Here is a 72,089-nt window from a genome sequence, read left to right on the forward strand (position 1 = left end):
ATCAACCATGGTCCAATGCTGCATTGTGACAAAGATTGTATTGATTTGAAACTCATTCATGATCAAGCATGGTCAACCATGGTCCAACGTCACATTGTGACAAGGATTATCTCAATATAAAAATCAACCATGGTCAACCATGGTCGACGGTCACATTGTGACAAGGATTGTCTCAATATGAAAATAAACCATTGTCAACCATGTTTAATGATGTTTATTTTAGTGTTCATAATATTTATTTTATGGTTTATATAGCTTAGGTTTATAATATTAGTCCATTAGGTTTAATATTATTCAACCATGGTTAGCTATGGTCAACCACGTTTTATAAAATCAATCATGGTCAATCATTGTAAATCATAGTCACCCATGGGCAACCATGGTCAATCATGGTCAACCATGGTCAACCATGTCTTATAAAATCAAACATGGTCACTCATTGTCAATCATGGTCAACCATGGTCCAATGTCACATTGTGACAGGGGTTGTCTCAATATGAAAATAAACCCTGGTCAACCATGTTTATTTTAGTGTTTATAGTATTCATCTTCAGGATTATATACCTTGGGTTTATAATATCAGTCCCTTGGGTTTAATTTTATACGCTTGGGTTCATAATCCCTTCATATTTTAGTATTATTTCGTTTGGTTGATTATTCCCTTGGGTTTATAATATCAATCCCTTAGGTTTATTATTTCCTTGGGTTTATAATATCAATCATGCTTAACCATGGTCAACCATGGTCAACTATTACATTGTCACAATGATTGTCTCAATATAAAATCAACCCTGGTCAACCATGGTCCAACGTCACATTAAGATAAAGATGATCTTGATATGAAAATCAAACATGGTAAATCATGGTCAACTATGGTCAAGCATCGCATTGTGACATGGATTGTCTTAGTATGGAAATCAACTATGGTCTACCATGTAATTTTTAGGGTTTATAATATTTAGCTTGGGGTTTATATACCTTGGGTTTATAAATTTTATCACTTGGATTTATTATTCATGTGGGTTTATAATATCAATCCCTCATGTTTATTAATGTAAGGGTTCATATATTCGTAGGGTTTAATATTCTTCCCTTAGGTTTATAATCCCTTAGGTTTTTACTATTAATCCATAGGCTTTATTATTCTTTTGGGTTTATAATATCAATCATGGTCAACCATGGTCCAACGTCACACTCTGATGAATATTGTCTCAATATAAGACTCAACCATGGTCCAATGTCACATCGTGACAAATATTCTCTTGATTTGAAAATTAATCATGGTCAAGCATGCTCAACCATGGTCCAACATCACATTGTGATAAGGATTGTCTCAATATGAAAATAAACCATGGTCAACCATGCTTATTTTAGTCTTTATAATATTTATCTTAGGGTTTATATATCTTCGATTTATAATATTAGTCACTTTGGTTTAATATTATTCAACCATGGTCAACCATGTATTATTAAAATAAATCGTGGTCAACCATGGTTAATGATGGTCAACCCTATTCCAATGTCGCATTGTGACAAGTATTGTCTCAATATGAAAATCAATCATTGTCTCAACCATGGTAAAATGTTGCATTATGACAAAGATTGTCTCAATATGATAATTATGGTCAACCATGGACAATCATGGTCAACCTTGGTCAATAATATTTTATAAAATCAAACATGGTCATCCGTGGTTAATCATGGTCAAGCATGGTCTAACGTCAGATTATGACAAAATTTGTCTTGATATGAAAATCAACCGTGGTTAAACATGTTCAACCATGGTCCAATTTCACATTGTGACAAGGATTGTCTCAATATGAAAATCAACCATGGTCAACCATGTTTATTTTAACGTTTATAATATTTATGTTAGGGTTTATGTACCTTGGGTTTAAAATATTAGTCCCTTGGGTTTAAGATTATTCCCTTGGGTTGATAATCCCTTTGGGTTTTAGTATCAATCCCTTGGGTTTATAATATCAATCCCTTGGGTTTATTATTCCCTTGGCTTTATTATATCAATCATGGTCCAACCATGGCCAATTATAGCCAGCCATGGTCAACCATGTTCAACCATGGTTGGTTGTCGCATTGTGACAATGATTGTCTCAATATGAAAATCAACGATGGCCCAACGTCACATTCTAACAAAGATTGTCTCGATATTACAATCAATCTTGGTCCAACGTTGTATTATGACAAGGATTGTCTAAATATGGAAATTAACCATGGTCAACCATGTTTATTTCAGGGTTTATAATTGGTATCGCTTGGGTTTATTATTCCCTTAAGTTTATAATATCAATCTCGTGGGTGTATTAACCTAAAGGTTCGCATTCCTAGTGTTTAATATTAATCCCTTCAGATTTTAGTATTAATCCCTAGGGTTTATGGTTCGCTTAGGTTATAATATCAAACATGGTCAACCATGGGCCAACGTTGCATTGTGACAAATATTGTCTCATGTGAATCAACCATGGTCCAATGTTGCTTTGTGACAAAGATTCTGTCAATTTGAAAATCAATCATGATCAAGCATGGTCAACCATGGTACAACGTCACATTATGATAAGGATTATCTCAATATGAAAATCAACCATGGTCAACCATGGTCCAATGTCACATTGTGACAAGGATTGTCTCAATATGAAAATTAACCATGGTCAACGATGTTTAACAATGTTTATTTTAGTGTTTATAATATTTATATTAGGGTTTATATAGCATGGGTTTAGAATATTAGCCTCTCAGGTTTAATATTATTCAACCATGGTCACCTATAGTCAACCATGTTTTATAAAATCAATCGTGGTCAATCAGGGTTAATCATGGTCACCCATTTTCAATCATGGTTAACCATGGTTGAACATCACATTGTCATAAAGGTTGTGTAGATATGAAAATCAACCATGGTTAACCATGGTCAACCATGGTCCAACATCACATTCTGACAAGGATTGTCTCAATATGAAAATCAACCATTGTCAACCATGTTTATTTAGTGTTTATAATATTCATCTTAGGGTTTATATGTCTTGGGTTTGTAATATCAGTCCCTTGGGTTTAATTTTATTTCCTTAGGTTTTTAGTATTAATCCCTTGGGTTTATTATTCCCTTAGGTTTGCAATATCAATTCCTTGGGTTTATTATTCCCTTAGGTTTATAATATCAATCCCTTGGCTTTATTATTCCCTTGGGATTATAATATCAGACATGATTAACCATGGTCAATCATAGCCAACAATGGTCAACCATGGTCCAACATCACATTATGACAAATATTATCTCGATATGAAAATCAATGATGGTAAAACATGGTTAACTATGGTAAAATGTTGCATTGTGACATGGATTGTCTTAATATGGAAATAAACTATGGTCTACCATGTAATTTTTAAGGTTTATAATATTTACCTTGGGGTTTATATACCTTGTGTTTATAAATTTTATCAATTGTGTTTATTATTCCTGTGGGTTTAGAATATCAATCCTTTCTGTTTATTAATGTAAGGTTTCATATTTGTAGGGTTTAATATTATTCCCTTAGGTTTATGATCCCTTAGGTTTTTAGAATTAATCCCTAGTGTTTGTTATTCCCTTGGGTTTATAATATCAATCATGGTCAACCATGGTCCAACGTCACACTCTGATGAATATTGTCTCAATATGAGACACAACCATGGTCAACCATAGTCCAATGTCACATTGTGACAAAGATTATCTCGATTTGAAAATCAATCATGGCCAAGCATGCTCAACAATGGTCCAACATCACATTGTGAGAAGGATCGTCTCAATATGAATATAAACATGGTCAACAATGTTTATTTTAGTCTTTATAATATTTACCTTAGGGTTTATATATCTTGGGTTTACAATATTAGTACCTTTGTTTTAATATTATTCAACCATGGTCAACCATGTTTTATAACATCAATCATGGTCAACCCTATTCCAACGTCGCATTGTGACAAATATTGTCTCAATATAAAAATCAATCATTGTCTCAACCATGGTACAATATCTCATTATGACAAAGATTGTCTCAATATGATAATTATGGTCAACCATCATCAACCATGGCCAATCATGGTCAACCTTGGTCAACCATGGTAAATAATGCTTTATAAAATCAACAATGGTCATCCATGGTTAAACATGGTCAACCATGGTCAAATGTGAGATTCTAACAAAGATAGTCTTAATATGAAAATCAACCATGGTTACGCATGGTCAACCATGGTCCAACGTCGCATTACGACAAGGATTGTCTCAATATGACAATCTACCATGGTCGACCATGGCCAACCATGTTTATTTTAATGTTTATAATATTTATGTTGGGGTTTATATACCTTGGGTTTAAAATGTTAGTCCCTTGGGTATAATATTATTCCCTTGGGTTGATAACCCCTTGGGTTTATTATTGCCTTGGCCTTGTTATATCAATCATGGTCAACCATGTTCAACCATGGTTGAATGTCACATTGTGATAATGATTGTCTCAATATGGAAATGAGCTATGGTCTAACATCACATTCTGACAAAGATTTTCTCGATATTATAACCAATCATGGTCAAGCATGGCCAACCATGGTCCAACATTACATTATGACTCTAAATATGGAGATTAACCATGGTAAACAATGGTCAACCATGTTTATTTTAGGATTTATAATATTTATCGTAGGGTTTATATATCTTGGACTTATAACTTTTATCCCTTAGGTTTATTATTCCCTTAGGGTTATAATATCAGCCCCTTGGGTTTATTAATCTAAAGGTTTATATTCCAATGGTTTAATATTATTCCCTTAGGTTTATAATCCCTTGGATTTTTAGTATTAATCCCTAGGGTTTATTATTCCCTTAGGTTTATAATATCAAACATGGTCAACCATGGACCAATGTCACATTGTGACAAATATTGTCCCAATATGAGAATCAACCATGGTCCAATGTCACATTGTGACAAAGATTTTGTCGATTTGAAAATAAATCATGATCAAGCATACTCAACCATGGTCCAATGTCACGTTGTGATCAATCTTGGGTTTATAATAATCATGTAGAGTGTGAACTAAATGCATGTAGAGTGTGAACTAAATGACAAAGACTACTAGATGGGAAGAACTAATAATCCCTAGGGTTTATAGTATCAAACATGGTCAACCATGGGCCAATGTCGCATTGTGACAAATATTGTCTCAATATGAGAATCAACCATGGTCTAATGTCACATTGTGACAAAGATTTTGTCGATTTGAAAATCAATCATGATCAAGCATACTCAACCATGGTTCAATGTCACATTGTGATCAAGCTTGGGTTTATAATAATCATGTAGAGTGTGAATTAAATGCATGTAGAGTGTGAACTAAATGACAAGGCTACTAGATGAGAAGAACTAATAATCCCTAAGGTTTATTATTCCCTTGGGTTTATAATATCAAACATGGTCAACCATGGGCCAATGTCGCATTGCGACAAATATTGTCCCAATATGAGAATCAACCATGGTCCAATGTCACATTGTGACAAAGATTTTGTTGGTTTTAAAATCAATCATGATCAAGCTTGGGTTTATAATATTAGTTTGGAAGGATATCTTCGTTGCTTTTTATCTGATAAAAAAACAATGTGTCAAGTGGTTACCTCTAGTTGAATGGTGTTATAAAGATTCATAAAAAATGACCCCATTTATGACACTTTATGGATATCATACACCATACATCACATCATCTTTAAGAGAAAATTATAAGGTTAAAGCAATGGAATATCAATCAAGCATAAAAAACACGTTCTCCAACTCTTAAAGGGTAACCTCATTTTAGCGCAGAATCAAATGAAATAACAGGCAGATCAACATTGCAACGAAAGAAGTTTTGATGTAGGCGACTAGGTATGTTTACGACTATAACCATGCAAACAAATGTCCCTCAAGCAAGATAGGAAGGGTAATAAATTATCACCAAACTACTATGTTCCTTAGAAGGTGTTGAAAAAGATTGGTACTATGGCATACAAATTGGAGCTTCCTACATCTTCCTGAGTGCACCTAGTTTTCCATGTTCCATGCTTAAAGAAGGTTATAGGTGAGAAGCTCCTAGTTCAAATAATTTTGGCGGAACTTGACGAAGAAGGAAAAATCATATTGGAACTCGATGTAGTCATGGAAATAAGAACCTGAAAGCTACGAAATTGATCAATTTTAGAGTATCTCATCAAGTGGAAGAACTTAACTGCTCAAGATTTTGCATGGGAGGATGAAAATTTTATACATAAGCATCTAGAACTAATCAAGCGTTGAGGACAACACTTTTTAAAGGAGAGGGGCATGTTAGGTCCATATACTACTAGTGTAGCCCCTTATTGTTATTACTGCAACCCACTTATTGTATTGTTGTGCCCATGTAGTCCTCATATTGTTATTATTATCCCCCATAGAAGCCCACTATTGTTATTGTTTTGCCCTTACATTATTATTGTTATGTCGGTTCTAATTATATTGTGACCCCTTATACTCCTATATATAGAAAGGAGGTCTTATCATTTGTATCATCGAAGAATTGTTCATTTTTGTAATTTAAAGGAGGTTTCCCCCTCGAAGAGTGGTGAGCACCAGTATTGCAGCAATAATTCTGCAACTCCTAGGCTGCCTTCTTTACTCTTATCAACCCGGTAGTTCGTAACAAACTTGGAAGCGACGGTGCTGTATGCATAAGTACTAGTTCTTACTGCAAGCTGTCACTTGGTCAGCCGACACAAAATCACTAGGAGCTCAAGCCAACTTCTATGGATTCCACAGGAAGCTCTATTTGTGATGAAAGGAGAGAAAGACTATTCGATAGATACTACTCTAACTGCAGAAGGGAGAAACACTGAAATGTAAAGCAGACCAAGTAAATCCTAATTAACCAATGAATCCTACTTTTGCAGAAAGCACTATGAAAACCATGAAAATAATGCCATTACCTACTCAAGGAATTAAACAAAATCTAATTAAGATATTTCTGGGAGTAAATGAGCAAAAAACATCTTTTTGGATTTTTATGTATTTTTATGTGAATTTGACATGCATGTGATTTATTATTTGTGAATGTGGTAGCGAATAGGTGGTGTTTAAGGACGGTTTTGGGACTTGTGAGGATGTAGGATGGTGTGGTTGGGTCCTAGGAGGTCTCAGGTGGCCTTCTGGAGGCTTTTCCCACACTTGGCCTTCCAAAAAAAGCCTATAGTAAAATCTACAGGAGGACATAGAAAATCTACAGGAGGAAAAACAGTGTTCTACAGGAGGCCTACAAGAGGAGGACGAGAGCAGTTTTGGTTGTTTTGAGGGTGTGAGAGTGGGTGGAAAGGGTGGATGAAGGTTGGAATGAAGTGTTAGGGCAACTATGGCCTACCAAGAATCATCAGGAGAGAGAAATATGATTGGATTTGCTCAAGGAGAGAGGAAGAAATTCTATGGAAAATGCAGGAAACTAAGGCAGAATTGAGGGGAGACTTCGGCGACCTATAGGGCATGGATCAGATGGAGGATGGGATGGTTGATAGGCTGGCCTGCTACTAGAAGATATCTGCTGCATAAACAACTGACAGTCAACCAATGAGATTAAGAAAGCAATGAAATAAGTGCATCTAGAAAAACAGAGTTTTGCATCAAACTAATCTAGACTGTGATCTATGAAAGGAAATGTTGATAACTGCTACAAGAAAGGAAAGCATGGAAGAAGAATACGGTAAATAAAGAAGTGAGCATGATGAAGAAGTTCTTAAGAAAAGCAAGCTAGACTATTAACCAACTAAAAAGCTGTAAACACTAGAAGTCCTATGAATGAGGAAAATCTGTGTTTTTGGGGCTGCAAGAGGGTCTTTGCCTCAAATCATGGTCCTAGAGGGAGGAAGAGAGGCCAAGGCACTATTGCTAGCCTTTTTGGATCTTTTCTTTATCACTGGTTAACCTGTTATAGAAAGCACAAATGGAAGCAAACTATTGAATCATCAAAAGCAACCTATTCTTTACCATAAAAGAAATTCATCTAATAGTAACCTAATCTACAAACTGAAATAAAACATACAAATACAAGTAAAGAGGAGATTAGCTGCTTGGATTGGGCCCTAACCCAAGAGCTTCAACCCTCTGAGGTAACCCAGTACTAACTCAGAAAGGATTCCATCTTTATATCAAAACAATAACAAGATTACATGAAACTGTCACAAAAATAATAAGCTTGAAGTTGAGCAGAGTTTACATAAGCAAAAGTACAACAAAGATCCAACAAAAAATTGACCCTAGTCAGGCCCTAGGCATCTCTACTTATACAAATGAAGCTACCAATAGCTTCCTTAAAATCATGGAGGCTTAGCTCCCAAAACTCGAGATAATCATCAGTCATCCTCCACTTGCTCGGTTGCCTTCTAGTGCATGAATTGGCTACTTGTACTCTGAGCTCAATGAAGGGGGATTCGAAATGAGGAGTAATAAATGAGGGGGATTCCCTCCTATAAGTCCTCTCCTTTGTCCACTTCGAGTTATTGCTGCCATTTGTCCACTGGATCCTTGACTTTGACCTCAAAAATCATCAATGATCTGCATTAAACACATGTTAGACCACATGGCATCATAACTAACTCAACTCACTCTATAAGCATAATTATAATCAGAAAATCATACAATAAGCTAAGAGAATGGTTGATTTGACTAGGTTAGGAGGTAAAATGAGCCCATATAATTACCCATTTATGAGGCTCATCAAGGAGGCTAATTTTGAAGTTGTTGATCTATCTCTTATTCTATTTTGTGAGTTGGTTGCATAACAATGTACATGTACATTTATATCAAAAATATATTGTCAAACTAATCACCAGATAGGAATAGTACATGCGATGAAATTATGCATAGTGAAAACTAGCAGGAAAAATACATTAGCGCGGGGCTACTCTTACTATTCTGCATAAATGAATCAAATACAGATGCATGCCTAGGAGAGTCATAGGAATAGTAAAACAGTTGCAAACTTTAAGGAAAATGATGTAGAAATCATTCCTTTTCAAAGAAAGGGTAGAGAAAATCGTATACAGAAAACAAGTTCTGGCCCAAGCACGCTGGTTGTAGATGTAGTTGGGTAACAGATTTAAAAGACTTTAGGCATAAAAGAAAAAAAGAAAAAAATATATATATATATATATATATATATATATATATATGCAGTCAATAAACTGTAACATATGTAGAATGCTGGAGAAATACTCGAGACCAAGTCCAAAGTAAATCAAACATTATAGTACATAGGGTAATCAACAATGACACATATCTATCTAGAGAATAGAGCAAACAATTAATTTCTCGGTATGAGAGGTAACAAAATTTCTAGCAAGCTGAAGAAACCACACAAGTAGGTTGTATATACGATACTAAGTTAGACATATCACAATAGTAACAAGAAATGAAGAACAACCATTTAAATACCACGCACAGAAGATGGAACAATGTTAGTAACAAGGGGAATGCCTGTAGTCTGATAAACCCAACATAAACTATGCTAAAATGGAAAATTTAATGAACCTAAATCCATATATTCACTGTAAATCTCTTCCAAATGATGGGTGTATACATTACACAAATCTCTTAACAAAATGAATTTCAAAAACAATAAATGTCACTCTAAAACCCCCAATGGGCTTGCCTTATGAACAATATAATAGAGACATTTAGTAACATTTGGTACAAAAGATACAATATGAACCACTGTGTGGCGAACCAACAAGAACCCACAAGACAATACATCATTCTAAAGCAATTTAAACTACAAAAGCAGTAGGAAGCCTAGAGCCATCATGACTTCCACGATTAAATGGAATGTAAACAATAGATAACTAGAAAGAATAGGGGAACCCACTGTGACCATCAACATCCATAAATCACTGGAGCAAGGAGCTAACCAACCTGGGAAAGGGGATTAGAGTAGTGATGCATTAAATAGAGGAATGGAGCTTAAGAAGGACAACTTCGAACCTAGATTTGTGAGGTCCTTGGTACCTAAACACAAATGGCACCAACAAAAACAGGAGAAAAGAAGTAAGAAAAAAAAACCTAGAAAAGGGGAACGAAATAACCAAACGTTGGGAGGAAAATATAACCAAGTGATACAAAAATAAATGATACATGTAATTTGTTGAGGAAATCCAAGGAGCAGTCTGAGACCAGCATCGGTGTACACAGGGTTAAAGAAAACAAAGTCAGTATGAGACTCCAGAACTAGCCTTACTATAAAAAAAAATGCTTGCAATAAACCAATAGAGGAACTAGGTGAGGTTACCTGTGAGTGCCGGGTGTTCACACGGGGTCTCATTAACGACCTCGGTAGAACCTTATGCTGGAGATGCCATAGCATTGAATACCACATATGAAGGATACTGAGAGCTTTCGTCTCTGCAACCAAGTAAACCCAGTTGTCAGCGAAAGGAACCTTGTATTTAAAATAAGAGTAATTAACTAGAAGAAAAAATAAATTACTGAAAAAAACCCAATACCTAAAAATGTGTGCCTTGTTAATGCTAGCACTGCCATGAGATAAATCCGTTCAAAGGAATGATGCAATACATCGAATAACGGTTCCTGAGAGATATTATGAAATTGTTGCATGGAAGTTCGAAGTGGAAACCCTTTCCTGAGAAGATAAGTGATAGAAAGAACCAATGGAGGGGTGAACGAAATGTTGGAGGGATTCTATAAGAAAAATGGAAGTCACTAGGACAAATTAAGAAGAGAAGAGAAGGTAGTTTGGCTTCATTTAGGTCTAGACTAGGGCCAGCAAAACCCTCCCCTTAGAACGCGGCAATAGCAGAAAAACAATGGGCAAAATGACAAAAAATGCATTAGAGTATGGTTTTAGGGTTAGGAGAGGTAGATCTCATCGTCGAATCTCACCTGAGTATTCGTGGTTGTTGATCATAACCCAGGTCGGGTTAAGCACACCACCAAGGTCACTTCATTGATCATGTGAATATCCCTACATGGCAGTAGGGTTGTGGTGTGTACAATGGTGCATTTGAATAGTAAATTACCCAATTCAAACATAAGAATATGAAAACAACAATACAAGGTGAAAAATCATTGTGCCCTCCTCCATTTTTTTCGCTTAGGTATGATGTTATGATGTCCTTTAATAAATAACTATAGTACTCCACATTGGGTAAAGCCTCCAAATCAAATATAATAGAAATACCATGCTTATAGACTTTAATGGTTAGGTAGAAGGGAGGGATGTGGAGGCATGAGAACCCCAAGATTAAGCTAATAATTATCAGAGTTCAATATAGATACCTTAAATGAAGGATTCTAATATTCTTCAAGTAAGTGTAAGATGCATAGATAGAGATGTAATACAAACAAACTGAATGGATGCATGCAAGTGACGAGAACCTAGAAAAATTACCCTCAGCAATATATACATACATAGAAGAATATTTTTTATTTTTATTTTATATAGTCGTTTGACATGGAGATATGAAAATGGACAATTAGGTGTTTCTCTATGTAAGACGGGTTGTTGATTTTGGAAGGGTGTTGAGCCTACTATTTTGGATGTTGTCAATTTGGTTGGGTTGGGTAAACTTTCTCTGCGTGTGTCCCGGCATCAAATTTTTTGGAATAACTCCAAAGAATATGCACTGATTGCAAGATGGTGGAGGCTTTTGGGCTTGGAATGCAAGTGTGGGTGTTAGTCTTATCTATGCCTAGGGAGCTCCAATCATGTCTAGGAGGCTTGTTGGGTTGTTCCTAGGTTCTCCCTCTCGGTTGTGTGGGCTCTTAGGAATTTTGTGCTCTTATCCAACCATTCTTGTCTTTGTAAAATTGATGTCTAGTTGGTTCTGTCACTAATTTGCAAGGCCTTGTTTGTGGGGTTGGGGAGTGCTCGGATTTCTTGTCTCTTTCATGCCTTGCGGTGTTTGGATAAAGCAGTGAAAAACATAATGTTGAAGGATAGTCTCGTTGGTGGCTTTGTGCAGGTTTCAAAGGGTAGTGTTCATGACTCCATGGATACTGATCTGGGTTTTAGTTCCTCCTTGGATGACAACTTGTGTTCTCATTGTAAGCACTCCCACGAGGCTCTGCAACATGCATATTACCACTTGTAGGTTCAATTTCTCCAGTTATCCCATTCTCAAATCAAACTCTATGATAAATTAATGGTCCTTTAAGCACTGTTTGTGAGGGTAATGGATGAGATATTTTCTCTCCAGAGCATGATTCTGGACATCAAATTTATCTTAGAGGCTCAACCAGGCACGCCAGATGCCTTGTCGGTGGAGGTAAAAATGGAAATTGATTTAAACCAACCGTTACAGGCTTATAATAGGTACTTTGTGTTCCTTTGATAGTTGTTGTATGGAGTATGTTTGTCAAGTGCGTTCTGAAAATGGTTTGTATAGAAGTTTATTGTATGTCTCAATGTCCTTTGTCCCTAACAACTATATAATATCTAGCAGTTCTTATCATGTAATGTTGAATTATTGAGTATCATATGCTCTAAAATATGAAGATGTATCCCCCATATACTTGGCTGCACCTGAGCACAGATTTTTCAATACAATATACTATTTTTGTTTAAAAATAAAATAAATATTTTTAATTTTTATTTATATAAATCAATTTATTATTAATAATATAATTATTATTAATTTAATATTTAATATTATTATTATTATTAATAATTGTTTATTAATATTAATTTTAATTATGATTAGATGTGAAAGGTGAGGAATAATTCACAGATTTTATATTGATGTTTCAAATCTAAAACTAGATTCATTGCTAGGATCAATTTGTCAAAAACACCTCAAATAAATAATAAATATACAAAAATTACAAGAGAGGAGCCAAAAGGTTTATATTTTAGATTGATATTTCAAATCTAAAACTAGATTTATTGCTGGGATCAATCTGTCAAAAAAACAAAACTTAAATAAATAATAAATATAAAAAAATTACGAGGAACCAAAAGATTAAGTCAGGTAGCGAAGGTAACGAATGAGAGGGCAATAAAACTAAAGGAAAACCCTAAAAGATGGGGACCGAGTCGTCGGCTGAAGAGCTTGGAAGGTAATAAAGCTAAAGAAAAACCCAAAGGATCAAAGAAAATATAATAATCTGTGAATTTATTCCAAATGAAAACCCCAATAGAATAAATATTATTATAGGATCCACATGTTTTTTGACTGTACAGTCTCCTCATCAATTTGGAATGAGCTCTCTCTCTCATGGTTTTACGCATCGCTCCTTTCCTTCTGTCCTGGACGCATTCCTCTGGTGGAGCACACAACGGCCCTCATGGCGCGCACTCTTCATTTTAACATGCTGGCACATCTGGACCTGGCGGAATCACCGTATTTTCCAGGAATCCAACACGCCTCTGCAATCAATCTTGGTCTCCATTACAGGATTTGTGCCCACCTCGGCGTAGCTCATACTTTTTATCAGGCTGTCTCTTATCGCCACTCTTACGGCTCATTTGCATTACTCCCAATATGTTTACAATCCGGCAAATACATCTCTCATTGGTATGATGTTGTAACAGCAGCAGGTATTCTGTTATGAGGGAACGGCCTTCAGTTTTATGTCTCCACGGAGATAACTGTATCTCGACAAATTATATCATCTTAATATAATTACATCATGCTTTTTTCTGTTGAAAAAAAAAAAAAATATTATTATAGAATAAGCCATTAATGTTTTATTAATGGTATAAAATCTACAATAATGTAGAAGTGCAAGGAATTTATAATATATAAAAAAAACGGGAGAACTAAACAAATGTGTAACGCCTGAGATACTAAATGAGAAATAAAAGAGAATGGTGTTAAATATATTAATAATGATAATATTCACTTAAAGATGTGTAAGAATTAATAAAGAATTATACTAATAAGATTGATAAAAGTTTAAGGGAAAGGCTATTATGTATTTTTAATATATAAATGAATTTTATATTTAAAAAATGATTAAGTATTTATATAATTTAAGTTTACAATTAAAAAAAATATATAAAATGCTGTCTAATTAGAGCGTGCTAAAAAGAATTATAATATATTTTCATACCTGAATTTTTTGGAAGAATATATATAACATGGCTTAGGATGGTAATGCATTTTGTTAAATCCAAATGGTAAATAAAGTTGTAGAAATACTATAAGAATAAATATGTACATAATATACAAAAGAATATTGGTGAGGTAAATATGATATTTATGTTCACAGACATTTCTATTTTGGAATAAAGTTTTCAAAATTGTAACTTAATTATTTATAATTATTAACTGAAGAGTAGAGATTTAACTTTCATAGAATATTCTATTATATTCTTAGCAGTGTACACAAATGAAAGCTTGAGATTTATTGGAAAGTAGTTATATCTACTTTTTTTTAATAAATTACATTAATTAAAAAATGTCATATTAACAAGTGTTATAGAAATGAATTATGATTTTTTGGGGGCATATGATATTGATAAGTGATGCTATTGGCATCACGATACTGTAACAAAACTTAGTTACAAATTAAGAATCTCAATGATAAAGTAAAAATAAATCTCCATGATCAAAAATTTTTTTATTTGGAAAAAATAAATAAATTATAAATTATATTTAAATATATATGTGTGAGATTTAATGTTGATAAAGTTATCTCTAAAAGTAACACTAGAATAAAATGGTGAATTAAACCAGTAATATCTAATATTGTAATATCCAATATTTAAATATGATCCAGGTTAATTATAAATTCCAATATCCAATAAATAGAAATATCTATTTCATTTTAAATTTACTTTATAAATTCCAATATCCAATAAATAGAAATATCTATTTCATTTTAAATTTACTTTATAAATTCCAATATCCAATAAATAGAAATATCTATTTCATTTTAAATCTACTTTATATGAAATCTACAATAAATGATATATTTTTAATTTTAGATTAATTATAAATTCCAATATCCAATAAATACAAATATTAATTTTATTTTAAATTTAGTTGTTATGAAATCCGTAATAAATGACAAATTTTTAGAGATTATAGAATATTTTAAAATTTTAATAACATATTTTTATAGATTTTAAAATATTTTTGAAATTTATAAAAAAATAAAAATTGATTTCACTTCTGCATTTCTAAAACATTCAGAAATTTAATGTCGCTAACAGATAGATAATAGATACTCAATATATGAGATGATAGGCACGGTTCGTTTTTATAGATTCTAGAATATTTTTAAAAAATTGATAACATATTTTTATACATTTTAAATATTTTTGAAATTTACTAAAAAATAATTGACTTCACTTGTGCATTTCTAAAATATTAACTAATTTAATGCCCCTAAGAAATAGATACTCAATATATGAGATGATAGGAAAGGTTGGATTTGGCATGTTCGTGAAAGTTCATTAAAAAAAACCGTATCAGATGTACAAACGAGAGATCGTATGTGCAAATTGCAGTAGAGATGCAATGGATTGGGCAATAATTTAGCAGTAAATATTACACACTATACGGTAAATTGACTCATTGTGTTTATATTTTTATTATATAAAAGTAAAATAATATTCCAGTAATAAAATGAAAATGGTAATCAATATTTTTTTCTCTAAATAATGAAAATGATTTCATTGAAAAGAATTCGGGAAACATGGACTGGTTTCGAAATTAAAATAAATTTTTTTAATTGGTTTTGGAATTTCAAAACAAATTTATTTATTAAATATTTCACAGTTTTCGCACATTACTGATCCATATTTAACTATTTAAAAAAAAAAATCAGGGTTTTGTAAACTTTTTAATTATAGTTGATTGATAACTCACCAGTAACCCGCAGTTAAATTTTGTCTTTGCTTCTGATCTCTTTACACGAATTCAACTAATTATGAGACCCCGCTGATGAAATGTAACTATTGTCAATGGCAGTAGAACAAAAACAAACAAAACACTTCAAATGTCAATAGCAGTAGAACAAAAACAAATAAAACACTTCAAAGAACAAAAACAAATAAAACACTTCAAAGTCTTGTAAACTCAAAATTTATTTGAACATCTTAGAGCCTAAGTAATTAAGTGAAGCAATTAATGCAAGTTATATGATATAAGTGTTCATTCTTGATTCTTATTGCTGAACCCAAATCCTTTATAACTCTCTCCATTGTAATAGGATTCCTTCATTGACGTAAGGTATACACTGTAATCTGCAATTCACAATTTTGTCTATCAAATAATGTTTTTTCTAAATATAATAGGTGCTTTAATAATCAATAATTCAGCTGAGTAGTAATTTAATAAAGGAAAAAAATAATATAAATTTAAAATTTTACAATTGTAAATATTTTTTTTTTCAAATTTAATTTATTATTATAGTTATATAAATTAAATAGTTACTAAATATTTATAATTATTAATTTTATAAGAAACATCAAAACAGCTATTTTATTATGATATCATATTATTTAAAAAAAGCTTTTTTTTTTTTTTAAATCAAAATATATTAAGAAAACATATAACAAAATTTTTAATCATCGAAATTTATTCTTACTTGATTTTTTATTTCAATAGAGTTTGTAATATTACTACGAATTACCAATATCACATGCCTAAATAATCATATCCCATTTTATATAACATTCTTTTAAAATAATCAAATTAATTAAAAATAAAATAAAATAATTATTTCTGAAATAAATTTTCATTTTTAATATATAGCTATTACTAAAAATATTTTATTAAAACTAAATATCAATAATCAAATTAATATCTATAAATAATTAATTAAAATTATCATCGCACTTCATTAAATGCAGGTAGAGAGTGAGCTAAATGACAAAGGCTACTAGATGGGAAAAACTAATAATCATGTATTTTAATGTCATTCTTCGTACCTCAAAAAGAAATTTAATTTCATGGTTTCAAGCCCGTATGGTATAATAATAAACAACTCCAAACAATTTTTCCTCTTTGTCAAAGTTTATCATTTCGTTGTATAATGGAAGATCGGTAATAACGTAGTCTACCACGCTGCTACCAAGTCCATGGATGCAGGTCATCTTGCTGGCATTGGGCCACTTTTCTAGACCGTTGCAAATTATGAGATCCTGAGCACTACAGAGCTTGACAAGCTCTGACCCAAACAAATTTTCCCCGAGGTCTTCAGAGCTCCTTTTGTACCTACTAGCCAGGGTAGGGTCTTCCTCTAACCAAAGAGGATTAGGGTTGGAATGATTGCTTAAAATAATAGCTTGGTTGCTTGAAGTTCGGGCATTGAAGTCACCTATTAAAAGGATATTACCATCATTCCTTAGGCTAGAAATATCGTTCTCTGAACTATTGTAAGGGTTAGTTTTATCTAGATTCTTCTTCTTATAGAAGTTAGAATTAATGGGGGGATTCTTCTTCTTCTTCTTGTAAAATCTTGCAATTGTTTCGAATTGTAAAATCCTGCGATTAGCCTGGCTAAGATAAAATAGAAAGAGAAATCAAATTGAAGGCATATTTATTATAATCTAAAATCCTACTTGGTCCAACTTGACTCTACAATCCTACGATTCTGATATAGATCCAAGGTCTTGGTTTCGTTATTGCTTTTTTAACGAGACAAATGCATAATTTGTTTGCATTTGTCCATTAAGGGTGATCACATCTATATCTATAAGCCCACATATGTATGTTATTTAAAAAAAAAAATGTTGAATGGGAAGATTATTGTACTTCTCTTACTATGTATTTTATTTTTATTAAAGGAGTGTTATATGTGAAGACTTTTATTTTTTAATATTATCTATTACTATTCTTTCATTTATTTTTGTAGTGTAAAAGTATTGAAAATTGAAGCGTCTAGTTTTTGTGAGTGATTTGATTAGTAAACTTCTTCGATTATTGTTTTACATTTTTTTATTTATTTTTTTCCTTTTAGAAAAGTGATATTTAAAAGTAGTATATAACAATTATGATAATGGGGGATTGGTATTTTTTATGGAGGATGATTTTATCTATGATGATTGTGTTTGGAGATTTATTTCACATTTAAGTTTGGAAGGATTTTATTCTTCTTACAATCATTAATAAAGATAACTAAGCAATTTTTGGTTACCATTTTTCTGTGTAATAATTCTTATATTTTTTTCTGGTAGACTCTTGCTTTTAATATCATTTTTATAAAACTTTGAGTAGTATGATGAGATCTTTCTTCCATACTATTCACTTATTTTTCATCCTCTTCTCTCCATAAGGTATTAGTCTATTTCTATAGTCATTTAGTTATTCACTTAAATAAGAAAACACTTTCTTTTCTAAAACTTTGAACATAGAAATAAAATGAAACGTTACTTTTATCTACTTGGCATTTACCTTATTGAACATAATCTTACCAAATTATTTAGTAAAGGGGATTTTAAAACTATGAAAAATAAAATTAATTTATTGTAGGTTTTTGGTGGTTTGGATGTGGGGTAGTGGGGCTTATAGGTATTGAGAGATATAAAATGGGGTATTCAATAAAAGTAAGGGATATCTGTTAGAAATTTTGGTTTTTTTAGAAAAATGTATTGGGAGTGGGGTTCAACAACAAAATTTCAGGATGTTTTTTCAATATCTACTCAATTTAGAGGTATTCTTTCACATACTATGCACATAAATGCCATGACACAAGTTGACTAAATAGAAACCCTATGTATTTTTTTAAGTTTTCATAAATTAGAAATTCTAAAATATTAGAAATATAAAAAACTTAAAACTTCTTTAAAATAGTCATAAAATTTTTATGTAAGTTATATTAAGTAGATATCTTTAAAATAGTCATAAAAATTTGATGTGAGTTATATTAAGCACATTTTTATTAGCAGCTTTTTACTGTGTATTTTCATTGAGATTTGTGTCCTTATTTAACCCTGGTTTTCCACATTACTTTTTATGTATTTATTTAAAATAATATTTAGAAAGTTTTTAACTTACTAATTTCAATATTTGTTACATATTTTATACAAAGACAACAAGATTTTTATTCAAATTAAAAAAAATGTTGAGTTCAATTACAGTCGGTTGAGTTCAATTATTGTGGATTTTGACAACTGTGTTGATGGGACCGAAATGGAGGCTATCTGTAATGGTGGAAACAAGTAAGTAAAAGGACCCCATTGTTTTCACATTTTGATCATTTCTTTCCTTATTCTATAGCTGCGATGACACCATAATACATCTGTTTGTTTCTCAATGCGGAAATGGACTACAATTCACATCAAAATGTGAAATACATGCAGCGAATTTGTACCGTGGGACGACTTTCTCCTCCTTGAATAACGGTTGGATCTGCTTTGTTAGGAGACAAATTTCAACAATCTTTTTTTCAAAAGAAAAAAGCAGGATGTAATTATATTAAGATGATATAATTGTTCAGATACAGTTGTCTCCGTGGAGACATAATACTGAAGGCTGATCCCTTATAACAGAAAACCAGCTGCTGTTACAACATCAGTCTAATGAGAGATGTATTTGCCGAATTGAAAACATATTAGGAGTAACACATATGAGCCGTAAGTGAGGCAAAAAGAGACAGCCTGATAAAAAGGAGGAGCTACGCCGAGGAGGGCATAAATCCTAAAATGGAAACCAAGATTGTTTGCAGAGGCGTGATGGAGTTCTGGAAAATACGGTGATTCCGCCAAGTCCAGATGTGCCAGCATGTTAAAATGAAGAGTGCGCGCCAGGAGGGCCGTTGTGTGCTCCACCAAAGGAAGGCGTCCAGAACAGAAGGAAAGGAGCGATGCGTAAAACCATGAGAGAGAGAGAGCTCATACCAAATTGATGAGGAGACTGTACAGTCAAAAAACATGTGGAAGTTTGATTCAGGATGAGCTGAGCAAAGAGAACACCTGCTCGGACCATGCCAACCTTTTCTCTGGAGAACCTCCCAGGTGAGGTTCCTGTTGGAGAAAAGGAGCCAAGAGAAGAGGATCGCCTTGAGGGGGCAGGGGGCTTTCCATAGCTTGATAGGAAAGATGGGGAGAGGAGGCGGGAGGGTAGAAGAAATGAGGGAGTAGATATTTTTGACAGTGAGAGGAAGGGAAGGTTTCGGAAAGGACCAGACCAGCTCGTCAATGGTGCCCGAATGTGTGAAAGCTATGCGAGAGAAGCTGTTTATAGCAGATTGCCATAGGGGGTGGAGGGGAGGGGGAATGGCGAGTTGGTGATGATTTTTCCAGATGGGCTGGTTGGAGTGCCATGAATCTATAAGCCTGCTCCATGTAAAAAGGCCAATGGAATGAAAGAAGGCAAGGAGAGCAGGGGGAATAAAGGACTCAAGGCTGTGTTGAGTGGGGTCAAAACAGATGAGTACCTTCATACCAGTGGCAATGGACCATCTAAGATTCTGCAGAAAAAAAGATTGAATCTTCCTGAAATTCAACCAAATGGTGGAGCCATTTTTGATACCAATGGAGGAGCGCCTGTGCCAAAAAGAGATATTTCGCCCCTTTAGATATTTTTGTCTGATGAAGGAGCTCCAAGGACTATTCATTCTAGGTATGATCACTCTTCGAATCCAATAAGGAGATGGCCAAATTCAAAGTATTTGATTATGAGTAATAAATCATATTAATAGGAATTTCTCACTACTGTTAAAATCCTCTCTGTTTAATTTGGCAGAGGGATAAAATTTGGATGGCCGTTTAGTTAAGCACGACTCTGTTATGTTACCGTATTGTGCTGAAGAATTTAGTCTCTGTTTATGGTGGTTCATTTGGCTGTGATGTATCTCTTTCTACTGAGTACTTTGCAGGAATCCATTATCAATCAAAAAAAGAAAAGACACGATGCAAGGCAAAGAAAAGATGCAAAGGAAAGGTTCAGATTTTTGTATTTATTAAGTATTAAAAGGAATTAAATATTTTGAAGTGTATAATTTTTTAGAGCTAAAAGAGATTTGATCTCTTTGGTTGTTTGGTAGATTAGGAGTTAAGATGGATTTAGAGTGGTCTTATTTAATGACTCCAACAAATAGGAACTAACTAGACATTTATTGAGTTAGAGATTTGGGTAAGGAAATTATGATTCTCTATTTTTGTAATTCAAATTCTATTATTTGATTGGTTTTATCTTCAAAAGTTTTTTCCTATTAATTTTTTTTTTGTTAATAATTTTTCTAATTTCTAGCCCCTAAGGTGTAGGCTAGTTAGTGATAGGGTTTACTATTAAAACACTCCATGTACATGTCACTAGTTCAAACCCCAATTTACTAGTGTCAGTAGTAGGGATAGTTGTCGACACCTAATGATTATAGTTGTAGTGGTTGGAATCGACCCCGTATGACATGAGTACAAGTCTAACCTAGTTGTTAATTCTCATAGTTAAGAAAATAAACTTTTGTACTTTTCCATGCCATATGCAACTCTTGATTTGACTTCCATTTTGAGGAAACTACATGCTGCCCTTGAGAAATTTTAGAAGTTTAGTTGCATGCTTTGAGGGGGATGGGACCATTATAGTTCGAAAGCGCTTCTCAAACATTTCCATTTTTCTTAATAATAATGAGGTTGAGCATGAGGATGTTACATGAAATTGTTTGTTCAAAATTTGTGTGTGAATATGTGAGAATTATTTAAAAATTTTCTTACTTCATGCATGCCTACTTTCCCTAGCCTAGTGTAAAATTTTAGTGTCAAATGGAGTGATGAAGGGTGCTAATGTTGTGTTATAAATTACATTAACACTATTAAAAGGGAATCTAAGGTAGTGTATGAATTCAATGGTAGGTTTTCTCAAGCATATGTACAAATTAATCCCATATTCATGGAGGAATAAGACTATGCCTTAGATATGTATTTTCATGTTTTCAATTTTGATTTCAGTATCATTTTGAGAAAATTTTGAAAGACAATTATGGAAAATTTTAGGGGATCAATTTCTCCCGTGGGTTGTTTTTTTCCAAAAAAAGATTCACCAATTTCCATATGAAAGTGTATTTCCTATTCTTCATGGTTATTATGGAAGAAGAGTGAACTCTTGGAGAAGCGGTTTCTTCGTACACACACTATCTATTTTTAATTAAAATCGTTATATGTATGTATTGATTTTTAGCATGATAATACAAAGGGAGAGGAATTGACAAAGTCCCCAAAGTTCAAAATTGTGCACAATGTAAAAAATCTAACTTCAATATAAGTTGTTTCTTCCATTGATAAAGAGATTTTCATAATTTAGACTAGCATATATCTTATAGATATTCTCTAAGATCAAAATTGATCTACAAAAAATTTAAGTAAAAACTTGAAATTAAGAAAAATCATGGCCACTGTGAACTTCCTATGGTTCTTTTAGAGACAACCTACTGTCCCCAAGAGTTTCTTGTATTGGTTTCTCCTCATGAGCTACTTTAGGAATAGATCCAACTTACATTGTTTCATGTAAATTGTGGAATGAGAGCTCCTTGTCAATCCTATAACTATCTGATGGATGATGCTATAGTTTTCATTTAGCCTTTGTTTACAACTATTCCCACTATTTTTTCATGCTCATTGCTCTATGTTTCTTTATAGGATGCAATTTTTTGAGTGATATATTCCATTCCATATCAATTCTCTGCAATTAGGTTTCCCTGTCTCCTAAATTCGTAATGAATCTTGATGAATTAATATATTTAGGGGAAATTCCTAGATGATAGTGATCTTCCATGAATATATGGTGCCAAATACTATTGAAATAAGAGGTTGAATTCTATTTAAGGAAACTCAACACTCTTCGTCACAGCCAAATAAGATTTCAGAAAACCCAAGAAGTATAGAAGAGTAGAAGTCATGTTGAGGAACCATTACACCACATTTTCCCACCATATAGACCATTACATGAGGAAGAGGTCAATCCACCTTCACTATCTTGGTTTGTGGATGCATTTAGAGGCAATCAAACTTAATTTTTCTTCCTTCGCTATTAAACACAAGTTACCACTAGTCATTTGATTGTAATTGCATTATTAATTAAAGAGAGTTAGTTAAATATAACAAAGGCCATGAGATGGGAAGATCTACTAATCCATATTTTATTCTCATTCTTCTTACCTCAAAATTAGGTTCCATTTCCAAACCTATCAACTTGGTTTTTTAAGCCCTTAAGGTATAGTAATAGAGAACAACTTCAAACATTTTTTCCTCTTTGTGAATTCTTGTGATGAGCCTTGCTAGCGCACTATCTAAAGGAAAAGTCAAATTGAACACATGACTTATTATGATTTAAGAATTATATCCTCTAACTATAAGTGCCTTGATCCAAGTTGAGTCTACAATCCCAAAATCTTGATATATACCCAATGTCTTGGCACATTTATTAGGATTTTAACAAGAGCCTATGCATAGTTTCTTTCTATCTGTCCATTACAGTCAAGGGTGATCCCATCTACATCTATTGGATCACATATGTATGTTATTTATTTTTTTTGTTGGTTTTACCCAATGGGGACTTGAACATTGATCTCATAATTTACATAATACTTCATAACAAGATGATCTTGAATTGGGCTACCCCATGGTCCATATGCATTCTATTTTGACTCAAAAAGTTGTCTTGTATTAAGATACTACTATACTATTTTATTTTATATTTTACCTATTCTTATTCTCTCATACTTCTTTGTAGTGTAAAAGCATTGAAGGTTAAAAGGGTGTAGTTCTTGTGAGTGATTTGAATACTAGAATTTGTTGACTATTACCTTGAACACTTCTTTTCTTATTATTTTCGTGGAAGAGTGATATTTAGAGCTACCATCTAGTGCACATGATAGTTGGAAACAACTTTTTTGGATCATGATTGTACCTCTCGCATCCAATTACGGAGGATTGTACTTGGAGAGTAATGTCACATCCAAACTTCTCAAGGACTTTATTCTTCCTATAACCATTAATAATAAAGAAACCCATGCAATTTTTGGTGACTATTTATTATTTTAGATGTGTAAGAATTCTTATAATTTTTATAGACTCTCGCTTTTAATTTCATTCTTGATAGAACTTGAGTAGTATATCTTTCTTCAACCCTATTCACTTTCATCTTTTCATCTTCTTAACTGCATAATGTACTAGTATGGTGTTCTAATCATTTAAGTGAATTACAAACACCTTCTTTATCTTAAAGTATGTGCATCTTAAACATTCTTAGCATAAAATTTAGGTATCTTAGGTCACATTTATTTATTTCTTTTTGTTAAATTACAAGATTTAAAATTTTTTCTGTATGTTGAAATTTAATTTATAACATAGAAATAGAGAGAAAATTTACATTTTTCCATAGGTGCTTCACCTTCATGACCAATATCTTATCACGCTCATTCATAAAGGGGGTTTTAAAACTATGGAAAATAGATTCGATATATTGTAGGATTTCATGGGGATGGATGTGCAGCAAGGGGGAGGATTTTAGGTATTGGGAGGCACAAACAAGCGTATTTGGTAAATATAGGGAGTATCCATAAAAAAATATGGTTATTTTTATTAAAAATATGTCTTTTCTAGGGGGGAGTCAACAAAACTATTTTTGGAGGCTTTTATCAATATATACTGAGTTTAGGGGTATTCTTTAAAATATCATGGATGTAGGTGCTATAACACAAGTTTACTAAGTGGAGACCTTCTACATTTTTCTTAATTTTAATGTATTGGAAAGTCTAAAACACTAGAAAATATTAAAAATACTTAAAAGCAACATCTAATTTAGCATTGATAGCCTCAAAATAGTCAATACCATTTGATGTAAATTTTATTTTGCACTCTTATTAGGATGTTTTTAGTGTATACTTGCATGGGATTTATGTCCTTATTTAGTGCTAATTTTTTTAGTTACTTTTTATGCATTTAGGAAAATGTTTAGAGTGTTTCTAACTTGCTAATTGAAATATTTGTTACATATTTTATATAAGGCCAACAAGATTTTTATTTCAATTTTAGGCATTAATGATCATTTTAAAATTTAACAATTAATACTTAAATCATTTAGATGTCCCTCTTAGAGTAAAAAAGAACTAAATTTGAAGTAGTGGGAATTAAGCAACGTGACAACACCTACTTCCTAATGTTTCTAGACTTCCTTTAACTTTTGCAAGGTTTGAATTCCCAAAAGGAGAACATTTTAACACCATTTTTGGGTCACGGTTGGGGGGAGGAGGGGGTTCTAACTAATATTTCTAATTTATAGTAAAACTGCAAACATTGAGTTGAGTAGTTTATGATTGTAATTTTATTATCATACCTAGTGACTCCACTAGGTAGTAACTAACTATATATGTATTGAGGTATAGGTTTATGTAAGGAAATATATATATATATATATATATATATATATATATATATATATATATATATATATATATATATATATATATATATATATATTCAGTTTCTATAATTTCTTTAGTTTTATCTTCAAATTATTTTTTTGTTAAACTTCTTTTATTAATAATATTGCTAATTTTCCTCCTCTAGGGCGTCAAAAAGTTGGTTATAGGTGTACTATTTAAGGACTTTGTGACCGCCCCCTTCGACATTTACCCACTTTTACAAGCTCACAAGGGTTAAACATGAGATGAGTGTCACTGTGATATGATACAACCTCCAAGTTCTAGATATGGAAGTGGGGCCAACAAATGATAACTTACAACCATCTTTAAAGGACTCTAGACCACTTAGGAGCCTACAAACCATCAAAGGTGACCATTCCTTGATTTGGAGCTATTTTCACCAAAGAAACTCCCCAATCGCATGCATGACAGAGCCTCCAAGTAGTTTGGGGGCTATAAATGTACGCATGAGCCTGTCTCCATGTGGTTATGACCCAAATTTCCGAGTTTAGAGGTGCAATTGTGAGATCTATGCCACTTTTTTAGGAAATCCTCTTGACAATTGCCCAAAAATATCTATAACTTTCCATAATCATAAATAATAAGATAACATGTCTAACCATACAAAACTTGAACAAGATATTGAGCAGGACATGCCTATTCCACATCAAACATTTTGTCAAACATATAGTAAATGTGTAAGCTACATGTGATGAATGCATATCTGATCATAAACTTATGATTTTCATCTAAGAATCACAAATAAGGATCGAAACCCTCTCTATCTAGTTGCAGTAACACTTGTTAGTCCATGCATTCATTAACCATCTAGTACTTTATCAAAATATATCAAGAGCCATATATAGAATATATCATATAACCAACATGTAACCAAAATGGAAACCATGGAAAATCAACCATAAAATCACTAGCATAATAACTACAAATCCTCATATATCATAATATGAAAATAAATCTTATTAGCATATAAAAATGCCAACAAAGTCAGGGAATTCCACGTACCACCCAACCATAGATTGGGATGAACCAAATCTCTCCTTCATCCAATCACCCCTGTGCCATATTCCAAGCATGAACGTGAGATCTCATGGGTTAAACCAAAAAAAACCAAACCAGGGCTTCCATAGGCCAAACCACCTCAACCTTAAATCATAGTGATCCCACCTCTATGGTAAAGAAATCACTAACATCAGCCAAATCAGTCTCTACCCAAGCTATCTATGTATATAGGGATTAGTAAATAAACTCACATCCTTCCATGGTTCCATATATTTTGTTCCAATCACAACTCCAGGAGCTAGTAACTCAACCCAACAAGGGCTCCAAAGTGTTCGTCCCAACCTACAACTCTAGGAACTAGTAACTCAACACAAACTGTTCTAGGGCCTCCAGAGCATTTTTTCCAACCCAGAGACATAAGGAACTTGAGTACCAATCAGAAAAATAAGTGGGAAACCCAAAACACCTTGGATATATAGGAAATGGAAAGGTAAGGCTAAAGCCACTGTCAATCATGCTAATGATCACATGTAATTGAAGAATCAAATGTATATACCATGCATCAAAAAAACAACAAGGAAATCACACATTCGACCTGTTACCTGCAATGTATCTCTAATCTAGTTGTTGATCCAGCTATTCCCTTGTGATTTCATGCTTTACTTTTCCTTCCTTTTATTTCCTTTCTCTAAATCCACGTGAATACTAGAATGATCCAAGCATGCTCCAATAATACTCTAAGTGTGTAAGAGTATGAGAATGAGAGATTGAAATAAGAGAGACAAAAAATTAACTACAAAAAGCTAGCAACTATTTCTCTAAAGCCGTTTCATCATTGAGGCCTCTATTTTCTTCATTTTCATCCATTTTTCCTCTAGTTTCATTTGCATGCAAATTTGTGTCTCTTAATCTCCCTTTTCTCCTATTTCCCTTTATTTTCATAATTAAAATTCCAATTATTGCCTATTTTCTTTTGCCAATTTCCATAGCCATTAATAATCCACAAGTGATGCCCACTATAATTCTTTCCCACCATCTAGCTTGGAATACATGTCCCGTGACCTTGGTCTTATTTTATTTACATGGAAAATCAACTAGGGGTTGTTATAAATCCCTACCCCTTGGGGGAACACAATCCTTGGCATTCAATGATGCTTATAACCAGCAAAACATACTACCCATGGATCTTTATAACACAACATGATGTAGCATTTACAATGAACTCCTATTGAAATCCATGACCATCATACTGCTTATTAGATCTTTATAACACATCTTAATGCAATATTTACAACATATTGCTTATTGGATCTTTATAACATAACTCATTGTAGTATCTACAATACATATATGCATATATAAACATAAAACAAAGCACATATACCAAACACATGTGCTCAACCAATAAATAAATAAGGACAGATAGCTTGCATTTGATCAGCCATCTCCCATGTAGCTTCATCGAGCACAAAGTGCTTCCATTACTCTTTAACTTGCTTGATTTCTCTATTCTGGAGCATGAGTTGTTTCCATTGCGATATGCATTGTGGTTATTTTTAGAATTCTCCTTCTAGTTCCACTTGAAAAAAAACCAATCAATCACATGATCAACATCCTAGACATATCTCTTAAGCATTGAAACATGGAAAACATCATGGGATTTCATTGTTGGCGAAAATGCAAGTCTATAGGCCACTGGTCCAATCCTTTCAAGGATATCAAAAGGCTTGTAATACAGAGGTTCCAACTTGGCACATGATCCAATCCTCAAGGAACGCTTCTTGGGCTTGATGTGGAAGTACACATGCTCCCCAATATGAAACTCCATGAATGTTCTATGTTGAACTACACATTATTATACATGTCTTGTGCTACCTTTAGATTCCTTTTGATAACCAACATCTCCTACTTTATCTCAGCCAACATATATAGTCCAATCAACACCATGTTCATTGGATCACTCCAGTTGATGGGAGTATTACAACTCCTCCCATAAAGAGCCTCTAATGGACTCATCCTCAAGGATCTATTATTATAAGCAAACTCTACTAGTGGAATATACTCCTCCCACTTCCTTTGTTGATGCATGACATAAATCCTTAACATGTCCTTAAGAATCATGTTAGACCTCTCTGTATATCCATCTATCTATGGATGATAGGCTATGTTGAAATTCAACTTTATTCCCAAGACAACAAACAACTCCTTCCAAAACCTGGAAGTGAACTTGGAATCTCTATATGATATGATCTTCTTGGGAACACCATGCAACCTCACTATTTACTTGATGAAGATATGAGCTACCTCGCTAGCTAAATTAGTAGACTTTACTGAAATGAAGTGAGCTACCTTACTCATCCTGTCAACCACAACCACAATGGAATCATATTTTATATATTTCCTCAGTAAACATGTGATGAAATCCATGGAAATTACCTCCCATTTACATTCTAGAATCAGAATACGATTCAATAAACCAATTGGATGCTTACATTCTGTATTCACCTATTTATAGTCCAAGCATCTCACAACAAACTCAACCACCTCTTTCTTCAAGCTCAACCAATGATAGAACTTCTTCATAGTTTTTAAAGTCTCTTGATATCTTGCATGGCCCGAATACGGCTTGACATGAAACTCCCTCAAGATAAGCTTCTTGAGCTCACTATTATTCGACACATAAATCATATTTCTAAATCTAACAAAGCCATCTGTTGTGAGGTGATACTCCTCATCCCTATCACCTTCAACTTGTTGTTGCAAGATTTTCTTTAGCTGTTGGAACCTATCATCATGATACCCTTCATGAAAGACCTTTTCCTGTAAATATGATACATATGAACTCACAGCTGAAATATGATTCGCCTACACTCTCTAACTAATAGAATCTACAACTTTGTTTTCCTTTTCATTGATGTACCTGATCTCAAATTCAGGCTCATTGAGGGTAGCCAACCATCTAGCTTACCTAGCATTCATATTAGGCTGGTCAAAAGTGTACCTGAGTCCACTGTGATCTCTCATCAGAATAAAACTCCCACCCAGAAGATAATGCCTCCACATCTTCAATACATGAATGATAGCTTCCAACTCAACATCATGAGTCACATAGTTCCTCTCATGCTCATTCAACTTCCTAGAATCATAGCATACCACATGTCCTTCCTGCATTAGGACTCCACCAAGTCCTCTCTTGCAAGCATCTACACATACCATGAACTCCTTATTAGAATTTGCAATCTTCAAAAGTAGAGCATTTGTAAGAAAATGCTTCAACTGCTCAAAACTAGCTGTGCACTCCTCATTTCATTAAAACTTCTTCCATTTCCTCTACAAAGATATAATAGGATAGGAAATTTGTGAGAAGTTGTTGATGAACCTCCTATAATAATTTGTTATTCCCATGAATGATTCGACCTCATCCACATTCCTAGGAGTTTGCCACACCATGATAACTCTAATATTTTCTGGGTCCACTGCTATACCTTCCTTGGAAACAACATGCCCCAAGTAATGAACTTCAGTGTGAAATAAATTACACTTACTGAGCTTGGGATACAACTGACGCTCTCTCAAAAACCTCAATACTTCTTCCACGTGCTCTGCGTGTTATTCCTCATTCTTATAATATATCTATATATCATCAATGAACACTATCACAAAATTTTCCAGATAAGTATGCAACATAATGTTCATCAAACACATAAATGTATCTAGAGTGTTAGTAAGACCCAAAGGAACCACTACCAACTCATAATGCCCATACCTGGTACGGAATATAGTAGTGTAAATGTCTTATTATTTGATGCACACATGATGATATCCTGATCTCAAATCAATCTTTGAGAACATTGTTGCTCCCTTCAACTGATCAAACAGGTCAACAATCCTTATCAAAGGATACTTGTTCTTGATCGTTACCTTTTTTATCTACCTATGATTGATGCAAAATCTGAGAGTATCATCGTTATTCTTTACAAACAATATTGGTGCACCCCAAGGCAACACACTTGGCCTTCTGTACCCTTGTCAAGAATTTCCTTAAGCTGCAACTTTAATTCCACCAAATATGGAGTGCTCATCCTTTACGGTGCATTTAATTTTCGTGTTGCTCCTGGTACCAGCTCAATAGGGAAGTCCACTTCCATATGAGTCGTTAACTTTGAAATATTTGCTGGAAACACATCCTAAAACTGTTGCAAAACAGGATACCTCTTCAAAACTTGATCATCCTCAACATCCTTCCCTTTGTCACTAGAAATATGAACTACAAATAATACACATCCTTTGCAGAAACTACGCTTTTCCTACATAGTTGTAACCATTCTCACTGATGTAGGCTTCTTCTTTCCCTGCAATATTCTACTTTCTCCATCCTCATCCAAGAGCTTAATAGCCTTCTCATAGAAGTCTACCTTGGTCCTATCAATGAAAAATCAATCCTTACCAAAATAATATTGTATGATCCAAAAGGAAGCACATTTAGATGTGTTTATATAGGCATACCATTCATCTCAAATGCATAAGCTTTCACCCAATGATGAACTCTTTTCTTGGTCACTGTAGCCAACTTAAGCCAACCAAGATTCTACATACACTTCTTTGTTCAAGAAACATGTATCCATCAATTCAAGACTAATATAACTATAGTTAGATCCTAGATCAATCAAATAGAAACAACTTAATCACAAATATTTCCTTCCATCTTAATAATGGATGTCTGATGATCAACTTGCCTATTACCCACTGCTACAGAAATCCATGGAATTTTCTTCCCAACATCCCCAACTTTTTGTGCCTCCTGTGCACTATAATTCTAAGGTCTTCCACCCTAATGTTATGGACAATCTCTCGTGTGATGCTCTCTACCACAAGCATAGGACTACAAAGGATTCCTTCCATTTCCTTTGTTCTACTCCTCAGGTTGAGACACATGTCCTCTGTCAACTACATTGAACTTCTTGTATGGCGCTACATTCTTCTTGTCACTTGTATCGTAAGGTCTTCCATGCTTCTTAACCTAGTTTCCTTTAGTCTTATCATTAATTTCCCAATCTTTTTTTGGCTCAGACTTACACTTAGATTTATCATAACAATGTTTCAACTTCCCAATGATGTCATCTAATGACTGAGGCTCATAATACTCAATTCGATCCTAGAATGCTAATGGCAGTCTATTGATGAACCTTTTAATTTTTGTCTTCTCATCCTTAAGATATGGAATATACCTCAACAACTCCAAAAACGTAGTCATACACTCTTCGTCTATCATAGATCCCCTCTTTAACTGATAAAAAACGTTAGCCTTTCCATCATAGTATCTCTCAAATAAGAACTTCTTTCTGAAGATTCTTTTAAACTCATGCCAACTTAACTCCTTTGTCTTCATGCCTCTAAAACAATTCACATCTTCCCACGATATGTTTATTTTTCCTTTGAGACTGAAAATGGTTATCCTAGCTTTCATATTCTCTATATAATCATGCAATTCGAAGACATTCTTCATCCCAAGTAGCCATGGTTCTACATCTTCCATTTTATTCATATCTCCATCAAATGTAGGAGGTTTTTCTTTCTCGAACTTATCTAGAAAGTATTGCTTCTCACTCCCCCTATAAGGATGATGGAAACGATGACCATGATGTCTCTCAAAATTAGAACTAGAATTAAATCCATAAACACTAGCTATCTTGTCAAGTGTATCCAACCATCTGCCACTTATGACTGTGTCATCCCTGTCCAACTTGTATCCTGAGCAAGACCTATTGCCATATGCCCGATTAGTCCTTTCCTCCTATCCATGGTTGATTCTTGGTTGTCCCTACCTCTACAAATATGATAAAATCTGAAGGATGACTACATTAATCTCAGCTTGCTTCTCCTCAGCCATGAAATCTCTTTCTTGTGACTCAATTATCCTATCATTATCTTCCTTGCAAATTTTGATTATTCCTTCAAACTTCTCAGTGTATTTTCTAAATTAGGAGAATACTAATTTACTTGTTGCTCAGATGATCAGTAAGGAGAGGTCACAGACTCTCCTAGATAAACCAAATATAAACATAATCAAAATCATACCTCTCTGAAGTTCAGGGGAGGTTATCTTGTCTGCATAAATCAGTCTAGATTAGCACGATATAAATACATAATAACAACAATATGCCAACATCGTCATGATGACACAAACTACAATAATGACCATCAAAATGCATGCATAGAAACATATTGAGAACTAACATGAATGCATAACAATGACTTCTACCTCGAGGCCCATTGTTGCAACCTCGCTCTGATACCACCCTGTGACCGCTCCTTCCCACATTTACCCACTTTCATAAGCTCGCCATGTTAAACATGAGACATATGTAACTATGATATTACCTGACCTCCAAGTTCCATGAATGGAAGTGGGGCTGCAAACTGAAAACTTACAACCATCCCTCAAGGACTACAATCCACTAAGGAGCCTGCAAAATGCCCTAGGTGATCAATCCGTGAGTTGGAGCTCTTTTCACCAGTGAAACTCCCCACCATGCATTACAAAACCTCCATGTGGTTGGGAGGTTATAATTGCATGCATGAGCCTACCTTTTTGTGGTTATGACAGAAATTTCCCAATTCAAAAGGTGTGGTTCTGAGACATGTGCCACTTTTTTAGGAAATCCTCTAGGCCACTGCCCAGAACTACCTGTAACTTTCCAAAATCATAAATAACATGATAACAAGGATAACCATATTAAACTTGAACAATATCTTGATTAGGACATGTCTATTCTGTATTAGAAATTTTGTCAAACATATGGAAAATGTGTAAGATACAGGTCATGAATGCGTATCTGAACATAAAATTCTGATTTTGATCTAAGAAACACCTAGAAGACTCCAAGACCTCTCTATCTAGATGAAATAACACTTTTTAGTGCATGCATTCATTAACCATCCAATATTCCATCAAAACATATCAAGAGTCATAGATAGAATACATCATATAACCAGCATATAACCAACATGTAACCAGATTGGAAACCATGGAAAATGAGCCATAAAAGCACCAACATAATCACTACAAATCCTCATATATCACTATAGGAAAATATCTCTTATTAACATATAAAAATGTCTACCAAGTCAGGGACTTCCACGTACCACCTAACCATATATTGGGTTGAACCAAATCTCTCTTTCAACCAATCACCCCCACACCATATTCCAAGAATGAATGTGGGATCTCATGGGTTAAACAAAAAAAGTATGAAACCAGGGCTTTCAGAGGCCAAACCACCTCAACCCTCAACCATAATGATCCCAACTCTACAGTCCAGAAATCACTAACATTAACTAGATCGGTCTCTACCAAATTTGTCCAGGGCTCTAGGAACTAGTAACTCAACCCACAACCTTCCAGGGCTCTTGAACATTTGTTTCAACTGCAACTCTAGGAACTAGTAACTCAACCCACAAGGGGCTTCAAACCGTTTGTATAAACCTACGACTCCAAGAACTAGTTACTCAACGCAAATTATTGAAGGGCTTCTTGAGCATTTCATTAGAGAAATTTTGAGGTAACAAATAGGCCTAAAAAAATGTACAACCAAAATCAAATTTATAAGAACCAATAGGATTCAAGATGATGATGTCATCCATGAGGGATGATTCAACATTTTTGGAGGAAAAAATTGGAAAGATTAAAAAATAAAAATACTATTTTTTCAACTCATATTTTCTACTTATATCCCTATCATTTTACTCAATTTTTGAGCAGGAGCACTCATTGGATGTGGAATTTAATTCCTCATCCAAGGAGTACCCACCTTGTATACTTTTGATGGACCCTATTGCATGAAAAATGAGAAATATATGAAAAAACATTATTGCAATCATGTTTTTCATGTATTTCTCATTTTTTATATAGCAAGGTCCATCAAAAGTATGCAACATGGTTATTCCTTAGATAAGAAATTAAATTCCGCATCTCGTGAGTGCTCCCACTCAAAATTCCAGTAAACCCGTAGGGCAATAAGTTGAAAATACGAGCTCCAAATGTAGCTTTTTTATTTTTTCCCTCTAAAATTTGATGATGTGATCTAATCTTATTTTATTAATTTGACAATTATTTTATAATATTCTTTAGGAGTCCCATTTTGTACCTCAAAATTTCTCTAATGGTTCTAACCCATAGCCATAGGGAACTTGAGCACCAATTAGGAAAACAATTGGAAAACCCACAACACCATGGCTATCCAGGAAATGGAAAGGAAAGGTTGAAACCACTACCAATCTAGGAAAATTTACATTCCAATGAAAAACATAACCAGAGATACACATGCATATACCATGCATCCAAAAGTCAACAAAGAAATCACATATTCAACCTGTTACCTGCAAAGTATCCATGATGTAGTTGTTGATCCAACTAGATAATCACATGCATATACCATGCATCCAAAAATTAGAAAGGAAATCACATATGCAACCTAATAACTGTAAAGTATCCCTACTGTAGATGTTGATCCAACTATTCCCTTGTGTTCCCCTGCTTTCCCTTCTACAAATAGAAGTGAATACAATAATTCTCCAAGCATGCTCCAAGAATTCTCTAAGTGTGTAAGAGTATGAGAGAATGAGAGATTTAAATGAAAGAGAGAAAAATTGAATTGACAAGAGCTCAACTGGCAAAAGCTAACAACTATTTCTCTAAAGCCTTTTTATCATTGAGGCCTCTATTTTACTCATTTTACTTTGTTTTTCCTCTAATTTCCTTTGCATGCAAATTTGTGTCTCTTCATCTCCATTTTCTCCTATTTTCATTTATTTTCATAATTAGAATGCTAATTATTGCCTATTTTTCTTTGCCAATGCCTTTGCCAATTTCCATAGTCATTATTAATCTAGTGAAGCCTACTATAATGTTTTCCCACCATTAAGCTTGGAATATGTGTCACATGACCTTGGTCTTATTTTATTTACATGGAAAATCAACCAAGGCTTGTTACAAACTTCCTTTGTAAAGGTCATCAATTCAACCCTTGATTTACCCCACTCCATGGTAGGAGTAGTCATGGGTACCTTGTCTTTATAATAGTGGTTAGAATTGATCACATGCCATCCAAGTATAAGCATGATCTAGTTGTCGATTCCTCTAGTTACAGGTTAGACACATATATATTCCATCGCATATACACCTCTTGATTTCAATTCCATTTTGAGGAAACCACATGGGACACTTATAGTTTGAAAACACTTGCCTAACTTTTCCATTTTCCTTGAAAATCTTGAGGTTGAGCATGAGAATTCTATGATAGAATTGTCTATCCAAAATTTGCATGTGAATGTGTGAGAGTGTTTTATAATTTTCCCCACTTCATACAAGCCTAATTTCCCGTGGTGTAAAATTCTAGAGTTGGATAGAATGATACAGGGTGCCAATATTTTTTATAAATTTTATGAACACCATTAAAAGGAAATTTGAGGCAATTTGTCAATTTAATGATATGTTTTCTAAAGAATATGTACAAATTAATCCCATATTCAAAGAGGAATAAACTTTTGTCTTAGATATGTATTTTAATGCTTTCTATTTTGATTTCAATATCAATTTGAGAAACGTTCGATCGAAAATAAAGGAAAATTTTAGGTGTTAAATTTTTTCCATGGGCTATTTTCCGTGCCTTTTCCTAAAAAAGAGATTCACTAATTTCCATTTTTTTCTAAAAAAGATTTACCAAAATTCTATAGGATAAAATTATTTTGCCTTAAAAATCACCAACATTTTATAGGAACTATATAAAATCCTCGGGAATTTGAATATTTTTATAAAAATATTGCCAAATATTTTACAATTTTCATATTAAAGACTAGTAAGATTCACTAAGTTTTTTACACTTTAAGGTAAATTTCCATACTTAAAATTTTCCCCAAATAAATTGTTTAAGGAAATTTTATAAGATACTTATATTCTTTCTAAGATCATAGAAACTTCTCTTAAGGAAAATATTTATCGAATTTAAAATTTTTGTGAAGATGTTTATATAGATATATGGTATTCTCATTCCATAGAAAATGAACCACGTGATGAAGTGTCCAATGCTAAGAAGGACCTTTTAGAGAAAAACGTGATAGAGAAACCCTTTTTTTTGAACTTGTGGAATAAATGGCATGTGATGAAGTTTCTAATATGCCTTCTTCCACTCCTTTTTTCATTGACCATTCTAAGGAATCAAAAGACATAGGTGACAACGTTATTGAGGCAGACAAGGTTAAAGAAGATATTCTTATTTATTGAGGTAGTATTTGTGATTTATAACTACAATATATTGATGGACTTTCTAAGCGTAGTGAATATCATCTTTCTATTTCAAATTCCATTGAAAGAGTAGTATATAAGAAAGGAGAAGATAGAACTAGTTAAATTTGAGGACCTAGATCATTGTTAATTTTTATACCAACCTAGGTCCATCTAACTCCGTATCTATCATGCCCAAAGAGGGATCAAATCCCTTGAGGATCAAACTTTCTTTTTGGAGTGTAGAATTTGACGAAAGTTTTACACCTCAAGGGATTTAATCCCTATCGATGCATGATAGATCCATAGTTAGATGGATCTTGGATGGTTCCAATTGAGGGAAATAATGTCACATTTTTAGATTATCATTATTATGTATATGTTTGAGATAAACTTCATACTTTTAAATTTACATTATGTTTTCTTTGCTTGACATGACCATATCATTCTCTTCTTTAATTTAGTCTATGTTTCTTGCCTTGAATGGTTTGTACATCTGTGTTTAGATGCTTTGAGTGGTTTGTGTGTTTATGTGTTTGGATTTGGATGGTAATGTTTGTGAATGTTACAATTGTTGTGTTATATTTCTATATTTCTATGTAATTGTCTATTAGTAATTAGTTGGCGATGAAGAAGGGAGATAATCTTATCAATAGTGTGTGGTAGGATTGATACTACAAATCTATTTCATAAAATTTTAGGTACACAACTTTTGACAACTAATTAATTATTAATAATATCCCTCTGTGTATTACTAAATATATCTTGAAGATTAGCTTTAATTTTAAATTTTCTCATTTACCTCAGTTTGTTGAGATGATAGATATTATTAATAAATTTAATGATGAGAAATGAAGAAATACAAATTTTGAATGCAAAGTAGCAATCTAATAGTATTGAATAGAGGAAAATGTGAATAATAAAAAAGTAGTCAATAAAAAATAGTCTTCAATGTATCTCAAAATATTTTCTTCTACTATTCTTATTGTCACCCTTATTAGTTTTACCATCTTTTCATATCGGTTATATGAAAATGGATGTTAAAATCGTAAACCATTCAAATATTTAACTTGAGCTAATTCTTGTTATTTATCACTTTTGAGTGTTTGATCAAGTTCTAGGTAGAAGCCTAGGTCTTAGCCCTGAAAAAGTGGCTTAAACCTTACGATTGCTAGCATAGTAATAGTTGAAAAAGTCTGAAGTCGCATGGAGGCCTTGTTTTAGGAGTGACTGGATGGTTTTTGTCACATGGAGGGCTTGTCATGGGGAGCGACTGGGGGTTAGTTCAGTTAAAAAGTGAGTTATCTCAAGGGATGGGCACCTAGAGTGGTTGGTTAGCCTATGGGGGTCATGTAGCTCAAGGTCAGTTTGGCTTTGGTTTATAGATTCCACTTCCTTAACTATCCTTAGGGAGTTGAATCACATCATAGTAACTCTTCATCGCATATTTACCTCGACAGGCTAGTTAAGATGGGTAAATGTGGGAGGAGATGGTTACAGAGTGGTATCTGAGCATGGTTCACCCCTTCGAATGGATGGGTGGAATTTGGTTGTTGTGCATGCATGTAGGCTATATATGTTCTTGTTATGTATGCATGGTGGTGGTCATTGTTACAATTGTCTTGTCATGTATAAGTTGATGAAGTGTTGTTGGGATGTGTTGTCATGAATGTATGATGGTTGTATATGCATTTGTTATGCACGTCTGTGTTTACATTTTGTATCCATGCATTGTGTCTAGTTGGTGTTATAGTTTGTGGCCTCATTTTTGGTAATTGGATGATGATTGAGATGAAACCTATATACTGTTACAATTATGATTATACATGTAGTGTGCTAATTAGGATTGATCTTGTAGACAAGATATCCTCCCCTGAACTATACTGAGGTATGTTGGTTATGCTTATATTTTGGTTTAGCGGACATGATATACTTGCAAGAATAAGAAGATCAAAGATAACTAACAAAATGGTGGATTATAGTTCACGAGATTTCCCCTATAGATTAAATGAGAAGCATGGTGATGAGTATTCCCCTCACATAGCAGACACTTTGAGAAGTTTTAAGGCAGAAATAAGAAGTTGCAAAGCAGATAATGACAAAATCATTCAATCACAAGAGAGACTTTCTAGGGCACATGAGAAACAAGCAGAGGTTAATGTAGTTATCCTTCAGAGTTTGTCATACTTGCAGAGACAGGGATTGCGTAAGGTTAGTCATGGAGAGGAGGGCAGAACTAATGGAGCCTACCGTAGCACATATTATGATGGACATTGGTCAGACAAGGATGATACCGTGAGGAATGGCATATTCTTGGACACACCTGATAGGAGAGGCAATGGACATGGGAATTATTCTAGTTCTAGTTCAGACAAGTACCATGGTCATCATCGCTATCATCCTTACAGGCAGAGTGACATGGGATATTTTCGAGATGAGTTCAAGAAAGCCAAACCACCTACATTTGATGGGGAAACGAAGAAGTCACACTATGAAATAGCTTGCTTGCTTGGGATGAATGAGTTCTTCAGATTGCATGGCTATTCAGAGAACATGAAATCTAGGATAGTTACATTCAATATTAAAGGTAAAGTAGACATTTGGTGGGAAGACGTGAAGAATGTCAAAGACATTCAGGAAGATAAGTTGACTTGGAGGGAGTTTGAAATATTTTTCAAGTAGTATCTATCAGAGAGATACTATGATGACAGAAAAATAATTCTATGAGTTGAAGATGGGATCTATGATCAATGAGGAGTATATTAGGATATTCTTGGAGTTGTTGTGGTATGTGCCTTATTTGAAAGAGGAGAAGGCAAAGATTCATAGATTCATCAGTGATTTGCCCGTAGCATTCAAATACAAGATCAAGTTTGATGAGCCTAAATCGTTGGAGGAATCCATTAGAAATTTGAAACATTCTTATGAGCAATTGAAGCGTTAGACAAAGTACCAACAAGGTTGGAAATGGAAAGACAAAGCTAAGGGCAAGTGGCCACCAAAGCGAACAAGACCTTGGGATGTAGGTGGGAAAGAGAATATTGTTCCTTACAAGAAATTTAATGTAGTTGTACAAGGACATGGATCGCAGCCTAGAGGGAAACAGAATAAAGTTGATGGTAAGGGACAATTGCAGTGTTGGATATGTGGCAAGGAGCATCTCAAGAAGGATTGTCTGTCATATGAAGGTGATAGTCCTCATATCTACGGTGCACAATAAGTGTAGACAGTTGGGGATACTAGACAGAGCATTCCTCAGATCTATGCATCATTGGATAGGAGCCAGGCATATTACTAGACATCTATTATCAAGATGGACAGTAAGCCTTGTGATCAAGTTGTTTCTATTTTAATTTACCTTGGATATAATTATGGTTATGTTAACTCTGACTTGGTGGATAAGTGTGGTTTGAATAAATAAGTACATGTAGAATCTTGGTTAGTGTAGTTGGCTACAGGAACAAAGAAAAGAGTTCATGATTGGGTAAGAGCCTGTGCATTTGAGCTGAATGGTGTGCCTACACCATTGCATCTTAACGTACTTTCGTAGGGATCATATAATATTATTTTTGGTATGGATTGGATGAACCTTCATAGGACCGAAGTAGACTTTTATGACAAGGCTATTGAATGCTTGGATGACAACGGAGAACATAAAATCTTGTAGGGTAAGAAGAAGGCTACATAAGTCAAAATAGTTACAACTATGCAGGAAAATCGTAGTTGCAGAAAAGGGTGTGTGTTATTTGCAGTACATACTTCTAGTGATGAAGTTAAGGATGTTGAAGATGCAGAAGTATTGAACATGTACCTAGTTCTACAACAGTTTTAGGATGTATTCCTTGTAGAGATTTCAGAGTTTCCACCTCACAAGGAAGTGGATTTTTCTATTGAGTTGGTACCAGGGGAAGCACGAACATCAAAGGCACCTTTTGAGATGATCACTTTAGAGCTAGTTGAATTGAAGTTGCAATTGAAGGAAATTCTTGAAAAGGGATGCATTAGGCCAAGTGTATTACCTTGGGGTGCACAAATATTGTTTGTAAAGAAGAAGGATGGTACTGTCAGGTTATGCATTGATTACAAGTAGTTGAACAACGTAACCATCAAGAATAGGTATCCATTGTCGAGGATTGATGACTTGTTTGATCAGTTGAAGGGGTTAGCGGCCTTCTCGAAGATTTAATTGAGATCACAATACCATCAGGTACACATTAAAGAAGAGGAAATATACAAGACTACTCTTCAGACCAGGTATGGGCATTATGAGTTTGGTGTAGTTCCTTTTACTTTGACTAATGCTCTAGCTACTTCCGTGTTCTTGATGAATAGTGTATTGTGTCCTTATATGGACAAGTGTGTTATTGCATTCATTGATGATATATTAATATATTCTAAGAATGAGGAAGAGCATGCCAAAAAATTAGCAACAATAATAAGATTGCTAAGAGAGCATCAATTGTGTGCCAAGCTTAGTAGATGCAGTTTAACTAAGACACAAGTACATTACTTGAGGCATGTTGTCTCCAAGAAAGACATAGTAGTGGATCTAAAAAAGATAAGGGCTATCATGGAATGGACAACTCCTAAGAATGCAGATGAGGTAAGGTAATTTATGGGGTTAGCAGGTTACTACAGGAGGTTCATTAGGAACTTCTCACATATTGCATACCCTATCACATAATTACAGTGAAAAGGGAAGAAATTTGAATGAATAGAGGAATGTGCAGCAAGTTTTGAGCAGTTGAAACAGTTGTTGACAAATGCTCCAGTTCTAAAGATTGCATATCCAGATAAAGAGTTTGTGGTGTGTACAAATTCTTGTAAAAGTGGACTTGGTGGTGTCCTTATGCAGGAGGGACAGGTGGTATGCTACAAATTGAGGAAATTGAATTCACACGAACATAATTATGTTACACATGATCTTGAGTTGGCAGCCATCATCCATGCTTTGAATATGTGGAGACATTATCTTCTTGGCAAATGGTTCATCTTGATGAATGATCAAAGTGGATTTAAATTCATATTTGACCAATCAAATCTAAATGTTAGGCAAGCTAGATGGTTGGCCACAATTAGTGAGTTTGACATTAAGATCGGGTACATTAAGGGAAAGGAAAACATGGTTGTGGATGCTCTTAGAATAAGGATAGAGGTAAAACATATAGCATCTATGCTTTCATATGGGACATATTTACAGGATCAGATCTTACAGGCAGGACAACAGGATGACAGGTATAGGTAGCTTAGGTATAGGTCACGAAAGCAGGGTACAGGTGACCAGGATGTGGACTATCATCTTACAGTAGATGGTTTTATCAAGTTTTAGAACAAAATCTATGTGTAAGATAACAGTGAGCTTAAGAAGCTTATCTTGATGGAATTTCATGCTAAGTCGTATTCAGGTCACCCAAGATACCATAAGATATTGAAAGCGGTGAAGGAGTTCTACTATTGGCCAAATCTGAAGAAGGAAGTGGCGGAGTTTGTGGCTAGATGTTTGTATTGTCAATAGGTAAAAGCATAGTGTAAGCATTCAAATGGTTTAATATAGCCGATTCCAATTGCAGAGTGGAAATGGGAGGTGATTTTTATGGATTTCATTACAAGTTTACTGAGAACATCTAGGCATCATGATTCCATCATGGATGTGGTGGAAAGTTTGACGAAGATAACACACTTCATTCTGGTGAAGTCTACATATTCAACTAGTGACATAGCATAGGTTTTCGTCAGAGATATAGTGAGATTTCATGGTGTTCCAAAGAAGATTGTATTGGACAGAGATGCCAATTTCACTTCCATACTCTAGAAAGAGTTATTTGTAGGATTGGGTATAGAGTTGGCCTTCAACATAACTTATCATCCACATATAGATGGATAGAAAAAGATATAGTTTTATTACAACAATGAGTATCGAGAATCTTTAAGAATGAGTTTTTTTTAGGCACTCTATGGGCAAAGTTGTAATACTCCTATCAGTTGGAGTGATCTAGTGAACAGGGTATTGGTAGGATCGAACAAGTTGGCAGAGATGGAATAGGAAATGCGGGTTATTAAGAAGAATCTAAAGGAAGCACATGATTGGAAAAAGAGTTATGTAGATTAGCACAGGGCATTTAATGATTTTCAAGTTGGGGAGAATGTGTACTTACACATCAAGCCCAGGAAGAGCTCCTTGAGGATTGGGTCATGTGCGAAGCTAGCACGTCGGTATTGCAAGTCATTCGACATCCTTGAGAGGATTGGACCAATGTCCTACAGACTTGCACTCCCTCTGATAGTGCAATTCCATTATTTTTTCCATATTTCGTTGTTTAAACGATATGTAAAGGATGTTGATCATGTTATTGATTGATCTGTAGTGTAGGTGAAGCCAGAAAGAGAATTCCAATTGGAACCTCAGTGTATTTTGCAAAGAAATATGCTCATGATTCGGAACCATGCAATTGAGCAGGTTAAAGTGTAGTGGAAACACTTTAGTCCCAATGAAGCTACATGGGATATGGTTGATTAGATGCGGACTATGTGTCCTTCATTGTTTTTCGGTTGAGGAAAAGAAGTTTTGGAAAATGTATATATGTATATGTATTTAAATGCGGCAATGAGTTGTGTTATAAAGGTCTAATAAGTGGCATGGGTGTCATGTTATTATGTTGTCATGTTGGTTTTCTTTTTAGAAGGTTGATCATTGTAAATACTTCATCAAGCTAAGTTATAAAGCATCAAGGGAAGTATGTTTTGGTTTTCAATGGTCTTTCTAGTTGTAGGTGTCATTGAACACCGAGAGCAGTGTTCCCCTAAGGGGGAGAGGTATGTAACATCCCCAAGTTAAAAGTTCATATAATAAATTTCATAAAGGAAAAATAATACCAAGGTCATGGGACACGTATTCCAAGCTAAATGTTAGGCAAAACATCCTAGTGGGTGTTCATTTGGGAAATTGGCAAAGTCAATGGCGAAGGCTTTGAAAGGGAAACAGACATTAATTGGCATTTTATTTATGAAAATAATGGAAATTATGAGAAAATGAAGGTGAAAGGTCACAGGTTGCATGTGAGGAGGAAAATGAAGGAAAATAATGGAAATTGAAGCAAATAAAGGCCTCAATGATAAAAAGGCTTCTGAGGATTAGTTCAAAACCTTTTGTCAGTTCAGTTTTGGAGCTCTCTCTCTTTATTCTCTCTACTGTCTCATACTCTTGCACACTTAGAGCATTCTTGGAGCACTCTAGCATTGGAGAATGGAAAGAAAAGCAAGGACAAGAAATCAAATGGAAGCAAGGATCAAGAAAGGAAGAGTTGGATAAAGCAGCTACAATGGGCTTACTTGCAAGTATTGAGTAGAATGTATGAATTCCTTACTAGTTCTGGCATGCATGGTACATGAATCTGTGTATTTGGTTCTATTGTTTCCATTGACATATGTTTTTCTAGGTGTGATAGTGGTTTTAGCCTTGCCCTACCATTTTGAGATAACCATAGTGTGATGGGGTTTCTCTTACTTGGTTGATCTGGATTATCGAATGGTTTCAAAATTGGTGGTATCAGTGAAAATTACAATTCCTAGGAATCCCTGGACCGGTAAAATTGGGATTGAAGTAAACCCTGATTGTGTATACCCTCGTTGGGCCTATGAATGATCAACTGGTAAATTGCCGATATAAGGTAATGCCTAGAGGGTGGAGACAGAAAAATTCCTCATGATTTAGGTGGAAATATCCTAAGGAATCCATGCTTGTATAGGCCTAGTGATCCCTAGACCAATATGTGGTGGGATTGAAGTAAGGCCTGGTAGTGTATGTTTCCTGTTTGGGCTTAGGAATCCCTTGGAAGGATGTATGGTAAAGCCTAGTTGTATTGGTGCTTCCTTCGGGGCTAGAAATCCTTAATCGAGTTTGGCAGGATATGTGGTAAAGCCTCAGAAGCATAACCAGTTTTGTTGTGATTCCCACATTGATGCTTGTACTATGGCACAAGGGTTATTAGCTAAAATAAAGGTTTGGTTCATCCCAATTTATGGTCGGGTGGTACGTGGAAGTACCTGACTTGTTTTGATTTTGCATATGTTAATAAGAGATTTTTTCCTCTTTTATTTCATTATTAAATGTACTTTCTATTATGTGGATTTGATGGTTGTTCTATAATTGTTAATCTGTTGGTTATATGCTAGTTATAAACATGGTTTTATAACATACTTGAGCTATGGCTCTCATCATTATTTGGTTAGTAAATGGATATTTAATGAATGATTGACCTAATAGATGATATTACAACAATGATGAGAAGGCATCAGATCTTCTTGACGATTCTCAGATAATTACGAGACCCCTGTCTTCAGATATGTGATTATTACCTATACATTGCATCTTCATGATGTATTTGACGAAATTCCTTTCATGGCTAGGATGAGCTAGATCAGTTCCTTGTTAAAGTTTTGCATTAGAAACCTTGTCTTCTTGTTATTTATCACCTTTGAATGCTTCATCAAGTTTTGGGAAAAGGCCTAGGTCCTAGCCTTGAAAAAGTGGCATAAATCCTGTTGTCACTGGCACAAAACTAGTAGAAAAAGTCTGCAGTCGCATTGAGGCCTTATTGTGTGAGTGGCTGGAGGGTTTTAGTTGCATGGAGGGCTTTTCATGAGAGTGACTTGGGGTTAGTTCAATTAAAAAGAAAGTCAACTCACGGGTTGAGCACTTGGAGTGGTTAGTTAGCCTTTGGGGGTCTTGTAGCTCCTGAGAAAGGTCATTTTGGTTTTGGTTTGTCGATTCCACTTCCTTAACTATACTTGGGGAGTTGAATTACATCATAGTAACTCTTTGTCACATATTTACCCTAATGGACAAGTTACCTTGGGTAAGTGTGGGAGGAGGTGGTTACCGTAAATCTAGGTCAAAGGTTGACTAAGGATACCTTCTTAATTCTGTATACCTTAAAGGTTGGATATGGTTGACCATGGTTGAGTAAGGTTAACCAGTGTTGACTATAGTTTAATATGGCCAACCAAGCTTCAATAAGGATGCATGAAGTTTAACTATGGATGAATAAGGTTAAGTATGATTTGGTTAATACTATGATTGAGTAAGGTTAACTAAGGTTGACTATGGTTAACTATGGTCAATCACGATTTACTATGGGTGAACATTGTTGACCATGATTGTCAGTATTTAATATTAAATCTAATAAACCTAACTCAGCCTAGTAAATTTAGGTAAACTTAGTAAAGCTAGATCGCATAATAAACCTAATAAATTATGGTCAATATTGATTATGGTTGAACATGGTTAACTAAAGCTAAATATTTTTGACTAAAATTAAATTAAAATTGACTCTTGTCAATCATTATTCATTATAACTATAAATTGTATACATTAAATAATATTAATTAATAATAATAATAATAATAATAATAAATATATTAATGAATTACTATATTTATAGATATATATAATAATTATGAATTATTGTATTAATATTTTTATAAAAATGTATTAATGTATTTGTAATAATGTATTAAATATATTAATATGTAAGCAATGTATTAATGTTTATTAGGCTTAGGGTTGTGCTCATGTGTTGAACATAGAGTTTAGTGTTGATCCCTTCTGGAGTCTAGTCTTGATTTATTCAATAAATCCACTAGAAATGTTTTAAAATAAATTATTAGCCAAAAACAAATTTGAAAATTGATGAAGATAGTATAAATATTTATAAGTTTATATAACTATGATTGACTAAAATTAAATTAAAATTAACTTTGGTCTATCATTGTTAATTATAACTGTAAAATATATACATTAAATAATATTAATTTAATAATAATAAAAATAAATATATTAATAAATTAATACATTTATAAATATATATAATAATTATGAATTATTGTATTAATATATTAAAAATAATGTATTGATATACTTGTAATAATGTATTAATATATTTGTAATAATGTATTAAACATATTTAAAATGTATTAATGCTTATTAAGCTTAAGGTTGTGCTGATGTGTTGAACAAAGAGTCTAGTGTTGATCCCTTCAAGAAAAAATCACCAAAATGTTTTAAAATAAATTAGGAGCCAAAAATAACCTAAAAATTGATGAAGATAACATAAATATCTATAATCTTATATCCGATAATATAGTCTATAGGTTAAAGGATTCAATGCCCTGATCACAGTAAACAAAGAATCTATTTTGTTCTTTGGGCTTCTTTTCCTTCAAAGGAAAAATGAGGGAGTTAACTAAATGCAATGATATAAAAACGAATAGTAGAAATGAAATGACATCCAAAAGTATGGGATGGGATGGTGATTGTATTTTTGTTCTTTTGGATTTTATTGTTAGATGCGGGGAACTAAGAGTAAATGGGAATTATTAATGAAACAAAAAAGAAAAAATTAACAAAATATTAAAGGAAATCTCTTGTTATAGATTACGCACATGCCCACTAATTTTCCTCAGAGATGTGGACATTGCCCTCACCATATAAGTGTTTTTATTTGTGTAGTAGGCAAATTCATGAAACATACAGCACATTCAAATCTGGCAAAGCACTTGTAAATATGAATTGAAACCCTAAGAAGTGTCAGAAGAGAGAAGCTGGTATCCATCACAGTAAGTTGTATAAGTGTTAACTAAAGAAGCAACCAGTGACGTGTTGACGTTGATTTGGTGATTAATTATTGCCCAACCCAAATCTTTTATAGTACTCTCCACTGCAATACGATCCCTTCATTCATATATATTATAACATAGTCTAATTATATGTTTTGTATTAACAATAAATTTAAGATATATAATATATAAAAATGAGAAACCTTTTCATTCATATATATATTATAATATAGTTTAATTATATGTTTGGTATTTTTTTGAAATATTTTTATTTTAATTTTAATTAACGTATATAAAAATTTAGTGTTTTAGAGAATTTTTTAAAAATATGTTTAAAACAATGAAAATTTACTATTTTTAAAAGTTATATTATAATTTTTAATATGTTAATAATATTAAAAATATTCTAAAATATTTGTTTAGATTATATCTCTATTATCAACTAAATAGTTATAAATAATTAAATTAAAATTTTAAAAATTCTATTTTAAAATAGGTACACATGTCTAGTCATACTTAATTGGATGTACCTAAAAAATTAATTAAATGATAGACAATAAAATAAAAAAACTTGTACTCCCTTATTTTATTCTCATTCTTGGTACCTCAAAATGAATTTTCAACCTATTCTTATATTTTTATTCTTATTATTCATACCTCAAAATGGAACTTAAAATATAATAATAAATAATAAATAACAACTCCAAACATTTTCTCCTCTTTGTAAAATCTTGCAATGAGTCATAAATTATAAAAACAACTCAAATTGAGCACATGGCTTATTAGGATCTAAAATTCACTTATAAGTTCCTGATCCAATTTGACGCTACAAAACAACTCAAATTGAGCACATGGCTTATTATGATCTAATTCACTTATAACTATAAGTTCCTGATCCAATTTGACGCTGCAATTCTATAATTTTGATATAGGTCCAAGGTCTTGGTTTGGTTATTGGTTTTTTAACAAGAACCATGCATAATTTGTTTTTATTTGTCCATTGAAATTAACGATGATCACATATGCACTTATAAGCTCACATATGTGTTATTTTCATTCAAAAAAAAGTGTTGTATTGGAAGGTTATTTTACTTTTCTTGTACTTTCTACTTCATCTATTATTATTCTCTCATCTATCTTTGTATGTAAAAGCATTGAGAGTTGAATGGGTCTAGTTATGGTGAGTGATTTGACTATTAGAATGTGTTGATTATTACTTTGCACTTTTTTTTGGGAAGAGTAATATTTAGTGGTAGCAAGAGTAATATTTAGTAGTAGCATATGATACTTATGATAAGGGACTTTTTTATGTTAGAACATGATTGTATTTATCTCATTTACCTAAATATAATTGTATTTGGAAATTTATTTCACATCCAAACTTAGAAAAGATTTTATTCTTTGCAACCATGGGTAATAAAGAGAATTAAAAAAAAAAATTATTATTTATTGTTTTTTTTTTACACTCTTGCTTTTTAATGTCATTTTTTTACATCTTCACAAAGCAATTGAATCTTATTAATACTATTCACTTTCTTCTTTTCACCTTCTTGTCTCTATAAAGTACTACTCTTTTAATTATTTACTTGAATAAAAAACACCTTCCCTTTCTAAAACTTTAGATCTTATTCAATATTATTCACTTTCTTCTTTTCACTTTCTTGTCTCTATAAACTACTACTTTATTGTTATTCTTTTAATTATTTACTTAAATAAAAAACACTTTCCCTTTCTAAAACTTTTGCGTCTTACACATTCTTGGCATATAACTTAGACATCTTAAGTCACAATTATTTATTTATTTTTGTTAAATTACATGATCTTATTTTTTTTCGATATGTTACAATTTTATTTGTAACATATAAATAAAGTAGAACATTACATTTTTCCATAGGGGATTCACATTGTTGAGCAATTTTTTATGATGTTCATTCATATACAGGGTTTAAATCTTTGAAAAATAAAGTTAATATATCAAATTATTGGATGTGGGCTAGTGGGGTTTATAGGTATTAGGTGGTATAAAAAGGGGTATTCAATAAAAGTAAGGGATATTTATTATAAATATTGGTTATTTGTTTTAGAAAGATGTTTATTTTTTATTTTTTTAGTTTCGTTATGCACTCTCTTATTAGCAAGTTTTTATTGTTTACTTGCATTGGGATTTGTGTCCTTCTTTAGCACTAATTTTCCCCGTTTCTTTCTATACATTTAAGAAAATATTTAGAGAGTTTTTAACTTAATAATTTCAATATTTGTTGTATATTTGACAGAAGGCTAACAAGATATTTTATTCAAATTTAGGTCTTACTAACCATTTTTTAATTTAGCAATTAATACCTATACCATTTAAGGATGTTGATGCTAACGCGAGAAAGAACTAAATTTGTAGTGACAAAAATTAATCAAAATGACAATACCTACTTCCTAATGTCTCTATATTCCCTTCAATTTTTGCAAGGTGGGAAATCTAAAAGAAAAGAACATTTCAATACAGTTGTTAGTTGGTTTGGGATGGGTAGAGGTGCTAGCTAGGTTTCTTAATTTGTAGTAAAACAACACACTAAGTTGAGCGGATTATAATTATATCTTTATTATTGTGCCAAAAGGCGTTCTATAGTCAATATATGGCAGATGTGTAGGTATTAAGCATTAGACATTAATTGTAAACATTTTTCAAATGTCAACTTCAGAGGGGAAATGTGTAGTCGTAATATAAGTTAACATAAATATGTTGGCTCTAGCTAGGATTTGCAAGAATGGATTTGCAAGAATGAATATAAATAATACACTCTTCCATCACAGTAATCCATAGGCAGATATAATTCTGCAATTTGGGATCGCAGATTCAGTTCTTGCTCTGTTTGAAGGACAAATCATTTATATTTTCACATAGCTGCCAATCAAGTCCATGGAACTTTTGACGGAGTTTAATGTACTATGAAATATTTAAGTCTGCGTGTTGAAGGTAAGTTTCAAATTCCTTTTGATTTGAAGCACTGTCTATGCTGAAATCTTATCGTATGCATGACTATAATATATTACGCCCTCGCCATCCTATTTTACTTCACGCTGGAGACTGTTTATTTGTTTATACACTTCTCTCGGCTAAGAGGTTGTGGGTTGGCACTATTTTTCTACAAACCTTCAGATAAAGACAACCCACATGGGAGTTGATCACGCCTTTGAGACAAGTGACTGTAAAGGTTGTGAGTTCAATTATAGTGGATTTCGACAACTGTATTGATGTGACCGAAATGGAGGCTACTTGTAAGGGTGGAAATAAGTAAGTAAATAGACCCAATTGTTTTCACATTTTTATCATTTCTTTCCTTATTCTACAGTTATGTTGACAACATATTACTTTTTGTTTGACTACTATGATGACACTGTATTATCTTTGTTGCATGCAGAAATGGACTATTTAAATTTTCAAAATGTGAAATACATGCAGCGAGTTTCTACCAAGGGAGGACTTACTCCTTGAATAACGGTTGGATCCGCCATTTTAGGAGACAAAAACACGTCTGTCTCTTCAACAATCTATTCATTTTATGTATGACAGTCACTCTTCGAATCCAATAAGGCTATGGCTAAATTCAAGGTATTTGATTATGACTCATAGGTTGTATTAACAAGCATTTCTCAATATTGTTAAAAGCCTTTTCTGTTTAATTTGGAAGGGGGATAAAACTTGGATGGTCGTTCACTTAAGCACGTTTTTTTGCTGAAGAATTTAGCATATATGGTCGTTCATTTAGCCGTGATGCCTCTCTTTCTATTGATTACTTTGCATGAATCCATTATCAATGAGAAAAGAAAAACCACGATCCAAAGAAAAGGTCATATGATATTGCCTTTATAGCATCGATACAGTGAACCGATGTTTTCTGTGGTGTGGTAATTTAATTAAATATAAAAATATTATTTTAATAATAATTAAAAAATTTAAATGTTATTTTGTTTCTTAAGTTATTATAAGTAATACACTTATTTATATATATCTTTTTTAGAGTGAAATGATCTTTGATCCCTCTAAGTGTTTGGTAGATCCAGAGTTAAGATGGATCTAGATTGATCTTACTTAATGACTCTAATAGGTAGGAACTAACTAGACATGCATTGAGTTAGAGATTTGGGTAAGGAAATTGTGATTCTCTATTTTTGTAATTCAGTTTCTATTATTTGTTTGGTTTTATCCTTAAAAGTTTTTTTCTATAAATTTATTTTGTTAATGCCCTTCTTCAAAACTTTTAGAATTTTAGTTGCACTCTTTGAGGGGGATGGGACAATTACAGTTTGAAAACACTTGTTAAACATTTTCATTTTCCTTGATAATAGTTAGGTTGAGCATGAGGATGTTAGATGAAGTTATTTGTTCAAAATTTGCATGTGAATGTGTAAGAATGATTTAAATTTTTCCCCTCTTTGTGCATTTCTAATTACCCTAGATTACTGCAAAATTTTAGGGCCAGACAAATCTGAGGTATCATGTGAATTCAATGGCAGGTTTTTTAAAGAATATGTAAAAACCAATCCATAATCAAGGAGGAATAAGACTATGCCTTAGATATGTATTTTTCATGTTTTCAATTTTGATTTCAGTATCATTTTGAGAAAATTTTGAAAGACAAACAAGTAAACTTTTAGGGGATAAATTTTTCTCATGGGTTAATTTTTCATGCATTTTCCCAAAAAAAGATTCACTAATTTTCATATGAAAGTGTATTTTCTCTTCTTGATGGTTATTATGGAAGGATAGTGAGCTTTTGGAGTAGTTTCTTCATATGCACACTATTTTTATTTTACTAAAATAGTTATATGTAAGTATTAAAAAAAAGTTAATACCATACTCCTTATCATGATAATAAAAAGGAGAGGAGTTGATTGCGCGCGCAACTTTCCAACTTGAGCCTACGCTGACCTAGTCACCGCTGCCCCTGCAGATCCCTCTCTTGGCAGCCTCTTGCTACTAAGGCCAACCAGACCATGCAGCCCTTCACATCTCTGATCGCAGAGAATGGAGCTCAAAGGAACAGGCCATCAGTCAATAAATTTGTAAAGAAACTTGAAAGTATCCCAGAGATTTCTCTCCCTTCGGCACTTCCAAGAAGAGCAACCATCTCTCTAGCAGAACGCGGACTTGTTGGACAATTCACTGGGCTATGGCCTTCACCCAAATCAATGCAAAAATGGGTGGAAAGAAACTAGAATGCAACCACACAGGGGAAGATAGCAATACGATTATGTGGAAGGGGTTACTACACCTTTCTCTTTGAAACAAAGGAGGATAGATACCTAATATTTAGAAACGGACCTTACTTCATGGACTCCAGAGGTTTATACATGAATAGGTGGACGCCAGACTTTGATCCGGAGATGGATGTCCCAAATGCAGTGCCTATGTGGGTCAGGCTCCCACATCTTCCTCTTCACTGCTAGGGAGACGAATCTGTAAAGGCTATAGGAAATGTAGTGGGAAAATATATTGATAGATGTGAGCCAAAAGACAACATGCACGCGTGCGCAAGAATATGTGTGGAGGTAGATCTCGGAAAAGGCCTCCCAGAGGCAATAAAGATCAAAGTCGACTAGTGGACTCACATTCAGCAACTGGACTATGAGCAAATACCATTTAAATGCAAGGTATGTCACGAGTATGGTCATTTTGCAAATAGGTGTTTTAAAAAAATAGAGCATGAAAATGTAGAAGAGTAAGAACCTACATGGGAACAAGTGAAAAGGAAAAAACCTACCAATAAGCAGACCACATCAAATATTTATCAGTCTTAAGAAGAAAACGAAACAACCTCTCAGCCTCCAGCGAAGGTTACTCCTCCTAACCCTATATCCTCTCCACCTCCTCCCTCAGTGGACCACATTCTAACTAGAAACAAAGCCAAAGAAATCCCCCAGGCCTAGGACCAGCAAAAGAAAGTGGGAAGGAAATCCAATATAGAAATTAGAGATGAGGTAGTAGCTAAAGAAATGGTCCTAGGAATGCAACAGGCAATGGACTCATTCCTTGGGAAACAAATAGGAAGTCATGAAAAAACTTAGCAAAGAGGGAAGGGAGGACCACACCAACACAACTGTAAATAATGATAATGGTCTCTTGGAATTGTCGCGGCCTTGGTACCTCCTTTAAAGTCAATGCAGCTCGAGACATTTTAGCCAAGGAACAAATAGACATATATATGATCCAAGAGACCAAACTAAACAAGAAAGAAAATAAAAAAATGGTTCAAAAACTAAAAAATTATGAAGGATTTAGAAGCCACAGGAGCCTCAGAAGGAATCAGCACCATTTGGGTTAAAAGAAAATGGGAATTAATGACCCAAAAAATCAACAGACACTGGATTCAAACAGAGTTGAGAAATCTCAATACAAAAGAACAGTATAGCATTATAAATGTGTACTCCCCAAATCACTATAGAGAGAAAGAACAATGTTGGAAATCAGTTAAAGAAGAAATTGCAGAGAGACAAAGTGGGAACTTAATCCTGGGAGGAGACTTAAATCTGATAAGGAATATAGAAGAAAAATTTGGCGGAATCTTCCAAAACGATCCGTCAAGAGAAGCTCTTGAAGGAATAATAGAAGAGCACAAATTAATAGACATTCTGCCAAGCAATGGAAAATACACTTGGAACAACAAAAGAATAGGGAAAAACAACATAAAAGAAAGGTTGGATAGAATCCTTATTCATGAAAGCATAGCAACTACTTATACTCTTGTAAAAAGTAAAATTGTTCACAACTCAGCTTCAGATCACAAGCCGGTGGTGCTAACCTTGGGAAAGCTGGAAAATCAAGGACCCCTTCCCTTCAGCTATAATTCAATTTGAGACAACAAGGAAGATTTTGGCAAACAAATAAAGGACAGCTGGAAAAAAAAGTGTCACGGGATCTCCCCAGTATGTTTGGGAAACTAAGCTAAAGAACCGAAGGATGCACTTAAAAAATTGGGCAAGAGAAAATGATCTCTGGGACAAAGCTAGGAAAATCGAATTGCAAAAAAAAAATGGATAATCTTTGCAAGGAAAAATAGAATAAGGAAGAAAGTAAGCAAGATCATATTCAAGAAAAGGAAATATATCTGGAAATATAAGCAAAATAGGCAAGAGGAAGAGGAAATTAGACTAAAATAAAGATTCCTCTGGCTAAAATCCGGTGACAAAAATATAGCCTTCTTTCATAATACAATGAAAATAAGGAGGTCCAAAAACCAAATTGAACAGATTCAAGTAAATGGTCAAGAAATAAAAGGAGTTGAAGAAATAAAAAATGCATCCCATAAACACTTTAAAGAACTCCTCTCAACAAGTGACAAGCACGCAGCTAATGAAGAAATTTTGCAACATATAAAAAAAAATAAGAGACCAGAAAAACAAGGAATTACACAAAGAAATTACTGAGGAAGAAGTCCGAGAAGCTGTGTGGAATCTCCACCCTGATAAGGCACCAGGTCCAGATGGGTTTACAATGGCCTTTTATAAACAACATTGGGAAATTATCAAAAACAATCTAATGAGAATGCTAAAAAATGCTTTAAAAAAAAAAGATTGGAGGAAATACAAAATCCTCCTTCCTAGCCCTCATTCCCAAAGAACCCAATCCTACAACTTTTCACAGATATAGGCCAATTGCCCTTTGCAATTCGTCTTATAAGATTCTCACCAAAATTTTACCAAACAGAATGAAAAAATTACTTCCGGAAATAATTTCAGAAAACCAAAGAGGATTTGTCCCAAGAGGCAAATCATTGACAATGTGATAATTGTTCAGGAGGCTATTCATAGAAATATCCAAAGAAAGGAGAGAGAAATGATTGTTAAGTTAGATATGGGTAATGCTTTTGATAGAGTTAACCATAACTTTCTTGCAGCAGCTCTCAAAAAGTTTGGCTTTTCAATAAATTTCATAGAGATTATCCAGGAATGTATATCAAATCCTTGGATCGCTCCATTAATCAATGGACGACCCAGTAAATTTTTCCAAAGCACACGAGGGCTGAGGCAAGACTGTCTGCTTTCTCCATTCTTGTACATCATCATGGCTGAATCGCTGAGCGCTATGCTGGAAAATCAGAGAAAAGAGAAAAAAATAACAGGGATCCAAATATCGAGAGGAGTCAAAGATATAAACCACTCTCTCTTTGCAGATGATACCCTTATCATAGGTGGGGCATCCTGCATTATAGCAAGACGATTCAAAAAAGTCTTGGATGAATTTATCCTAGCTTCAGGAGGAATTTTAAACAACTCCAAATGCATAATTTATTGCTGGAATACCTCAACAAAAACAATGCAGTGTATCTCACAAATAATGGAAATACCTTTACAAATAAATTGGAGCCACTTCACTTATCTTGGGCTGCCCTTAGCAAAGGAAGTGGTAAAATCAGAAGTTTGGAACAAGCAAGTGGAGAGAATGAGGGAAAAAAATCAGAATTGGGAGTGATGTGGCTCAACCTGGCAGGAAGAGTGACATTGATTAAAGCACTTCTCTTGGCCTTGCCTATATATCAGTATGCAATCATTATGGCTCTAGCAAGTGCCCACAAGAAAATGGAACTGATAATAAGAAGCTTCCTCTGGCAAGGAGGAAAACAAGATAATAAAAAATTCAGCCTTGTTAGATGGGAGCAAGTTACGCTTCCCTATGAAAAAGGAGGTATAGCAATATGCCTACCAGGACTAATGAACATTGCCCTAGGGACAAAAACTATCTAGAGAATGATAAATGGGAACAGTCACTGGTGGGAAAAAGTATTAACAATGAAATACTTAAATTGTCATAGAAAAAAGCTGCTCACTGATACTATTCCAAACAGGCCATGCACCCAAATCTAGAAATTGGTTAAAAGGATAATTCCTCTTATTAGAGATCAAATATCCAAAAATCTAGGGAATGGCAAAACATTTTCTATCTGGGAGGAGAGAATAATGGGGAAAACCCCCTTAAATCAACAACAAAATTTAAGAGGATTCTAGAGATGGATGGAAGAGCAAAGTTTTAACACTCTTTATTCTATTTCAAATTGGGATCATAATAACTGGGTAAGATGGAAAACGCTGGCTACTCCACCAAGACTAAAAAGTAAGTGGGAAATTTTAAAAGTTCATCTAGCAGGGGCCGCGCCCATCAACAAAGAAGAGCAAGATGACTTTGTTTGGGACCCAAATGGAGGGGATTACACAGTGAAATCGGGGTACAACCTTCTCCAAAAACTTCACAATCAAAATGATTGGAGTCTATGGAAGGTGGCTTGGAAATCAAAGAGTCTGCCCAAAATTAAAGTCTTCACTTGGACCCTGCTCAAAGGAAAAATTATCACCTCTAAAAATTAAAAAAAAAAGGAATACAAGGGCCCTCAAAATTTGTCATGTGTCAAAAGGAGGAAGAAACAATCCAACACCTCTTCATAAGCTGTATGGTGGCGAGAGAGTGTTGGAATTAGGCAACAAGTCCTTTGGAAATAAACATAAATCCAACAATTCAGTTGACAACTCTTCATAAAAACTCGGATAAAAGCTACCCATACACAAAGAAAAAAAAAGGCAACAATAAATAGGATATGAAATGTCTTCCTTCAATCCTGTGTTGGCAAATTTGTTTAGCCCGAAACAAGTGCATTTTCAAAGAACAAAAGCCAAATCTAGGCAAGATCCTAGCAAAAAATTGGAGCTAAGTTGCAAATATAATAAGTACAAATGGAATCTCAAAAATGGACCAGAATAATTTACAGCAAGAAGAGAAAGACTGGTACAACAAAGAAATGTTAGAAAACAAAGCAAAAGCAGAAGCTATAGCAAAAAATAAAGAATTTCACACAAACAAGAAATGGAAATTAAGATTGGAGGATAAAGAATTTGCAGAATGGATAAAAGAATAGAAGAGACACATTCTTTTTTTTAGGAGCTACAAAAAGTAACCCAAGTAAAGCAGGGGCTAGTGGAGTTATTCTAGATCCAAATGGAAACAAAATAATAACCTATGAATGGAGCCTGGGAGAAATGACAAACAACAGGGCTGAAGCATACAACCTTCTCCTAGGCACAAGGCTTTTAAACAAAAATGCAATCAAGGACCCTATAATAATAGGGGACTCAGCTATCATAATAGCCGCTCTGGATGCCAAAAGGGACTTCAAAAGCATAGCCATCAACAAAATCTATCAAAGGATCAAAACAAGTTTTGAAAGTCTGGGAAATATAACCTTAAAGCACGTCCTAAGAAACCAAAATAAGGACGCTGATAGCCATGCCAACAAAGCAATTGACAGACTAGTTGGGATTGTCAAAGAGAATAATGAAGTTTATGAAGAAAGTATCCCTTGACCCCCTCACCCAGTATGAGGATCGAGAAAGTATACCATGATCCACATGCACCTGCGTAAGCTCCCAGGCGACCCGAGACAGTTTGGCAATCAACAGCAACAGGTCTCTCCTCAACAGAGACCAATAAATCAGGACTAGAAACCACAAAACAATGAAGAAATGCCGCAAAGTAAGAGTGAGGAGACAGATGAAGAATCATCGCACAGGTACTGTTGGATCTCGGAGATCAACGGTCGAGGATTGACTTCAGTTGCAGTGGAAGAGGATCTCGGAAATGTCATCGCAGCCGTCGATGGTGGCAGATCTACGGCCATCGGGCGCTATCTTGCTCGAGAGTTAGTCAAAGAGAAAAGGCGGGATTTTAAGCAGGAATGGTATTTCGGGCAGAGCTTAAGCGGTAAGCAGTTTTAGGAGGGAACCACTCGATTCCACTCACTGATGGACACGTAGCAAGAGGGTGGAGTGAGAATACCACTTTATCGGGCAGGTATTCTCCGCGTGTTTTGCCCACCTGAAATCCCTGCCAGCCATTGGATCTATCACGAGTGGATCGACAGTGGTGGAGTGATGTGCAAGTTTGTTTGATTGGTCAGATCTGACAGAGGATTTTCTACGGTGGAGATTGAGCCTAATAAAGGTAAGCATTGAAAATTGCACCAAGGCTTCGGAAAAGCAGAAATCATTATTTCCTATGTGTTTGTGGATATTCCAACTTTTCAATGATAATGGTTTTTCGTTATATCCGCCTTTTCCAAAGTTAAGTGCAGGTTTGGTCTCCGCATGAGGCTTTAGGAGTTCAATTCAATTTTTGGAAAGTTATACCACAGCTCAGAACCATGACACCAACACTTTAGTTTTGAAGTTTACAGATTCAGGGCCCTAAAAGTAGTTGTGGGCACTGCGCTCCCATTTGCGCACTACTTTTGAACCTGCCCTCCTCTGATTGTACAAGGAACTAGCTTCCTTTCCCTTTGTTTTTCTTTTTTGCAATATATAAAAAGTAACCGACCATGTTAAAAAAAAAAAAGGAGAGGAGTTGATCAAGGCCCCAAAGTTAAAAATTATCCACAATGTAGAAAACATAGCTTGAATAAAAGTTGTTTCTTCCTTTGATAAAGAGTTGTTCATATTTCTACTAGCATATATCTTATAGATGTTCTCTAAGATTAAAATTGATCTGCAAAACATTTAACAAAAAACTTGAAATTAAGAAAAATCATGGTCATTGTGAGCTTCCTATGGTTCTTTTAGAGACGACCCAATGTCCCTAAGAGTTTATTGTATTGGTTCCTCCTTTTGAGCTACTTTAGGAATAAATCAAACTGACATCGTTTCATGTAAATTCTGGAATGCGATCTGCTTGTCAATCCTATAACTAGCTAATGAATGATGCTATATTCTTCATTTAGCCTTTGTTTACAACTATTTCCAACATTTTTGCATGCTTATTGCTCTATGTTTCTTCATAGGATGCGGTTTTTTGAGTGATATATTCCATTCCATATTAATTCTATGCAATTAGGTTTTCATGTCTCATAAATTTGTAATGAGTCTTTGTCACTCAATAGATTCAGGGAAAATTCCTAGACGGTAGTGATCTTCCATTACTATATGGTGCCAAAAATCATTGAAATAAGAGGTTGAATTATATTTAAGGAAACTCAACGCTCTTCCCCATAACCAAGTAAGATTCCCCTGAACCCAAGAAGTATAGAAGAGTAGAAGTCATGTCAAGGAAACATTAAACCACATTTTCCCACCATAGAGACCATTACATGAAGAAGAAGTCAATCCGCCTTCATTATCTAGGTGTGTGGATGCACTTAAAGGCAATCAAACTTAATTTTTCATCCTTCACTCTTAAACACATGATGCCACTAGTCATTTGATTGTAATTGAATTATTAATTAAGGAGAGGGAAATAAATAACAAATTCCATGAGATGGGAAGATATACTAATCCCATATTTTATTCTCTTTCTTCTTACCTCAAAATGAAGCTTCATTTCCCAACCTATCAACTTGGTTGTTTCAAGCACTTAAGGAATAAAAATAGGCAACAAATTCAAACATTTTTTCCTCTTTGTGAATTCTTGTAATGATACTTGCTAGGACACTATCTAAAGGAGAAGTCTAATTAAACACATGACTAATTATGATTTACGAATATCCTATAACTATAAACTCCTTGGTCCAACTTGAGTCTATACTCCCAAGATCTTGATATAGAGCCAATGTCTTGGTCCGGCTATTAGTTTCTTTACAAGATGCTATGTATAATTTCTTTCTATTTTTTCACTAAAATCAAGGGTGATCCCTTCTACAGATATTGGCCCACATATGCATTCTATTTTCTTTTTTTCTATTTTTTTGGTTTTACCCATGGGGATTTGAACATTGATCTCCTACTTTACATAATACAAAAAGGCAATCACTAATTGAGCTACCTCCATGGGCCAAATGCATGTTATTTTCGCTCAAAAAGAAGTTTATTATTAGTAGACTACTATACCTACTTTTCTATTTTCTATTTCACCCATTATTTTTCTCTCATACTTCTATGCAGTGTAAAATTATTGAATGTTGAAAGGGTCTAGCTTGTGTGAGTGATTTGACCGCTAGAATTTGTTTACTATTTCCTTGCACCCTTCTTTGCTTATTATTTTCATGGAAGAGTGATATTGAGAGCTATCATATAGTACCCATGATTGTTGGAAATAATTTTATTATGTAATGACTGTACCTCTCACATCCAACTACGGATGATTGTACTTGGAGAGTTATGTCATGTCCAATCTTCTCAAGGACTTTATTCTTCCTACAACCATGCAATTTTTGGTGACTATTTATTATTATAGATGTGTAATAATTCCTGTAATTTTTGTAGACTCTTGCTTTCAATTTCATTTTTGATAGAACTTGAGGAGTAATAATAAGATCTTTCTTCCACCCTATTCACTTTATTATTTTCATCTTCTTAAATCCATTACTTACTAATCTATTTTTCTAGTCATTTATTTATTCACTTAAATGCAAACACCTTATTTGTCTAAAAATTTGTGCATCTTAAACATTCTTGGCATTCAATTTAGGCATTTTAGGTCACAATTATTTATTTATTTTTGTTAAATTACAAGATCTTAACTTTTTCTATATGCTGTAATTTTATTTATAACACAGAAATAGAGAAAAAAATTACATTTTTCCATAGTCTGGGCTCACTAATAAAAATTAAGTCGTTTTGAAACAGACTTTTGTCGCTATTGCCACGACATTTCGTTGCTATACTGATAAAACATGGTTTTTCTAAATGTGGAACATGGTACGATCACATTATTGACATTTTCCAAATTTGTCGTAGTTTCAATGCCTACCACATGTCGATAAACCGACGAAATGAGGAATATTTTTTCATAAGAATACCAAGGGAAGTAGGACTCTTATGGTGTCACATGATTGATGATAACTGTGGTTGGTGTTGAGTTACAAAATGGGTATGTATTTACTATTAATTTCATCATCGTTTTCCTTGATTCTTATCTTTTTCATATCTTAATGCACTAATATATTGAGGCATTATGGTAAGAAATGAAGGAATTATTTTCAATTACGATTTAGCTAACTTTTACCCTTATTTATGCAGGAAAGTGAAAAAAGGAACGATTGTTGTTCCCTGAAGTTGGAACAAAAAAAATCCAACAAACAAAGGAAGGAACGCGTTGGTTGCGAACAAGGCTGAGAGCGAATCAAAGGGATCATCACAAAATAGGAAAGGTGTCTGAAGTTAGAAATTGGTTGTGAATCCCTCAGGATTGAGAGATCTTGAGGGATCACATTTACCATTTACCCTTTACCCCTTTCTGATTATAAAAGAAAGTGATTGTAGGAAGAAAGGGGAGGAATCTCTGTTATTTTTCAAGTTGTAAATTTAATTATAGACTTGCGCTGTTGGAGAACACGATTATATTGCAATGCTGGTTAAGTTCGATGATTAATATATAATTGAAGTTGTTGTTCCCTCGCATTATCTGAAGTAGCTTAGCAGTGTTTGCTGGCAGCTAAGGGCCCGACCTCTAGTGGATTTAACTGCTTTCTTGTGTTATATTTCTGATTCTTCTAAAGTTTGGTTGGTTTGATAATTTCCTATGTCTGTGAGTTTACTTTATTTGTTGTTTATCACTTTCTTATATCGAAGTAGTGTATGTTCTGTTTATAATTTACAGCGATGTCATTTGATTTGAGTTATGTTTATTACAGAGTAAATTATCTAGATAGTGCATTTCATTGATTTAATCATTTGTAAGAGTTTGATTATCCCTATTAGACTCTCAGAATTGATATCGTTACCATTTTGATTTCTTTATAAAGATTGAGTATAGTTTAGATTGAATCAGCTAAGAAGAGGTGAGTTATTGTTACTGTGCTCTTAGCTGATGATGTTGTTACTTGAACTGTTGTAAGATTTGATTTCAGTAGAGGATTGAGCTTTGATATTTCCTTTAATAATTGCAATTGGAGTTTATTAGATGCATCCATTTATTCTTGTGTCAAGATCTATACTACAATTTAGGAAACATTACTCTCTGAATTAATAGCAGCCACATACTGTGTACACTCTTGAAATAAGAGGACTTGCCCGGGTTGATGATTAATGTGGGATAATTAGGAGTTTTAAAAGGCACCTTTTATCAGCCAACATTTTGGCATTGTTGCCAAGGAGAGTGTAGCCATTTACAAAGAGTGATGTATATCTGATAATTGTTGTTGAGGAAGAATTGGGTATTGAAAACGGAAGGTAAGAACCTATGTAATGAGCAAGTAAAGTGCTTGCTCCTCCACCTGCTTTTCAGCACAATTACAGAAAAGTGAAGTAGGTGTTTGATGCTTTTCTGTTGAGAGAGAACTGGGTATTAAAAACGGAAGGTAAGAACCTGCATACGGAGTAAGTAAAATTCCTGCTCCCCCGCTCGCTTTCTAGCAAAATTGTTAGGAACTTAAGGTAGAAATAAACATTTGAATTTTTTTGCATGAATGACTAAGAAGAAAAGACCCGAAAACAATCCAATTCCATATCCCAAACCTGAAAAATCTAAGGGAATGGTGACCCTTGGACAATCAACTTTCATTGATGACATCTTAAAGAAAGCTGAATCTCGGCCATTAGTAGTCTCCGAACCGTTGCTTCCAGACAACCTACTATCTCCTTTCAGGCCACAGGCTCACGATCTGTAGCCTACGCTGAGGTCCATAGTAAAATGGAAGGAACTGAGCAAAGTTTTCAAGATATTGAAAATTCGCACCCAATTCCCTCACAAGAAGGGAATTCTTCTAATATTCGTGGAGGAGGAGAAACATGGGAAACAGAGGAACCAAGACCCCTCAGGTAGTAATTTAGCAAAGGACACCCAGCATCCCAGACCAAGGGAGTGCTGTTAAGATCATTCCCACCCCTTCTAGACATCCTAGGGATAACTCTCTAGCTCTAGAGATCCCAGAAGGGTACTAGCATATATTTGATCAAATCGCCAATAATCCACAAGCACCCCAGACCTCTACATTACAATATCCTATCGTTGACACAGCTATCAATGCATCCATGAAAGCTATCCCTCCAGAAAATATTCCCACCTTTCATGGACTCACATCAGAGGATCCAGATCCATTTCTATTTGAATTTGATGTATTATTTCGGGGTTATGATTACACCACCGACCCCCAGAAACTAAATTTGTTTCCCTCTACGTTAAAAGGAGCAGCCCTGTGTTGGTTTATGGGACTAGGTGGGGGCACCATAAATGATTGGGATCAAATGAAAACCGCTTTCCTTAAAAGATATCAGGACTATTGCAAATCTAGGGAACTAAAATATGAAATATTCCAAATGGTAGCAAGAACTAGTGAAATGTTGGAAGAATATGTGGAGCATTTTCAATATAACCTCCAAAGGTCTCCCTACGCAACTCTGCCTTTGCCTGATAATGTGCTAAAAACTACACTGATTAAAGGGATGAAAGACCAATGGATAGAGACATTAAATATTATGGGTAAAGATGATATATATCAAGAAGACTATGCTAACATTATTAATTTGTGTATCAGGTGCTCAAGAGGCAGTAGAGACCAGCAGAACACGATATGACCACCAGGGACAGCAAAATCTCTGGCGGAAGCATTACTCGTGCAGAAATTGGCAAGCTGCTGGAGGATTTCAAAACAGATATCTTGGGAACTTTGACGACATAATTAGACATCATGAAAGCCAAGCAAAAGCATGCTGAAGTAGAACAGAACCTGGTGATCTTTTGCCCTCGATGCAGGAAGAAGCATAGCCATAAAGAATACCCATTGGATATGGTACAGATCTGTGCCATATGCACTAAAGATCATGCCACAGAAAGCTGCCCATCGCTCCCAGGGTTAAAAGCACTCTTCAAGGAGGCAGAGGAAGAAACAGAACCATTTTACCCGCTAAATCAGCGTCGCCAATGGCAAGCACAAAAAATAGGTACACCTATCGACCCATCACCTTTCTTTCAGTCCTCGCAATATAATTCTCAACAATACACAGGAGCTATGTCGTAGAACTAGCCACCTTTTCCTAATTGGTCATAGCAACCATTAACTATGCCACCTTGGTCCAATCAATCAAATCAAAACAACAGTTGGCCAAATTCCTCTTACTTACCACCATTCTAGCAGAATAATACATATCCATCCTAATGGCCACCTTCCACTTCACAGAACCTGAACTGGTAGTGAAGCTGGCAAAGGCCTATAAACAAACCAGCAAGAACAATCCCCCTGCCTCAACCTACACTACCAGCACCTTACACATTGCAGCAGAACCCTCAACCCAATCTTCGACTACAGCTCCCAGCCTAGCCCAACCCGAATCCCAACAATAGACCAATCCAATCTGTACAAATTATTTAGAGACCGGAGCTAGAAACTGAGTTGAGGGAGTGTAATGAACTCAAATTAAGGTCTGGATGGATAATTGAGTCAAAGGGGGATAAAAATATACAATTAGAAGATCTGTTACCTGTAGAACAAACATCTATACGGAGAAAACGGTTAAACAGAAAATCCACGATCAAAACCTCTTCTCGACCATTCCCAGAGAGATTGATTATACCTCGTCCAATAAAATATCCTGATTTCGATCTTCTGGGAGAATTAAAAAATCTTTGTGTAAAAATACCCCTCCTCCAAGCTATTTAGGACATTCCAATTTATGCAAAAACTATTAAGGAATTGTGTACTAAAAAGCCTAAGAGGAAAATAAAAACAACCTCAATTGTCCACGTAGTCGGAACTTTGTCTGATTTATTATCAGGGAGAGAAACACTGGTGAAATATGAGGACCTAAGAAACCCTATAGTCACAGTAAAAATAAATGGATGTTCCTTCCCCAATGAATTAGTTGATCTAGGAGCAGCCATTAATATTCTCACAAAAACAACTTGTCAAAAACTTGGCATTACAGCCTTAGATCCAACTACGACCTTGCTGGAACTTGCTGATTGATCGGTTGTCAAACCAAAAGGGACATTACAGGATGTATTGGTGTCTGTAGATTCTTGGGAATACCTAGCAAATTTCTTGGTTATCAATCCTAGAAATCGGTTAGATGGACATCCCCTAATTCTAGGAAGACCTTGGCTAGCAACCACAGATGCTTACATAAGCTGTTGAACAGGCAGTATGACTATAGCAAGAGGAAGTAATGTGAAGAATTTAGCTTTATATCCTCCAGCTTAGCCAAGACTAACAATAATAAAAACTAGAAAACAACCTATATCATACTTAACTGAAAACATTCGATCACCGCTAACTGTAGAAGATGCTCTCGAATTTAAGAATCAAAGAGAAGATGAAATCATTAACACTTACAGTAACCAACCAAATGCCATATCCAATCTAAAATGTCACATGATCGAAGCAGCCCTGGATAACGAAATTGAAGAGGATCCCTTAAAAGATATTAATGACCAAACAATACCAACAACAACTATTTATAACAGCAAACTCAATGAAATTAAGCTAGGGAAAGTCATAAACATTAAAAGAAACTTGACTGATGACCAGGAGCAGAGGCTTGTTCAACTCCTTAGAAAATATAAAGAGGCTTTCACTTGGGATTACCCAGTTATGAAAGGGATTGATCCCCAATTATGCATGCACCACATCTATACTGAGAAAGATGCGAGACCCATTCGACAACCTCAATGGAGGTTAAACCCTCACCTTAAAGATGTTGTTAAAGATGAACTACAAAAACTATTAGATTTAAATTTCATCTATCCTATATCTGATAGCAAATGGGTTTCCCCATTAGTTGTGGTGCCTAAAAAGAATGGTAAGTGGTGTATATGTGTCGACTATAGAGAGCTTAATAAAGCAACCCAAAAAGATCATTTTCCCCTCCCGTTCATCGACCAAGTCTTGGACACATTGGCAGGTAAAAAATTCTTCTCTTTCCTAGACGGCTTCAGCGGCTACAACCAAATCCAAATTGCCCCTGAAGACCAGGATAAGACTACCTTCACCTACCCCTGGGGGAAATTTGCTTATAGGGTATTACCTTTCAAACTGTGCAATGCACCTGCCACATTCCAGAGAGCCATACTCAGCATTTTTTCAGACTTGATAAATGAGGGACTCGAGGTGTACATGGATGAATTTACACCCTATGGAGATGACTTCGAGCCGGCATTACAAATGCTAGAGAAAGTCCTGCAAAGATGCATTGCTACCAGGCTCTGCTTAAGCCATGAGAAATGCCACATGATGATGACCGAGGGCCTCATCCTGGGTCACTACATCTCAGCAGCTAGAATTCAGGTAGATCCAGCAAAAATTCAGATAATCCTCTTAATACCTACCCCCTGCACACAAACTGAGGTACGTAGTTTTTTGGGATTTTCTGGATATTATAGAAGATTTATAAAGAATTTCTCCCAAATTGCTGCACCATTATATGCTTTAACAGGAAATATCGATTTTTATGGACTGACAAATGTGACACTACTTTTGAAGAGTCAAAATGGCTAGTATCAACAGCCCCAATATTACAGGGCCCGAACTGGGATTTTCCATTTCAGATTTCATTAGATGCATCAGATACGGCCATTGGAGTAGTTCTCAGCCAGAAGTAAGATAAGAAACCTTATGCGATATACTACATCAACAAAAATTTAACTCCTGCTGAGTTGAATTACACCGTAACCGAGAAAGAATTTCTGGCTGTAATCTATGCTATTAACAAATTTAGACACTATATAACAGGATACCCTGTGGTTTTGTATACTGATCACTCTGTTATTAAATATTTAGCTAATAAACCTATTACGAATGGAAGAGTGACACAATGGTTGATCCTTTTGCAGGAATTCGACATAACAATCAAGGATCGACCAGGAAAGGAAAATCCAGTGGCAGACTTCCTCTCATGTGTGCCAAAGACAGACGACTCGGCAGCAGTAGAAGACCAGTTCCCTGATGAGCACTTATTTGTTGTAACCATGAAAACATCGTGGTACGCGGATGTCGCAAACTACCTAGCAGTGGGAAAATTACCCAAGCACCTGATGCCCAGTGAAAGAAAACTAATAGTACAATACAACACTCGGTTCTCCTGGATCAGAGGATACCTCTTTCACACAGGAGCCAATATGCATATCCGAAGGTGTGTCAGGGAAGACGAAATCTTCGACATCCTAAAAGCTTGCCATGATGGACCTTGCGGTGGACATTTTGCAGACCGTGGGACTAGGCATAAATTCTTATAGATGGGCTATTATTGGCCCACCATTTTTAAGGACGCCAAGAAGTTTGTCCAGGCATGCGATAGCTACCAAAGAATGGGCTACCTTGGATAGTCTGACGAGATGCCCCTGCATCCACAGTTAGTCATTGAACCTTTTGAACGATGGGCATTAGATTTCATTGGCCCAATAAACCCATCATCTAATCAAAAGACATATATACTGGTTGCAACAGAATATGTGACTAAATGGGTGGAGGCAGAAGCATTACCAAGGGCAACAGAGGATTCAGTAATCCACTTTCTTTTCCAAATTTTTGTGTGGTATGGCTTGCCTAGAGAAATAATCACGAATGGAGGGCCACAATTTGTAGGCCATAAGATTGCTACTACATTAAAAAATCATCATATCATGCACAGAATCACATCTCCATACCACCTGCAAGCAAACGGCCAGGTAGAAAGTACCAATAAAGTAATCGAGGCTATACTAACAAAGATAGTCGCATCACATAGACGTGACTAGGCTACCCGATTGCCAGAAGCCCTGTGGGCATATCGCACGACATGGAGAAATACCACAGGATACTCCCCATATCAGCTAGTGTTTGGCAAAGAACCTATCTTCCCAATAGAATTTGAAATTCAGACATTGAGGATAGCTCAAGAAGTAGGCTTGGACCTGAATGAAGCACATATTAACAGGCTACATCAAATCAATGAATTGGATGAAATCTGACTATCATCTCTTCAGCATACTGCACTGATCCAACAACAAAGAGCGAAATGGCATGATGCCCTCATCAAGAAGAAGATCTTCCATGAAGGTGATTGGGCACTTCTATATGATTCTAGGTTCCAGGATTTCCCGGGCAAACTCCAGACTAGATGGTTAGGCCCCTATGAGATACAAGAGGTGCATGATAATGGAACCCTTACATTAGCCACCATTGATGGGTCTGGTTACTCTTTTAAAGAGAATGGACATCAAGTACGCCTCTATCACAAACCGCTTACAAAGGAATCCTTTTGCCAAAAGTTACGGGAAGATTCCACAATACAACTTCTTGTCGAGGAGGGAAACCCTTCCACAGCACCAGTCCAGTTAAGAATTTACTTTTTTTTTTAACCCTGTACATAAATTTGCCTCTTTGTTTAGTTAGATTTGCTTGGATAATAGATTGTATATTAGTCTTTTTCTCTATTTTTCCTTTTCTGTTCCCTATAGGGAACAGCTAATGTTCCCTCTAGGGAACAACAATTTTTGTGTGTATTTTCCCTTGTTGTTCCCTACAGGAAACAACTATTGTTCCCTACAGTGAACAACTGTTGTTCCCTACAGCGAACATCAATTTCTGCATGCATTTTGTTTTGTTGTTCCCTACAGGGAACAACCGCTGTTCCCTACAGGGAACAACAATTTTTGTGTATTTCTCTTTGCTGTTTCCTACAGGGAACAACAATTTTCGTGTGAATTTTTCTTTGTTGTTCCCTACAAGGAACAACAATTTTGGTGTGCATTTTTCTTGTTGTTCCCTACAGGGAACAACAATTTTTGTGTGTAGTTTTCTTTGCCGTTCCTTACAGGGAACAGTTGTTGTTCCCTATAAGGAACAACAATTGTTGTGTGTGTTTTCTTTGTTGTCCCTACAGGGAACAGCAATTGTTCCCTATAGGGAACATAAATTTTTAGCATGTATTTCCCTTGTTATTCCCTATAGGGAACAATAATTTTCGTATGTATTCCCTTTGTTGTTCCCTACAGGAAACATCATCGTTTTGTGACTGTTTTCTTTGTTGTTCCCTACAGGGAACAACTACTGTTCCCTATAAGGAACAACACATTTTTTGTGTATTTTTCTTTGTTGTTCCCTATAAGGAACAACACATTTTTTGCATATTTTTCTTTGTTGTTCCTTACAGGGAACAACTGCTATTCCCTATAAGGAACAACACTTTTTGTGTGGTTTTTTATTTTGTTATTCCCTTCAAGGAATAGCACTTTGTGAATATTTTTGAGAACATCCACTTTCTCTTCCTTGCATAATCATCCCTAGACCATCCCAGTTTCACTCTTTATGATCCTCTTAATGGCATGAAAGGTATAATACATATTTAAGGACAACAAATATGGAGTCTAGTGGAACAGGCAAATACCTTGAATACTATCATCTTTAACAAGATTTCTTTGTGATGATCGAAAAAGAAAAGGACACAGTTATCTACATCACTTCACTGTCCTCATTTCAACTGTGAACCAAACTGATTGATTATCTGTACCATGCTCGTTCCCCCTTTCCTGTATAACTCTCTCTGTGTATTATCAATAAGATTATGGGTATATTTTTTTTATATTGATATGTCAAAATTCTTCTGCCATCCATACTCTTAAGGAGCGATGAGCCACCCTCTGTGTATAAAATGAAGACTGTAAAAATAATAATAATAAGAATAGGAATAAGAATATACATATATTCACTAACAATTTTATGATTTTTTTCCACATATGGAGGATAGGGGGTCTCATCATGAGCCAACCTACCATGATAATAAGGAAGGAGCGAAGTGGCATTCCCACTATGGCCACCACACCAGGGATATGATCCAATGGATGCATAAACAAACAAAGTCCTTGAAAACAGGAGGTCTCATCACGAGCCGCCCTGACCACTTTCACTACTTCCCGGTAAATGGGAATGTGTTCACCTGATTACCAAGCCAGCACATTGGTATCTACTATGGACATCATAAGACACTTCCCCAATTATACATAGAGGACCATGGTTCCCAAGGGTTAGAAAGCAACTCTGTCGAGGCTATGGATGCCTGCAGGCAACAGAAGCTCTGTTGATGGCATTGAAGCTTTATTTTACATCAATAACTATTATAATACCCTTTTCTTATGTTTTTATCTTTTCTATGGAGAGATTATGTCCCTAACGTACCTTGAACCTTTATGCATGAGTAATCTTTTTAAATCAATCACAATAGTTTTAAGTGGAATAATGGCAGTAAATTATTTCTTATGCATGCTGTCCCTTTTTCTTTATCATATTGCATCAAGGATAATTTTAGGGGCGAATGTTCGCCCTTTGGCGAAATTAAGGGGTTTTAAATTTTTAGTGGGTGAATATTTTGTATCATAGTACATTTTTACAAATCACCTCAAATAGCCCACCTTATTTTAAGGGAGAGGGTAAAAAAGGTAAATTTAGCCCTTGAAATTAGGACTTACAACCTTCCATTCGCCCATTTTCAAGAATAGGTTTTATTTAAGTGAATCCATTCGCCCATTTTCAAGAATAGGTTTTATTTAAGTGAATCCTATGGGCCAAATACCATATTTATAAAAGAGTTATGGTAAATTAATAAAAATATAAATAAATGAGAGGTATGGTAAATAAATAAAACATTTTTTATATTTACTCCATAAGTCACCTTATATACATGTAAGGGTGTAAACAAATAAAAATATAAGTAAAGTGGAGGTATGGTAAATAAATAAAATGTCTTTTTATACTTACTCAAAAGGTATGGTAAATAAATAAAAATATAAATAAACTAGACGTATCGTAAATAAATAAAACCTCTTTTTATATTTAGTCCATAACCCTCGTTCTATTTATGAAGGCTCAAGAAAGAGGTTTTATTTAAGTGAATCATATGGGCCAAATACCATATTTGTAAAAAGGTACGGTAAATTAATAAAAATATAAATAAACCAGAGGTATGGTAAACAAATAAAACATTTTTTATATTTACTCCATAAGTCACCTTATATTTACGAACACTCAAAAATGGGTTATATTTAGGTGAAACCTATGGCCAAAATACTATGAGACAAATACCATGGACTAGATTGTTATTAATACGATGCAAAAAACCATTATTAACCCTAATATTAGAATTAATAAAAATAAAAATGGCACATGGTATTGACCCATGGTATTCACCAAAACGGCACATGATATTGACCCATGGTATTCACCTGGAATGTAGCCTCTTTAAATGGGGGAATTAAACCAGCATGTAGCCTATGCTAAGATTCACTAGGACTTTACAAAGTTTTATTATTTAGTGAAAGACTCGCCAAGATCTTACAAGATTTTATAATTGAGTAAAATATTCGCCATGCCTGGTGAGAGTTTCGCCAAAAAATTATATATACATATTATATTATTGATAAAATCGCCTTCCATTTTTCCTATATACCCTGGAGATTCACCCATTTATTATATTTATAAATTTAGGGGGGGTTCTTAAAATTTTCCCTATATTGCATCACGGTAGCCTATCACTTATTGATAATTTTTGGTACAAGCCTTGATTTCACCACTCCAATATCCTTTATGATCCTTTCATTAATATGCGTACCGTGCCAATCCATCACCCCTGTACTTCACCACCAAGCGCTTTACCCTTTCACTCATTTGGTCGTAGACAACCTATTATTTCGAAGGGGGGTGAGGACCTCCAGTGTACTTATACAAACGCTATCAATTTTTCCATTGGATTTTGCAGAATGATACGACATTCCATGATCACAGAGCATGTGGTATTATAACAGCCCTCAATAACGGTATTTATGTTTATAAAGTATCACCTGATAAAGCTATCACAACCATTTGTTGTTCCATCACTCAGCTCTGTTCGTTGCTGTGTTTTCCCTGCTACACTTATCATTTGCAGAATTCAAGCAG

Source organism: Pinus tabuliformis, chromosome X (assembly GCF_031772625.1).
Source record: "Pinus tabuliformis cultivar Carrire ecotype Pingquan chromosome X, CPIR1, whole genome shotgun sequence".
In the NCBI taxonomy this organism is placed as follows: domain Eukaryota; kingdom Viridiplantae; phylum Streptophyta; class Pinopsida; order Pinales; family Pinaceae; genus Pinus; species Pinus tabuliformis.